General features: G+C 34.4%; 7 protein-coding genes across 7 annotated transcripts; 4 read left to right on the forward strand and 3 right to left on the reverse strand.

Annotated features, from left to right (window-relative positions):
- Positions 1–12,586: 12,586 nt before the first annotated feature.
- Positions 12,587–15,355, reverse strand: LOTGIDRAFT_210703 (hypothetical protein; the record flags this gene model as incomplete). The annotated part of the gene is made up of 5 exons (XM_009064035.1): positions 15,100–15,355; positions 14,067–14,276; positions 13,621–13,856; positions 13,265–13,400; positions 12,587–12,870 (listed from the first exon to the last, which is right to left on the reverse strand). Coding segments are annotated over exons 1-5 (867 nt in total). The 5' UTR covers positions 15,101–15,355.
- Positions 15,356–17,984: 2,629 nt separating this feature from the next.
- On the reverse strand, positions 17,985–18,661 carry LOTGIDRAFT_106986 (hypothetical protein; the record flags this gene model as incomplete). The annotated part of the gene is made up of 2 exons (XM_009064036.1): positions 17,985–18,253; positions 18,313–18,661. Coding segments are annotated over 2 exons (618 nt in total), but the record flags the coding sequence as incomplete, so codon positions are not given.
- Positions 18,662–20,959: 2,298 nt separating this feature from the next.
- Positions 20,960–21,397, forward strand: LOTGIDRAFT_107312 (hypothetical protein; the record flags this gene model as incomplete). The annotated part of the gene is made up of 1 exon (XM_009064037.1): positions 20,960–21,397. The coding sequence occupies one exon, from the start codon at positions 20,960–20,962 to the stop codon at positions 21,395–21,397; it is 438 nt and encodes a 145-aa protein (XP_009062285.1).
- Positions 21,398–23,245: 1,848 nt separating this feature from the next.
- On the forward strand, positions 23,246–31,524 carry LOTGIDRAFT_210705 (hypothetical protein; the record flags this gene model as incomplete). The annotated part of the gene is made up of 10 exons (XM_009064038.1): positions 23,246–23,758; positions 24,792–24,933; positions 26,044–26,181; positions 26,736–26,803; positions 27,003–27,106; positions 29,381–29,491; positions 29,920–30,025; positions 30,340–30,451; positions 31,112–31,155; positions 31,421–31,524. The coding sequence occupies 10 exons, from the start codon at positions 23,246–23,248 to the stop codon at positions 31,511–31,513; spliced, it is 1,431 nt and encodes a 476-aa protein (XP_009062286.1). The 3' UTR covers positions 31,514–31,524.
- A 2,731-nt stretch (positions 31,525–34,255) lies between these two features.
- Positions 34,256–38,389, forward strand: LOTGIDRAFT_107425 (hypothetical protein; the record flags this gene model as incomplete). The annotated part of the gene is made up of 8 exons (XM_009064039.1): positions 34,256–34,720; positions 35,041–35,182; positions 35,568–35,705; positions 36,436–36,503; positions 36,914–37,017; positions 37,487–37,597; positions 37,842–37,947; positions 38,270–38,389. Coding segments are annotated over 8 exons (1,254 nt in total), but the record flags the coding sequence as incomplete, so codon positions are not given.
- Positions 38,390–40,093: 1,704 nt separating this feature from the next.
- On the reverse strand, positions 40,094–45,732 carry LOTGIDRAFT_183755 (hypothetical protein). Its single transcript, XM_009064040.1, has 10 exons — positions 45,274–45,732; positions 44,677–44,818; positions 43,893–44,030; positions 43,157–43,224; positions 42,679–42,782; positions 42,181–42,291; positions 41,762–41,867; positions 41,307–41,418; positions 41,075–41,118; positions 40,094–40,266 (listed from the first exon to the last, which is right to left on the reverse strand). The coding sequence occupies exons 1-10, from the start codon at positions 45,706–45,708 to the stop codon at positions 40,168–40,170; spliced, it is 1,359 nt and encodes a 452-aa protein (XP_009062288.1). The 5' UTR covers positions 45,709–45,732; the 3' UTR covers positions 40,094–40,167.
- A 21,552-nt stretch (positions 45,733–67,284) lies between these two features.
- Positions 67,285–69,540, forward strand: LOTGIDRAFT_107271 (hypothetical protein; the record flags this gene model as incomplete). The annotated part of the gene is made up of 3 exons (XM_009064041.1): positions 67,285–67,382; positions 69,141–69,236; positions 69,372–69,540. Coding segments are annotated over 3 exons (363 nt in total), but the record flags the coding sequence as incomplete, so codon positions are not given.
- Positions 69,541–69,830: the final 290 nt, after the last annotated feature.

The following is a 69,830-nucleotide window of genomic DNA, read 5'->3' on the forward strand; positions in this document are numbered from 1 at the left end:
TATAAAAATATAAATATCTATATAGTTTTCTAAAAGCAGGGGGAAAACTGAATGTTATCTTGAAAGCATACAATACAATGCTTGTCGAATGATGAATTTGTAGCAGTACCACTGGATTGAATGCACTGTACGTTCTGGTCATGAATCAATTTCAGAGATTGCATGCATTAGGCCATAAATAGCAACAAGGTAAGTCAGATGTCTATTTATAAACATTACTTGCCTCATTTCGCACGTCATGTCCGAATGTCAAGATATAAAGTAGTCAGATCCCGTTCTTTGATATAATTAGATTTAATCAAGAAGTATATTAATAATAGTCCCTTTATATCTATAAATACACATCCGTTTGTCTAATACTCTACGTACACCCGGTCAACAAACCCAATAATACACGTCAACGTAGATCACATCAAAGACGAGATATTTTCTAATTTTATGAATTCTTAGTAGAAATTATCACGCTCTTTCTACATTTCGTATCTTCATTGGTGGACGTCATCTGTGAATAATTAGAAGAAAGCTTATCTGGCAAGGTAAAATACGATCATTGGCAGCTGTAAATAACAATCTTTTACTAAAGTACAAATCTTCTCATATAAAATAACCTCATGATTATGTTGTAGACCGACATGGATGATAGCAAAATACCACCACATTTCCACAGGCCATAGCCAGACTTGATTGTTTGGAGGGGCAAGTAATATATTCCGAGGCGCAATGGTGTATGCTGTTTAGTTGCAGTAATGGTCAGATTTTCTTCGGGGGTTGGGGATGAGGGGGTAATCCAATTTTCAGGGGGGCATTTGTCCCTCCCCCCTAACCCGCTCTGGCTACAGGCCTGAATGTCCATGTGGTATAAAAACCGAACTAAAAGATTAGTTATTATATAAAACCAGGAAAAAACTTGTATTCATTGTTTTTTTTTTTGGGCAGAAACCGCTTGTCTGAGCCTTAAAGGATCGCCACAGATAATATCTCAAATTAGAGAATATTAATAAAGTATCAGTATAAATATAAAGAATATCAACTATTAATAAAGTATTTAGAATAAATATAAAGAATATCTACCATTAATAAAGTATTTAGAATAAATATAAAGAATATCTACTATTAATAAAGTATTTGGAATAAATATAAAGAATATCTACTATTAATAAAGTACTTAAAATAAATATAACGAATATCTACTATTAATAAAGTACTTAGAATAAATATAAAGAATATCTACTATAAATAAAGTATTTGGAATAAATATAAAGAATATCTACTATTAATAAAGTATTTGGAATAAATATAAAGAATATCTACCATTAATAAAGTACTTAGAATAAATATAAAGAATATCTACTATTAATAAAGTACTTAGAATAAATATAAAGAATATCTACCATTAATAAAGTACTTAGAATAAATATAAAGAATATCTACTATTAATAAAGTACTTAGAATAAATATAAAGAATATCTACTATTAATAAAGCATCTATAATAAATAAAGAATATCTACTATTAATAAAGTATTAATAAAGTATTTAGAATAAATATAAAGAATATCTACTATTAATAAAGTATTTAGAATTTAATTTCGGACTTTCAACTGTTGGTGATTAATAATGGAAAGGTGTAGGCTATAGTCTTTAAGATGAGATAATATCCTGAGTTACCGTGTTCAACAGGATGTACACGTTAAAGATCCCTAGACAGTTAAAAATCGACATAGCATAACGTTATCCGTAATAGTTTCCAATCAGAAAAAAACATCAATTGAATTCAGGCACTTGATATTTCGAAACCTTGAAAGAGAGGTAATCGGTTGAGTAAATATTTTTATTTCTCGCTGTTGAAGTCAGCTCAACTGTAATTGACAAGAAACATGTTTGTATGGGTCCGGTTATTCCCAATGCATTCGATACGAAATCGTGATTTTAAATATCTAAGTTTTGATTGATAATACCTACAGAAAGAAGTGAGAAAAAAATAAATATTTTCTATTCCAGTGTCGGTTTGTTCAATTGATTTAAACAGTTGCTGCGTAACCATCACTCAAATCATACTTTGTGACTAATATGGTGGATTCTACGAAAGCATTGAATTAAATTTATGCTCCTTGATGCTTGTTGTCGAACATTTGCATCTTTGGACTAAGGGCAAGGCCATCACAAACGCCTATTGTCTTTAGCCTTCAAGGTTCCCATCTGTCAGTCCCTCTTGGATTCAATGATCCTTGTCAGATTATTTGTACCAATACAATCAATTATAGATGGGTTGACCGAAGATTGATCATTTGAATCACGAAACATTGATGAGCAGTTTAAAACCAGTGGTATCCCGCCAATAAACTGCAGATTTGTGCAGATCTGTCAAAATAACTAGGACAGGAAAAAACAACCCTGTTTCCCTTTCGCTAGTTATTATGTGGAAAGCTAAACTCCGAGGAGTTCTGTAGCACAGGCAGTTAGAGCGTTGAAGACTTTACATGACGTCATTTTCTTGGTTCCGTCGAGCAATTGGTTGTGGGTACTAATCGCATGTCCGCATGTGAAAGTCATCTCTCTCCATTTTTATCCAATCTACACAAATATAAACATGAACTGAGAAGAGAATCAATGATAAGAGGTTTGACCAAAGACCATCTGGTAGACAGGACCCTCGTGATGTTATACTTGTTAAATATGGTTGTTCCTCTCTTTCTCATTCTACGCAGCCGTCAACCTTCAGTATGATTGTTCAGTAGGGACAAAAACTTAGAGACTTGACATTTACAGAATAGGCCTATATATCAGTATGATGAAGTATCCTTCTTACATTTATTACATCAGACAAATGGTGAGATCCGATCTAAATTTTTGCTTCCTATAGTTCATATTACTACCTCACGGATCTGACAAGAGCTTTTCATTTATAGAACCTGCAGCCATGATAAACTTACAGGCTAAAAAGGGACGCTCCTTGTACTATTGGATTTAAATATGTTTTCATGAGTTACGTCCCTTGAACTCAGAAATATCTGAGATTGCCCGAATTTCTAACCCAGTTAGGAGTATGAGACTTGCTTTCGGGACTGTGGGAGAAAGAGGGGTGAGGGGGGGGGGGGCAAATGCCCTCTGCCCCTCCTTTGGCTCTGCGACTGTGTATCAATTGTCTAGAAGAGTTTACAAACCCCACCTGACGCTACTCCCGTCAACATACACATCAGCATAATAATAGTTTTTGGCAATTAACCATCGAATGACCATTTTTCTTCAGATACGTCGTCACGTTTTTTTAGATATAGATTACGTTTATAGAAAAGTACGCAAAATTTATGACGTTTAACTACATCTTAAATCGTGCACGTAATTTGAGTTGTAAATTTGAAATGAATTAATCACTTGTTAAATGATTCCTAACCGAGCAAAAATAGTTGAGTATACTTTGGGAATATTTTTGAGTAAAGTTTATAAAATGAAAAGTGAATACTGTAATTGAAAATTTAGAAAATATTTATTCTATTTTTTTTACTGTTTAATTGAGTAATGACTACTGTCAAATATATTCTCTCGAATATTGAATTTGTCACAATGAAAGATTGTTCTAAGGAAATTGAGTAAAAACTTAATATTTGTTGTAAAAACACAAACATTTCTGATTCGATTCAATATGAAAGATGAATGGAATTTATTTAAAGTTAAGTGGTTTTGCCTAGTTGACTGTACCAACAGAACAACTATGACTGCAGAGAACCATTGATGAACAAAACATACACGATTCAACCTGGAAACTTGTAAGTAAAATTCCAACAGAATAGTTTCATAGGTAGAAACTTTCTTTTTAAATGAATATACATATATTGCCTCAAGCCAACAAACTAATCGCAACATCGGATTCGAAAATAGGCATTCATATGACGCAGCAAAACGAAATTAATTGTGAAGAATATTCATTAACACAGATAGTATGGAATCAGTTTTTTCACAAAATGAAAAGATTTTTGTTTGTAAACAGAAGCCCATTTTCGCGCTAAGTTATACTTCCGGTTGTAATTGTCAACCGTTACAACTTAGTATAACATTGTATACCAACTTCAATGTTAACCTTGGTATTATATACCTGGTATTTCAAAATCAGAGCCCCCCTTTCCATAGCATTTACTTAATTAGATATGGACAAAAATCTAAAGCATTCTGAAGAGGAATCTATTTAAGTTTCCCTCTGAGTGTTTTATGTAGCTTCCATCTGTCTATACCACAACCTACATTCTTGAAGGCATAATATTTGCAAAAAAGCTGAAATTCAACTCAATTTCCAACTTGTTGTCATCTGCTGAAATTATAACCTCGAGAAAGGAGCTGTGGTATAAGCAGATGGAGGCCACACAAAATTTTAAATAAATGAATATCTGCTTCTGGATCACTATAGTTATTACCAATATCTAGTTCAGTCTATGCTGTGGTGGGAGGGCTTATCAGCACGTGGTACAAATCAAATCGAATTAAATAGATGACCATCGGCATAACCGAGTTGCAATAATCACCATGCACACATTATTAAACAGTTAAATCTCCCAATGGAATATAGTTTTCTTCAGGTCTTTCTCTTTGTTGTTAAAAGATTTCAAACGCCGGTAAAATAATAGTTTTGTCTTTATTCCTATAATCTTATAATGAGTTCTCGAAATGTTTTTACTTGATGTCAATGTTGCCCGCCATCTTGAATCTCAAACAAATCGTATCAAAGCCGTGTGACCACGATTTGGTTGAATTGGGTTAATGCTTTGGCAATTTGTTAAAATAAATGTGTATTGTAGGCAAATCGTTAAAATAAATGTGTATTGTAGGCAAATCGTTAAAATAAATGTGTATTGTAGGCAAATCGTTGTAGGCGCTTTGCTTGTATGAATGCACACTTTTATCTGTGTCGATACAATTAGTCTTTAGTGTTTATTTAATTGTCAGTAATTATTACTAATATGTATTCAGATTAAGCCACAGTTAGCCCGTATATAAACAGTTTATCTCTTAATTCGCGTTGATCGCTGGACGATCATATCTATTATTGGTTACAAAATTCTATATTGACTCGTCTGCTATTATTCCTGTAAGAATATGACCTACGCAGATAACAGTTAACAATTGCTTACTTAACACAAATTATATAATAAAAACAGACTTAATACATCGTTAGTGTGTTTTACGCAATAGCGAAATAACTTTCACAATAACCATGTTGAATTGACACCTCGACAAAACTGAAACGAAACTACCGACATACCAATTACTATGCAGAATGTTTTGGCTCTACCCGCGGACCACTGGTATACGATAAGTACCAAATAAGTTACCAAATACCAAGATAGGCTAAGTTTTTTTTTTAATATATTTTAAACTTGTATACATATATAAATGTATATCAAACAAATCTAACAAATTTCACTGCAGAAACAGGAGAGCATAACTTTCCCTCTTCTTATCTTTTCTCACATTCTCTCTTTTGTTTCTTGCCTTCCAGTTTTCCAACAGTTAACGGATAATCCGAACATACCAAACCAACGATTACCATTCAAACTACCAATCAAAAAGACGTACCATGATCAGAACGAGTTTGGAGGAATGAAGATCACGCCTCTCCACCCAGGTCCTAGTTTCAATGCCATATCATTCGACCCTAGAAGAGCAAATTCTCAACCTCCAAGTCTGGGATATCGGCACCCACTGGAAGCGAACATTAACGTGTCATCTACAGACCGACCTGCAGTATAATACAGTGTTACAGGTATTTTGGGTTTAATAAACAGCAAGAGTATGTTAATTTGTATTAAGTAGTAGTATAGTGTCAATTGGTGAGAATGTCAGAATAATTGCCAGAATAGTAAAAATGTTTGAAGTCCGTCTGTTTTTAACCTGACAATGGCACAGGTTAGAAGAAATTTGGCAAAGTTTGTTAGTTTACCCACGCACCGAGCGGGTAAAGGCATAGAGCCAAATTTATAATTCAGCTCGCAGAGTTGATGACTGACCTATCGATATCAATCTTTATATGTTGCGTGCTTTAATTATTGTCCATCAAGTGAATCTGGACTTACGAGAGTGATATTCACGTTCCTTGTTAAGTATACGATTTCTCACTGTCAATTTGTGACTTGATATCAGCATTGCTAAGAGTAATTACCGTTATTTAAAGGTTATACGACAAGGAACAACATTTTGCATTGATTTCCTGTCATGCGTAAACTAACGATAAACTTCTTATCGTCACGACCTTAATTACGTCATAACGCGCGCTAATTTGTCGTCTGGAAGGTTGATGTGATAATCGCATCCTTTGTTTCTAAATCACGGAATTAATTTAAGTCTCACAATGTTCAATCTGTCAGATACAATACCAGTAACAGCCTGGGTAGCCTTTCAACAGAGATGAGACGACGAAACCACACTGATGGCTTAGACACGGATAAGTACTTCCTATTATAGTGCGCTGAAAGAATAAAATCTACAGGTTTCTATCCTACAAAGTTATCAGAACTGCTGTGTTTAAAGAGACACTAAACATCACTCAACTCTACTTAATCCACTCAGAGCAAAGATATTTTTACCATTAGTTAAAGGAATTGTATAGATGTTTTCTGAAATTTCCAATCAGACGGTTGTGATTCCTGAAATTCCACTAAGACTAAGTGTTTGATGACCTCACAAATCGCGAAGGCCATAATTTGAGATTTGTGACGTCACAAACACTTAGTTTTGAACTACAGACTCCTGATTGAAAATTGGAATGGTGCAAATTGATGCTATCAGTGTCCTCGATAATCATAAATATTGTAGAGAACCTCTTTCCTTTCTTTTAGTAGTTTTTTAGGTTTTCAACGGTAAATTTGGGTTGATGCCTTTAAGTATTCTTGTTTCAAATAAATATTTAACGAGTTAGTCCACCTACTTGTGAGAATTTAGACCAGAGAATAGTGTAACAAAAAGCAAATTTCACCTATAATCTATTCAAAGAAGTTTTTGACACAAACCCAGGCTAAACTGTGGTTGTTGCATTTCAAGAATTCTTAATTTGAGTATTTAACATAAGCAAGTTTCTCACTAGTAAATATTTACCGGGTAAAAAATTTCCCCCATAATCTATTCAAAGAATGTTTTCATACAAACCTGAACTTGGCTTTTATATTTTTCTATTAAATCGAACCTGTCCATTTAGAATATTGCTTTATATCGACTCTGGTTTATCCCTCTGTTATATAATCATGATCATGAATAAAAGGATCTATTTTTAGACAATTCCAATCATCTATTTTGACGACAGAAGAAGGAACATCGATTTTGTCCAGTTTTAGCTTTTAGTTTTAAATGACACGTGGATTTATCGACACGAGACATCTTGGATGGTCTAAGAATGTTGTCTAGATTTGTTTGGTAAATTCACTTGAGTTATTAAAGCATATTCACATGTTTTCGAACGGGATAAAAACAGAAAAATTGAAATTTTCCACTCTATGCTCTCCTGCAAACATGCCTCCCAATATTTGACTCATAATATATTAAACGCAATGCAAAGAGGTTTTCTGAACTTTTGTGTGTATCAGGACACTGATAGCATCTATTGCAACATATCAAATTTCTTTTGTCTGTGGGTCTTGCAATTGCTTTAAAACTAATCTTAATTTTATGACGTCAGTACTGCAAAAGCTGCTATTACTTTATTAAATTATTTGGCAATAGTGACGTCATATCCGTTAAAGCATTTCTATAATTAGCCATCTGTCAGAAAATGGTATCATGCTAATAGAAGCCATCATGGTCTTATACACATAAGGGTTTATAATCCCTTTAATCTTGCACATTTCTCAGTCATTGACGCCTACTCCTTCCAGTCAGATCGATATAAAGTTGGCCCTCTTGGCATTGTACAGGAAATGAAAGGAAATGAGAGTTGGGAAATCAAGGACACCGTATCAATCACAATTAACAGTAATTTGTGTAGGATTGTTCTGATATACTTTTCTAATACAAATGAGATTTTAATAGCATACGTAAGGAGTGTAAGACATCCATTTAGATTGGAAATTGTACTGTTTTTGTTTTGACAAAACTAGTCTTGATAACTTGAAAGTTAAAAACATTTAGAACTAAATTTATAAACTGTATTTAGAAACTAACAACTGACACATCATATTATATTCTCAAAAACATATAAAATAAATAGATAAATAATAATAATGATAAATTTTATATCTTGCTATTTGAATATCTTTGATGAAAATTGTTTTCGTTGATATTTTCATTATTTTTTTTAAAATTTGGTTTTTGATCGATTACAATGCACTGGTAAAGTTTCTTTTATATTGAGGGCCTTTAATGACTTCTTGTCGAATTTCAAGCGACATCAACTCAGAATAATTTTCTATAATCTTATAATATAAAGTAAGTCGAAAAATGAATCAAGTTATTCACCATTTTTCTATTTTTTTTTCTTTCCAATCTTGAAATGATATTAGATCGAGGAGTCATTTCATTCCTGTCAACTTTTTAAAGTCTAATTTCAAATATCGAAATTAAAAACAGAATGATTCAAGGAAAAAATCGTAAAATGAGAAATTGAAATTTTATGACCGACCTTTAAAGGACTACAACACTTTTGCGATGAATGATAAGACGAAATGCATTAGACAGAAATGAAATTTTACGACTGTTTCTCGGACATAATGTTATAAGAAGAAAGTACAGAATCCATGAAAACAAGAGAAAACAACCAAAACTTTTCTCAGAATAATGATTAGTGTGCTTCTAATCATCATCATTATCATCACCATCATTTTCACCGTCGTCATCGTACTTCTGTACTCAAATAAAGTGCCTAATGATGCCAAGGTATTGAATTGTGAGGATGCAATAATTAGACCACCCCACTTTTTATTTCAGAGCTAAATATTACCTTAGAGTTTATAAAAATAATAAAGTCTGAACCGCCATTCGGGCTGCATCAAATCTATAAGCTTTTCTTTTCATTCAGAAAAACACATTCATAATTGAACCCCTTGTGGTTTGGAAGCAGACATATAGATAGAATTGAAATAAAATAAAGATAATATTTTCGAATGAAAAAATACTTAACCACATTTAATGGACCCTTTATATGCGAATAAAGTTAATAATTATTGTAAGGAGTGAATTATCTAGAAATAAGTTAAGCTACACGGGCAGAAACTGTTACGGACTGGATGGCGGAAAAGCGTCAAATCGTTCGACTGCCACAATTCGTCGAACGAATTAGAAATGAGTATGTAATGCAATTATCCTGGCAACGATTCCCTCATTGCAGAATATAAAAAACCAAACCCTCATTTCAGGTTATTACTGTACTATAATTCGGAGACCGGAGACGAATATCGCAATATGAGTCACTTTAATTCTCCCCACTAAACAGAGGAATATCATTAAATGACCTGTTACGGCGATGAAAAAGACCATAGATTTGATCAGAATCACGCCTTGTGGACGAAATATATGGTCGCATATTATGTCGCAGGTTGATAGAAACTGATGTAGAATTTGTAACTTTAAGGTTTTTTCTCGCATTTTATTCACGTTTGCCTGCGACCAAGTACATTTTAAACACCGTAAGATCACTAATGGTCGCAAATGGTTCGATGTGACTGGGTTATAACATACATATCTTGAAATATTCAACATTTATGGATATTGGTCCTTTGAGAATACCACTTGCTTTAAATGTTGTTCCATGGAGAAATAAAACATGACAAGTTTTACATCTTGTGAAAAATGTCTGAAAATATAATGACAAATTTTCTCTGGAGTCCCATACATCTACATGTATACGGAATAACACTATAATAGATGTATTTCTTCCATGTCACAACCAAATCGTTTATTACTCTCTGAAGTGGGTAATTTACGTATTTTTAGTTCAATGCCGCAGAATATCTCATCCCGTTGTACTGTTGTTTCTGTTGCTAATGGGGTACGGAGGATACCATCATTCTGGTGCTAGAGAATGGCCACTATTATACTTATACTTATTTAGCTTATTTTTTGGAAAAGTTCCAACACACATAAGTGTCACATATTAATAGACATGAGTGATATGGATTGATGTCTTAAGCATGGTTCTGAGTGCCTGACTGTCTTAGATTGAAAGACAGTCCAATTTTCTATTGTTTTAAGCTTTCGAAACATTCCAAAAGGAATTCTGAAAATATTTGGACATATATAGGATATCGCTTTTCTGCAAGCAAAAGCAACTTTTACAATAGTAGTCATGTAAATGATCGAGAGTGCCGATGAAAATTATGTCCAAAGAAACGAATACTTGTAGAGAGGTTCAGTGGTCTCAATTAGCCCAATTATGGTTCAGAAGAGTAGGACGGTAATCTGGTACTCTTTCTGGTTTAAACAATATTTATTCAAGTAATTACAGTAATGATTACACAATAGTTATATAAGAATTGGATTCGGAAAAAACAACAAGCTTATGTGAATCCGTCTCCAAAAGGTAATTACAAAAATATGGTACAGGGCGTTCAAATTGACAATGTTTAAAATACAAGAAGTGGGGTGCGAATGCGAAACTCACTGTAATGTGCTTGTATATACATGAGAGTACAGTATAGGTTGAGGTGAGAGCAATAAGTCAGTGGTTTGATTTGGTTGTCGCCATCAGGACACGGATAGCACGAGCCACAATCTTTCTGCAATAGGGTGCTGTATCAGGGTACAGGTGAGATAGACTTTCAAAATGGACGCGTCTATATAAAATTGTTTGATGATTTTCAATAGCATGATATCTGTTATAGTCTCTTAAAGGAACAGGGGAACATGCGCCATTTTTGGGACTTGATTTGGTTCTTGGTAAATAGTCTTTAGAGGTACTAGAAATCTACGAAAATAGCATAATTCCTTCAAAAGTATCTCAAACTTGGAGTTTCTCTTTAAATTTCTGTTTATGTCTTTTCTATAAATAACAGAGTCTCAAGGAAAAACAACTGGTCAAACGCAAATAATTCTGGACACACGTGGATTTTAAGCTTAACCTAAAAGTTTTCGTTTCTGAGACTAAAGAACGATTGGTCAAACGGATGGCGAACCCGTCCCTTTCAACCTCTTTCCTGTTATCTGCTTGTCTAACGTTCAAATTAACAACGAGCAGGTTGTACTGTTATAAGTTTTAATACAATAATACAAAAATAAATTCGAACATAAAGCAAATTTAATAAATACAGCAAATATAAAAATTGTACACGATAAAGTTACAAAAAGGGTATATTCAGGTTGTACACCCCAAACAAACAAAGTCTGGCTTCGGGTCTAACCAAGTCAAAAAACCTGTATTTGAGGGTGGGCTCAACAAACATGTTGTGGCAAATATGACCTACAGCATCTACAGCAAAAGATAATGAAGGTTTCCTTAAATTTTGATTATTATCAATATTTCAATTTCAAGGAAGGGTTTTATTAAATTTACCAATTCGCTTTATGATGTATACTTCGCAAAGAGCATCAATATTCTGAATTTATTCTCCGTAAATCCACTAAACCTAGTAGAGCAATTCAAATTATTATACATGACTGAATATGTCTTGCTAAAAATTATAACACACGCAACTCAATTGGCAAAATTAACAAAACCCAAAAAGAGTTGTTTTGTGTTTGTCCATTATATGTTTCAAACAGGACAATGGCACATATTAACTTGAAATATCCAACCAGTCGACACTTACATAACATACTTTAATAAGGATAATTATTTCTATTTATCAACTATTCTAGGACATTGCCTTAATATAAACCCAGAAAGTTCCTTGTCTGGTGCGAAATGTTTAATTAATACTAATGAGGTTATTTATAGTGATAAAAAACTGGATATAAACGCGGTATCAGAATAGACAAGCTTACGTTGTAAGTATAACAATCTATATTGCTCGAAAATGAACATTTAATAAAAATTTTAAAACAGGCACATCCATAAGACAGATAACAAAATGTAATCTTTGGTCATTCAAAATAAGTACATTATTAAGTGACAAAGTCATACGCTCATTGACAATACACATATTGTCTGACATAATGTTCGAATGGTGGTCTCAAATAACACCTTGTACTTGTAGAATTTTGTTTTCCCTGAATTCAATGAAATTTATATCTTCCCAGACATTTCATTTTAAACTTGTTATTATTCTAAAATAGAAAACTAGCTCAATTGAAGGCTGTATATAATAACATAATAACTCATATTAAAAAAAGATAGATATACAAAACTTCCAACATAACGAAATTGAGCAATAACAGAAAAAATAGGATGAAATATTTACTCATAAATAGGTGCATTGAGCAATAGTATTTAAGGCTATATTATCAACATGTCATCAAAAACTACATTAACGAGAAGAGATTTCAAAATTCATACAATATACAATTGTATCAATTTACATTATGGTACTTGACCACTTCTGGCACATGAAAAAGGAGTTATGTGGACTCACCAGTTTAAATCTTATATCTCTTCAGATCAGATCATAAACCGCACTGTAGAAAATTGCAACCAGAAAAGTGGAAGTGGACGAAGTCCTGCATCTACATAAACATCATCTATTCAAATAGTCTGATCATCCTTGTTATATCAGCGGACGGCTGGCGGGTAATGGACGTCTTATGATCAAAATAAACCAGTTTTCGTAAGGTGTCCAGCACAACTGGCATCTGAAACTCAAGGTGGGCACTGCCCTGAACCACAGTTTGTCTCGCTGCTACCATCTCTTTGACTTTCAGTACCAGTTCATTGAGATGTAAGGTTTTGCCATATTCCAGAAATACTCTACACAAATCTTGGACAAAATACGATCCTGATATCTCATCCCTCAGTGTAGTATAACCTGCAAGTATAAAGGGAGATAACCTTTGCTTTCGTCTACCACAGTTAATGTATAACTACGTGTATGTGGAATTTTGGAGAATTCAAATCTTACTTACATTACTTTAAACCATGCCAACAGACGAGGTGCGATATCTGGTGCGAGGTGCGGTGCTGTATTATTGATACAGAATGATTACTAGATGGCAATAGTGTTCCAATCATGTAAAATCTGAGAGTGTAAAGACAATTTAGCTGGATTGCTCCATCGACAGAGATATATAATAGGAAAAGTACTCAAACGATGATCTTAAGACTATATTTCACAGAGGCCGTCATGTGTGACTGATGAACAAGTACCAAACCTTTTTTTTTTTTTTTGGAGATAATCACCAGAGAACCAGAATATTACATACCTTCTGTACAAGAAAATAGTACAAATATATCAGCATCAATAGGTAATCTTTGAACTCTGGTATAACGGCTGGTAACGCTGTCAACTTGGTCTATTGGTCCTTCCACTCCATAATCCATGTCATCACCACGACAAGCCTAGAATGTTTCATTTAGGTTATTTTAAACAAAATATCTATAACACCTTTCGAGCTCATTGTTGAATGCTGCGCTGATACTGACTAATGGACCTTATAAAAATCTAAACTACCTTTTATAATGGTCAAGATGCATTAATGACTTGCTAACTAGTTTATAGTTTAATGGTGGATTAATCTTGAGTAAGCACATCTTGAAAGAAGCTTAATATTCTACTTACATTAAGAATAAAGATCTTTGGTTTTCCAACTAAAGTAGGGCATTTATCTCCCTTGAAAGGATCGATTATGTCACTAAGTTCCAATACCCCAGCACTTCGATAGTTTCCATCTCGCTCATCTTGTAGTTGCATGAAATTCCTCCGGTTGAAGTCTGTTCCTGATATCCCTTCCTTACCACCATGTGACATTAAAGATACCACCAAACAGTCGGCATCACTGTGATCTTCTGCTGCAACTGAAAGTTATAACAATGAGAATCAACAAGCAGGACTGAATTTTCGAAAAGCTTGTCGCGTATTCTCAAAACGATCTTAGCTATAGCTATAAATATACCGCTATAGTTAGACCAATTCTGTGGCGTATCGAGGATTAGTCCTACCTCTCCCCCTAACGCCTTCGTACTTTTCGTTGAGTTATATTCGAATATGTATGAAACGCTACAAACCTTTTTCAAATATTTTAGATATTTCACCAGTGGTCTTGTCTTCGTGTTTCTCAGCAGTAAAGTTTAAACCTCGGAGACAATCTGCTAAGGAATCTGAATCTTGGCGCGATCCCTTTCTTCTGTTCAGTCGAGCTTGTGTGTTGAAATTTACATTGTTAATAATGACAGCTTTCCCTCTTCGGGGATGGTTCATTTTATAGAGCGAGGCCACTGAAAAAAGGGAATGAAATTTGAATTGGAAATTTGAAGGTAATGACAATCCATCTTCTTAATTCGTATAACTCTTAGGTTCCCTGTAAGTTTTCGAAAAGAAAAATAAAGTGACGAATGGCTTCGGTTATCTGGATTTATTTTTAAAATTTTTTGCTTGTGTTGCAAACAGTATTTGCATGGTATTTAGGAACTGATGGCATCATATTATTGCAAAGTCGAAACTGTGTCCAGGTAACACGAACAATCCACCTTATTGAATAGTTTAAGTAATAATGAACCATGGGTTTGCTTCTATTTATTTCACCCGAAACTGCTGGTGTGTATTTTTTTAATTAGACCCCAATGTCAACTGTAATATCCCATACAATAGTATAATACGATAAATAAAACATGTAAAAACATGCACAAACAAACCAGAATGTGTTTATATTTAGATATTTTTATTTCTTGATAAGGTGATGCACTAGACAGGTTTAAAAGAGATTTTAAAAATAAAATTTACGCTTGTTTACGGGCATTTGTGTTCATCGTAGCTGCCTAGTCAAACCCAAGAATGGCATTCATCATGAAGAGAAACATGTAGGCTATAACAAAGTCTAGTTATAGGTCATTATATTTGGTAGCTAAAGCATTATAACAAGATTAATACTAGAAACAGTCAATGGACTTTACAAGGCGATAATCTCCTTGCTTGAAACTTGAAAGAATTCAAAATACATGTCGACAGAGTAGGCTAGCCTATTGTGTCCGACAGTATTCTTCGTTCCATTCAATTTAAGTCATATTCGACAAAATTATATAATAATAAATAGATACTTGCTGTTGTTTGCTTAGTAAATCCAATTTAACTTGCTTTTGTATGAGAAAAATAGTTAATCTTCGTTTATCCAACTGTTTATATCAGTGTTTTTATGGGTATTTCCTCGTTAACATTATGACAACAGCATTCTTCTTAACATACAAACTCGCACAAGACGTTTAACAACTAAATACGTTAAAAGTTCACAACATAATGCATTAAAGCCTTCATATAGCTGTGATTTTGTCGGTATAAGTTACGAATCGTTTGTAGTTTTATTGTCCGAACATACAGGTTTAGGAAGTCGCTTATATGACCTACTTAATATACCTGTTTGTTGCTATAAATAGTATAAATACTCATGAATATAAATAGGACTGACATGGATTGATGACGTTTGATATAAAATCGATATACCGCTAAATTGGAATTGAAACATTCGGGGAACATGATCTACACAGTGGCGACGACAGCATTCTGAGACTAGAGGTACCGATAGGGCTCAGACTGACTTAATTGGGGACAACTGTCGAGGTCTGCATTCAAAATGCCGCAACTCTGTGAAAGAGGAGCATAAACGAAAGCTTCCCATGGAGCGTCTTAGAGAGTTCTCCCCAATTAGATTTTAGACAAAAAGAGATAAATTTGGTGTATTCTGCCACATATTTTGAGGATAAACCACATACAAATCATATTTCAAAATTTGTTAGAATGAAGTCGAGGTACAGTTAAAAGTGCCAACTATTTTCTAGAATTACCAGATCTATATGTTTGGGGTGTTGTGAAGAATTAAGCAAGTCTAATAATTAGCTATTTGAGTAACAATATAATCATTTGCAGAATAAAAGACAGTTGGAAATCGAATAGGCTAATAGACTGTCCTTGCCTTTCCTCATTGCACACTCCATGGCTTTCATCTGTCTGCATTAGCCTAAATCAGGTTATCTTATAGGATACATTATAAGAGTCATTACAAAATCTATTGGAATTCAACAAGTCCAAATAAATAGACAAATACTAAATTTTATAAGTAATAATTTTGTCTTGGAGATTTTTATATATTACACTGAAATCAATCGACAAATAAACACTTCGTACGCACACTGAAACGTCACAGTAAACAGATTATTTCCATTTGGTTAGCCATCTTCACAATGTCAACCTATTGACTGCAAAAGCGGAATTCAGCGATTTGATTGGATTGTACGCAAGCAAATACAGCCAATCAGAGCCCTTTACAGAAAGACTCCACTTTCTTGTGTCACAAAAGGTTGTAAATGCAGAAATGCAGAAAGTCTATAATCAATGGGTCACATTGGCTATATTCGCTAGTGTACAAACCAATAAAATCGCCTCATTCCGCAATATTGCAGTCAAGTTATAAGACGGAGTCTGTTACAGCTTAACATAGTGAATATGAAGCCCTGTGGACTTTTGACACAATGTTCCCAATCTGAACACTAAATCTTAGCATTATATTCTTTATTATGATAGTGAATACCATACCAAAAAACTACAAAAACAGAACAAAAGCTCTACATCATACAATGTGACAGTTGAACTATGAATACTGTTTGACAGCTTCTTCTCAACCAACTCTGTTATTCAAACAAAACTCGCCATTGTACTAGCGGTTAAAATACCAGCTGATATAGCTTCCGTTCCGGGTATATTATATCCGCAGCGAATTCCAAACCAACAGGTAGATAACCCGTCATAAAAAATCTACAAAGAACAAAAAGTAAACTATACTAAAATTAAATATCAAACAGTATGCATATATATGCAAGTTGAACATCAATGCCATATTTTATACATAAATATCGTTTTCATGATAAATTATGTGGTCCAAGATGTTCTATATGTACTAAAAATAATAATATAAATGAAATTCAATGACACCCTTGACAATTCTTTGGTCCCTATCTTGCCTCTACCCTCTCACCATTCGTAGCATCGGACAGGTTGTAGCGCTAGGTATTGTTAATCATGTCATGATATAATACGTTTCGCGATAAAAGGGTCACACTACGATACATATCGCGATATAGGGTAATGGGGTACAGATTAACATTTCAATATATATTAAATTTGTAACTTTGTAACTTATTTAGTAATGTAGCTCATAGGAGTTTTTAACTTCCACTGGTTTTTGATAGTTTTCAACAATTTCAGTCAAAATATTTGACTAACTAACTTATCAAAACTCCTCTCTTTTTATGGAAGGTTAAGATTAGAGCTTAGTAATACATTATGACTAATTTGGAAATAATTGCACCGAATGCAAAACTATTCAATGTGTGAATCATTGAAAATAATCAGCGGAAAGGAAATAATTTACCTTAAAGGTGTTATCAGAAACGCTATTAGATTCAAGATTTTTGAGAAAAAAGAGTTTACTCAGAGAGGATAAAGGGCTTAGTGATTATGGATAACAGGCATCTTATTATGAGAGCTTAAATATTATGGACAATGGCTATAGTGCTCTGAAAGTTAAAACATTGTGATCAATTTGTATCCTACTGTGTAAGCTTAAAGACTGTAAATATCTTGTTGGAATCCTACTGTGTAAGTTTAAATATTGTAGATATCTGGCTGGAATCCTACTGTGTAAGTTTAAAGATTGTAGATATCTGGCTGGAATCCTACTGTGTAAGCTTAAAGATTGTAGATATCTGGCTCGAATTCTACTGTGTAAGCTTAAAGATTGTAGATATCTGGAATCCTACTGTGTAAGTTTAAAGATTGTAGATATCTGGCTGAAATCCTACTGTGTAAGTTTAAAGATTGTAGATATCTGGCTGGAATCCTACTGTGTAAGTTTAAAGATTGTAGATATCTGGCTGGAATCCTACTGTGTAAGATTAAAGATTGTAGATATCTGGCTGGAATTCTACTGTGTAAGTTTAAAGATTGTAGATATCTGGAATCCTACTGTGTAAGTTTAAAGATTGTAGATATCTGGCTGGAATCCTACTGTGTAAACTTAAAGATTGTAGATATCTGGCTGGAATCCTACTGTGTAAGTTTAAAGATTGTAGATATCTGGCTGGAATCCTACTGTGTAAGCTTAAAGATTGTAGATATCTGGCTGGAATCCTACTGTGTAAGTTTAAAGATTGTAGATATCTGGCTGGAATCCTACTGTGTAAGTTTAAAGATTGTAGATATCTGGCTGGAATCCTACTGTGTAAGTTTGAAGATTGTAAATATCTGGAATTCTACTGTGTAAACTTAAAGATTGGAGATATCTGGCTCGAATCCTACTGTGTAAGCTTAAAGATTGTAGATATCTGGCTCGAATCCTACTGTGTAAGCTTAAAGATTGTAGATATCTGGCTGGAATCCTACTGTGTAAGTTTAAAGATTGTAGATATCTGGCTGGAATCCTACTGTGTAAGTTTAAAGATTGTAGATATCTGGCTCGAATTCTACTGTGTAAGCTTAAAGATTGTAGATATCTGGCTGGAATCCTACTGTGTAAGTTTAAATATTGTAGATATCTGGCTGGAATCCTACTGTGTAAGCTTAAAGATTGTAGATATCTGGCTCGAATTCTACTGTGTAAGCTTAAAGATTGTAGATATCTGGAATTCTACTGTGTAAGCTTAAAGATTGTAGATATCTGGCTGGAATCCTACTGTGTAAGCTTAAAGATTGTAGATATCTGGCTGGAATCCTACTGTGTAAGTTTAAATATTGTAGATATCTGGAATTCTACTGTGTAAGCTTAAAGATTGTAGATATCTGGTTGGAATTCTACTGTGTAAACTTAAAGATTGTAGATATCTGGAATCCTACTGTGTAAGTTTAAAGATTGTAGATATCTGGAATCCTACTGTGTAAGTTTAAAGATTGTAGATATCTGGCTGGAATTCTACTGTGTAAGTTTAAAGATTGTAGTGCTATCGTAAATTTGGCCTCAATATTTAAGTGAAGAAACAAGATTTTGTTTAGCTATGTAATTTGAGTCTCAAATCCATGTGTGTCCAGAATTTTTCGCGTATTGGCGTTTGAAATTTAAAATGACGACTCTTCTTTTCTTGGTACTCCGCCATATGTAGAGAGAACATATTATATGGAAATAGAAAGCTAAATTTCTATTTTGAGACGAATATTTGGGGAATTTTAAGAGATTTTCGTGCTGTTCGAGTAATTCTGAAGACTATTTACATATATTCACGAACAATCATTGCTCTTAATTCAACACGCTTTAGCTTATTTGGTCGTCAGCCATATTATTCAATGTTTAGGCTACGACAAAATATAAGTCTGGTGATTTAAATAAATAAGGAAGGTAACTCATACATAATGATGAATACTGTAAGACTGTTGGTTCTTATCCTATTGTTTGTGTTAAACTCTATGTGTATTGAGAAAAATGCATGTAGTTTAAAATTATGTAAATGTATACCGATTAACACAGTGGAATGTAGTAGAAGGAATTTAAATTATATACCTGTACTTCCCAGTCGAACCGACAAGTTATATTTTGATGATAATCATCTCCCTTTGATCAATGAACACACCTTTTCCAATATAACACACCTGAAATTGGAGGTGTTAACATTTCTAAAGTGTCACATCACAACTATTACTACAAACACTTTTAAATTTATAAAACATTTAAAACAATTACGACTCTCCTCCAATCCATTGACGACAGATTCTTTGATAAATTTATTTTCTGATTTGAAAAATAGATCCCTTCATTTATTAACCTTAGAACATATGCGGTTAGAATTTTTACCCGAAGAATTATTTAAAAATAATTTTACATTGTTAAATCTAAAAATGACTTTCAATCGTCTTAAAACATTAAATTTCACAGAATTTAAATCACTTGGTCTAAGAGTTTTAAAAGTTGAATATAATTCAAGAGACAATTGTAATGGATAAAATGGACAATTTGCGGATTTTATCACTAATGACAAATAATATCAAATCACTTCCGGATTTTTGTCATGATAAATCTTATTTCCCTTCATTGACCTATTTAAATATAGGGACTAATAATATCTGTAAATATATTCCTCAATATATGAACTGTTTAAAAAAACTTTCTGGATTTACACTCGATCGCAACTGTATATCATTGATAAAATCTAGATCGTTTCAAGAGTTATCTTCTCTTACAGACCTTAGTCTGTCATATCAGAGAAAGTCTAAATCAACCTTAAAACTTGAAAAATATTCTTTTAATAATTCAAATATTGCAAACTTAACATTATTTGACAATCGTATGAATATAAACCATATTGATAGATTAGCGTTCAGTGGATGTCATGGAATTACTTCTTTAATATTTTCGGATAATTATTTGAGCGACCCCGAAAGATTGGACCAAATTTTATCAGAGCTTACCTCCTTGCAATATTTAGATCTCTCAAAAAACAGGTTAATAGAAATACCCAAATCCATCCAAAACTTCACCGAACTTCGATACCTTACTTTATTTAAAAACAAAATATCAAACTGGGAAGAAAGTTTTTGGGATGGAAACTGGAGTTTAACTCATTTAGATCTTGGTAAGAATTCATTAAAAACAATCTCAAAAGAGATGTTGCCTATGAAATTTAGATCACAGTTAAGAACAATATCACTCTATGATAATCCAGTAGATTGTATCTGTGACAATGTTTGGTTGATTGAGTGGATTAAAAGAGATAATACTAAATTTGAATATTATCCACATGGATATAACTGTTTAAATATGACAGAGCGAATTTGTTTAAGAAACAGTCCTTTATATACGTCAATAACTGGAGTTTGTTGTGTTATACTTCTTTTATCTATCCTAGTATCTATTGTTTATAAATATAGATGGTTTATCAAATATCAGATATATATCTGGCGACATCAACCCAAACTCTTAAACAATATGGCAGAACGACAAAAACTCTATGACGTGTTTGTTTCATACTCCGCTGAGGACGATTGGGTCTTGGATAATCTAGTACCACAGTTAGAGGGAAATGAGGGCATGAAACTCTGTATACATGAAAGAGATTTTCAGCCTGGCAGATTGATTATAGATAATATTGTGGAATCGATTGAAAATAGTCGTCGTGTTTTAATTATATTAAGTAATAATTTTGCTCGAAGTGAATGGTGTCAATTTGAAATGACTTTAGCTCAGAAACATGTTTTACATCAAGCTATGGAACCTTTATGTGTTGTTTTATTAGAAGATATAGACAGTGAAAATATGAGCAATTCACTTCATGCTTTATTAAAGACAACTACTTATATAACTTGGTATAATGATGCAGAAAATATTCACTTGTTTTGGGACCGACTGAAGAATTCCCTTATCTGAATATATTCGTTATAGACTAATGTAAAATAATTATGAAAATAAAAAGGGAATTGATATTAATTAAATTCGGATGTTTTAAGTCATTCAAAATAGCACTAAAAAGTGTATATAGATACCTATACTATGCCATTGCGGTCAGATTGATGTTAGATAGTAATTCCCACATTATACAGAAAAGCAGGACGTAAAACTCCATTCATTTCATATGTAAATAAAAATCAGATTTTCTTTTTTTGAATCCACTTGTATATATACCAGTTTAGTTTGCTATTTGCTATCACAAACAAAATATTAGAAATATTGATATTTATGAATATACATAACCTTAATTGTTTTGTTTTGTTTTTTGTTTTGTACTTAGCATTTATCGATTTTTTTTTGTATCGTAGCATTTTGAATTTTGATTAAAATTAGATTTTAAAACCGTGTCTATGTTTTCTATGTGTCAAAATGCTGTGGATGTTATTCACGACTTATCATCCAAATTGCGAAAGAAGAAGGAAAAAATCATTTTATTTTTTGGTCACTGCCTTATCCGTTTTCATGTCGAAGAATAAAGCCTTACTAAATGACTAAAATTATAATTGTTCAATAAATTTACATTATCCCCTAGAACTTTCAGAATCTCCCCTCTGCTTTAACTACTTGTCACACTACCATAGCGATCACCAGTTGCGTATAGTAGCAAATCAGAATGGTGGTAGTTAGTTTTGAACTCATGACAAGTTTCATAATTGGATTGGCTCTGGTTTTTATTGAGTGTGTGTTTGCGTTTACATGTAATCGCAGCTTAATTCGCAACCATACATGGCTGGTAATCGCTATGAAGTGAGGGCACCTCTATGCAGTGGTTAAGTATTGTTTGGCATTGTTCACACTTAACACTCACCGACGGCAAGTTTTGGGCCGAGTTTGCACAGTGTTAACGCATGGTTCAGGCAAGTGACACGAACGTGATAGGAAAGTTTATACGTCTCGACATTTTGAAAATTTTAAAATCCCTTCTGCCAGGTTATATTTCATTAATTAGGCATACCATTAGTAAGGCGTCCTAATCGTTAGACATGTTAAATTAAACAAAGAGAGAAAATACCTAATATCTTTATTAGATTTAGGTTCTGAATAGGGGTTCCGAAATAAAAAACTTACTTATACACAATCATGTAATCATGTTATAATGTAATAATAAATTTTATAGGTTTGAGATACGCAACAAGAACGCGTGAGATCGCAGACAAATGCGGAGTGAGTTTTGAATCCCTAGTTGCGTGGAATTTTCGAATATCTGTCACGTGATAAAAACGGATCCAGTTTTTCTCCAGTGCTGATTTGCATGCGGTTTGTTAAGAACTAACGTTAAGTTGCATTAATTGTTGCGTGCGTAGCGTTCCTGTTTCGTTTAAATTGGTCACAGGCGTTCGCAAAAAATTGAACTTGCGTGATCACATGCGTGGTACTATACGACAAACTAGCTTAGCTGAACAATTCCCTTTCCAAAGACCAAGTTAAGATTGACCTCCGAAAATGGCGAACCACGTGTTTTAAGACGAGTGAGTATACTATAATCTTGGTTTCATGAGATTACGTTATCTTGAATCATAAAATGTATGTTTAAGTATACCATTTTTCTTAAAAAATTTTAAGATATAGGTTAGCTGCTGAACAGTGTTTATTTAGAGTGCGTTATGAGATTTATTCAACCATGGCGTCACATCCATGACTCGTTTATTAACAAAGCATCTAAGCACTTGATATTATGATTTTACTTTACCAGTTGATAACAAATTTAATTGCATAGTGAATTTGGTGGAATTTGTTGGAATATAATCGCTGTACGTTTCCATTGATATGGAGTCTAAAAATAGCTCAGAAGCAGACGAGAACGGTGTCCAAGATGGCGTCAAAGTTTATAAAAGACGCTGGCTAATGTTAGGATTATTTAGTGTCTATTCGTTTATCAACGGATATCAATGGATACATTTAAGCATCATAGGAAATATAATAGAGAGGTATTATAATGAAAGTTTACCGTCTGATGAATTCCATCGTCAGACTACAATTGACTGGTTAGCTACATCTTATCTAGCTATTTATGTTCCTTTGATAATACCTGGAATATGGTTATTAAATAAATATGGTTTAAAAGTGAATATATTACTCGGAGCTGTTATTAATGCTCTTGGAGCCTGGATTAAATGTATTGGACTGGCTCCCGACAGATTTTATCTTGTTATGATTGGACAATGGTTCTGTGCTATTTGTGATGCTTTCGTTGTCAGTTTTCCACCATTTTTATCTGCTGTATGGTTTGGACCAAATGAACTATCCACTGCCACTGCTATCGGGGTTTTTGGAAACCAGGTAATTGTTTTGTTATGTTATATATTTGTAAGAATATACCTTATTATTTTATACCCCATTCATTCGATATTCATATTCGCTTGAAAGATTGTATTTATGAGTAAATAAAGGTGGTAGTAAACATCTAACATCGATCACGTGATGAGAAGCCCAGGACTTCTGGCCCCACAGGTTCCTCGGACTTAATATGCAGATGGAATATCGGCTGGTTTAAGGCCAGACGAAAACAAGGCGAGTCGGTAATACAATTTTCAAACACGAATAATTATAGACACACATGGCTAGGAAGGTTAACATTTCGACGAAAGGTTGTGCAATATATTACTGATTAGTTTTTGCTGAGCGGTTGCCCTTAAAATGTTGAATCATGGTCTTTAGAGACAAGGGTAATGAAAAAGATCAAGTACATGTTGCCAAATTCCAAAGAAGAAAATACAAATAAAACCTCTTGACAAAAACTTTTATCTTTTTATCAAAAGGAGTACCATATGTACCATTAAGTAATAAAATGATCATGATACCGTATTGTATTCGACTCTTCACAGAGTTGACCTTGTCGTTATCGTGACCGTAATAATTGTCTAGGTTTTCTCTTACGTTTTATTGTGTGCTCCATTTCTTTTTAGGTGAAAATAAATTTGTGTTATTTTGAGCAAGATTTGAATTAGAAATCGCGAAGAAAAATATCAAGAATAAAAGCAAGAAAAGAAATATTTATTTGTTTCGTTTCATTTTTAAAATAATTGAATAATAAATAAGGTGCTGTTGGGCGGGAAGCTTTTGAAACCCACCCCTCGATTTACCTTTGGATTTTATGGGCAATACCCAAACGTTCAAAACGCAATACCACACGTTTCTTATATTATTACAATAGTGGATGACAAAATGCGATATTGTAACGGTGTTTAAAGGAACAACATTGTGAGTGGATAGCAGCAGTACTTTTAGATTCCTGGATTCTTATGGACAAATTCCAATAACAAATGGTACATTATTAAATATGAATATGAATCATTTTTTATCGTTTATTCAGTTAGGAATTGCTGTAGGATTTCTACTGCCACCAGTAATGGTACCTAATTCACCAGATATAGCTGAAGTAAGACAGGGACTAGAGATCATGTACTATAGTTGTGCTGCTTGTAGTACACTAATTGTTCTACTGATTATTATCTGTAAGTTGTACTGCGTTATTTCATGTGTGTAGTAAGTAATTGTGGGCAATTTGGTTGTTCTCGTCCAGAATACAAGTTAACTGTGTAGAATATGTAATATCAGTGAAATCGAAGCCGACAAACCTAGGTTGAACATTTTCTGCATCGCTAATGTCACGTCAATATCTGATGTACAATCTTTTTTAATAATTTTAATTCAATTGCTAGGTCTAGAATCTATTCCTTCGTATGCCTCGAATCTATGATTCGAATCGATATCCGTAAGTCTAGAATCTATTCCTTGACAGGTCGAGAATCTATCCCTTGGTAGGTCTTTAATCCATTCCTTGGTAGGTCTATAATCCATTCCTTGGTAGGTGTAGAATCCATTCCTAGGTAGATCTAAAATCTATTTCTTGACAGGTCGAGAATCTATCCCTTGGTAGGTCTTTAATTCATTCCTTGGTAGGTCTATAATCCATTCCTTGGTAGGTGTAGAATCCATTCCTAGGTAGATCTAAAATCTATTTCTTGATAGGTCTAGAATCTATTCCATGATAGGTCTAGAATCCGTTCCTTGGTAGGTCTAGAATCTATTCCTTGATAGGTCTAAAATCTAGTCCATAGTAGGCCTAGAATCCATTCCTATGTAGGTCTAGAATCTATTTCTTGATAGGCCTATAATCTATTCCATGATAGGTCTAGAATCCATTCCTTGGTAGGTGTAAAATTCATTCCTTGGTAGGTCTATAATCTATTTCTTGATAGGTCTAGAATCTAGTCCATGGGTTTAGAATCCATTCCTTGGTATGTCTAGGATCTATTCCACGGTAGGTTTAGATTCTATTTATGATAGGTCTATAATCCATTCCATGGTAGGTGTAGAATCCATTCCTTGGTAGGTCTAGGATCTATTCCACGGTAGGTTTAGATTCTATTTCTTGGTAGGTTTAGATTCTGTTTCTTGGTAGGTCTATAATCCATTTCATGGTAGGTCTACAATCCATTCCTTGGCGGGTCTGCAATAAATTCCTTAGTAGATCAAGAATATATTCCTAGAATCTTAACATTAAAATATAATTGCATGGTATCAAATGGTTTAAGATTTGTACGTGCTTCATCGTTTTTTAGTTTTTAAGAAAGAACCATCCATTCCACCAAGCCATGCACAACTTTATCTAAAAGAGAAAACTGAAGATTATCATTATGGACGATCATTAAAGGAATTATTCAAGCAGCCGTCCTTCGATCTATTGGCTATTAGTTACGGTAAGTAACCTATTCAATAATGATTATGTGACTAAAAGCAAAAATAACATCATCTACAAAGTCATCAATGATAAAATATCATCATGAAATCATTAATGTAAACATCACCGTGAGCAGAATCAACACAATGTCAAGATATTACGAACTTCGTCTTATATTTTGACTGAAATTGTCACCTTTCTTGTATCACAGAAGTCTGCAAAAACCGAGCCCATATGTTTACAGTCTACAGGGTGTAAGACAAAAATCGTAATCTTGACATTGTAAGGATGCGTGAGTAGCAGAAGTATCATTATAATCATCACATTGTAATCTGAATTCATTATTCAATGGTAATAAAAAAAACAACATAATACATAACATAAATAACTATCACTGAATCATCATCGTCAGGTGATATCATCACCATCATCATTCGTGTCAACGTGCTCTAAACTTAAAAGAATTCTTCCCCTTGAACTGAACTTAAACTAATAATTGTAATTTTATTTCCATTTTAAGAGTTTGTATTCCTTCAAAAAACTAAGTCAATATCTCAGTCATGTTTATTTCAGGCATAATTACAGGTGTATATTATGCTATATCTACTTTATTGAATTATATAGTTCTAGATTACTATCCGGTAAGCCTTATTCTGTTTTTCATTTCTACATTTCCCATTTTTGTATTTCTGTTGTGTCAATTGTACCACCTTCTGCACAAAACAAACACCATTCCTGCCATTCAATGCAAATATTATAGATAATAGTTAAACCGCTTCATGTATATGTGTTATCCAATGATGCCTATTCATTTCATCTAATACTTTATCTGATCACCAGGGAGAAGAGGTGAATGCTGGAAGAATTGGTCTTGTCATTGTCCTAGCTGGAATTGTAGCTTCCATTATGGCAGGTATCTGGTTGGATAAAACCAAAACATACAAGTAAGTTGCTTCAATATATTAAATTAAATCTATTATATATGCACTGTGAAACATCCATGACCATCCAATGTAGGAACTACCTAATCGTAAACAATTACTGTACCACCGTAATATGATAAGATGATTCGTCTATTTGTACACAAGTATTCATCTATTTACAGGGCTACAGTAATGTTCAAATATTTATAGGGCTACACTAGTGTTCGTCTATTTGTAAGGCTACACTAGTGTTCATCTATTTACAAGGCTACAGTAATGTTCATCTATTTACAGGGCTACAGTAGTGTTCATCTATTTACAGGACTACACTAGTGTTCATCTTATTACAGGGCTACAGTAATGTTCATCTATTTACAGGACTACAGTACTGTTCATCTATTTACAGGGCTACAGTAATGTTCATCTATTTACAGGACTACACTAGTGTTCATCTATTTACAGGACTACAGTAATGTTCATCTATTTATTAGGCTACAGTAATGTTCATCTTATTACAGGACTACACTAGTGTTCATCTTATTACAGGGCTACAGTAGTGTTCATCTTATTACAGGACTACAGTACTGTTCATCTTATTACAGGACTACAGTAATGTTCATCTTATTACAGGACTACAGTATTGTTCAACTATTTATTAGGCTACACTAGTGTTCATCTTATTACAGGGCTACACTAGTGTTCATCTTATTACAGGGCTACAGTAATGTTCATCTATTTACAGGACTACACTAGTGTTCATCTATTTACAGGACTACACTAGTGTTCATCTTATTACAGGGCTACAGTAATGTTCATCTATTTACAGGACTACACTAGTGTTCATCTATTTACAGGACTACACTAGTGTTCATCTTATTACAGGGCTACAGTAATGTTCATCTATTTACAGGACTACACTAGTGTTCATCTATTTACAGGACTACACTAGTGTTCATCTTATTACAGGGCTACAGTAATGTTCATCTATTTACAGGACTACAGTACTGTTCAACTATTTATTAGGCTACACTAGTGTTCATCTTATTACAGGACTACACTAGTGTTCATCTTATTACAGGGCTACAGTAGTGTTCATCTTATTACAGGGCTACAGTAGTGTTCATCTATTTACAGGACTACACTAGTGTTCATCTTATTACAGGGCTACAGTAATGTTCATCTATTTACAGGACTACACTAGTGTTCAACTATTTATTAGGCTACACTAGTGTTCATCTTATTACAGGGCTACAGTAATGTTCATCTATTTACAGGACTACACTAGTGTTCATCTTATTACAGGGCTACACTAGTGTTCATCTTATTACAGGGCTACAGTAATGTTCATCTATTTACAGGGCTACACTAGTGTTCATCTTATTACAGGACTACACTAGTGTTCATCTTATTACAGGGCTACAGTAATGTTCATCTTATTACAGGACTACAGTATTGTTCAACTATTTATTAGGCTACACTAGTGTTCATCTTATTACAGGACTACACTAGTGTTCAACTATTTATTAGGCTACACTAGTGTTCATCTTATTACAGGGCTACAGTAGTGTTCAACTATTTATTAGGCTACAGTAATGTTCATCTATTTACAGGACTACAGTATTGTTCATCTTATTACAGGACTACAGTATTGTTCATCTTATTACAGGGCTACAGTAATGTTCATCTTATTACAGGACTACACTAGTGTTCATCTTATTACAGGGCTACAGTAATGTTCATCTTATTACAGGACTACACTATTGTTCATCTTATTATAGGCTACACTATTGTTCATCTTATTACAGGACTACAGTATTGTTCATCTTATTACAGGACTACAGTATTGTTCATCTTATTACAGGACTACAGTATTGTTCAACTATTTATTAGGCTACACTAGTGTTCATCTTATTACAGGGCTACACTAGTGTTCATCTTATTACAGGACTACAGTAGTGTTCATCTTATTACAGGACTACAGTAATGTTCATCTTATTACAGGACTACAGTATTGTTCAACTATTTATTAGGCTACACTAGTTTTCATCTATGTATACAGGGCTACAATAATGTTCATCTTTATACGGGGCTGCAGTAATGACCAACTATTTATACGGCTAAACTAGTGTTAATCTATCTACAGGGCTACTAAGGTGTTCATCAATTTATAGGACTTGTTGTGTTCAGCTATTTAAAGGGCTACAGTAGTGTTCATATATTTGAGAGTCTATACACGCAACATCAATATTTATCATTTTACAAGGTTAAACTATTTCAATGTTGATTATTTTCCAGGGGTACATCGGTGTTTATTTACGTATCTACGGTTATTGGTATGTTTATTTTTACCTATACGATGGACCACACTAAGATTTGGGTAGTGTTTATTACTGCTGGTATTCTGGGGTACGATTATGTTTATTATAAACGTATTACAACCTGGTTATGTCCAGAATCCGAAAGTCTATATTCCTTATACATAAGCAATTGCGTTTTTCATTATAATTGTAAAGAAAGTCCAACTTAATTTTTATGGCTGTTCCTGATTGACATCTCACTGCCTGCACATTCTAAATCTCCCAAATGGACAGTGATGCGTTGACAAGAACACTTGCCAGATTAATTGTTCAATTATGAGCAGATGAGCAGGAATTAGAACACCATTGAATATTATTTACATGAGGTTTTTCAATAGTAGTATACAGATAGTACATATTGAACCACATAAATTACCGTGAAAAAAAAATTCATGTATAACATATGCCATTGATTTTCAACGTACATACCATTCGATGTTGCATTTTGATATACAGTTTGTTTTTGGTTCTTTGCAGATTTTTTATGACGGGTTATCTTCCTGTTGGTTATGAATTCGCTGCGGAGATAACATACCCGGAACCGGAAGCTACATCAGCTGGTATTTTAACTGCAAGTGCGATGGTGAGTTGTTGTAATGGAACCAATATGATTTCAATGATGCCGACCTCATAGATTTAACAACATTCTATTGTGTTATTTCCCCATGAATGTTAAATGTGTTACTATGTCAATAAAATAAAAAAATGGGCATGGTTGAATAGTATATCAAATTCCGTCCAAAGGTAGGTAAAGAGATAACTAGCAAGCTACTTCATCTGGAATCTTAACAACAGAATGTAGGGCTTATTTATTTCAAGAGTAGTTTAGCTGTCAAACAGTATTCATAGTTCAACTGTCAAATTGTATGATATAGAGCTATTGTTCTGTTTTTGTAGTTTTTTGGTATGGTATTCACTATCATAATAAGGAATATAATGCTAAGATTTAGTGTTCAGATTGGGAACATTGTGATGGGATCTATACTGGTATTAGGTGCTATCATGACCAGTAAGTATCAATATCAAAAGTCTGCTAGCTCTCTATCTACAGGAATTCAGTGGCGGAGCCAAAGGAGGGGGCGGGAAGACGCCTTCAATCACAGACAACAAAGTGCCCATTGAATAATAGCGATTATGTTTGTTAAAAATCTCTGTAAACGAAAAATAAGGAAAAAAATGTGATTTGACCAAATGAAAGTTTTTAAAAATATTGATAGAAAATGTTTTGATTCCCGAATTTGTGCACGACCTTTGGCGCAATTTTAGTTTCGATTTTTTTGTCTTTTCTGTCCCAATTCGGACAATTCGGGAATCCGGAATTTTACACTCACCGTTTCAAGAGTAATGTGTATCATCTTTACAATGTCAAGCTATTACGAATTTTCGTCTTATACCTTGTCACCTTTCTTGTATCATGGAAGTTTGTAAATGAAAGAATTTGATTTGATGGTACGCTTGAGAATACAGATAATCAAAGGTCTCGACAGAGTCTGCGAACACAAAGCCATAATGTTTACAGCCTTTTGTAAAAGGCCCTGATTAGAAGTATTCGCTTACGTACACTCCAATCAAATTGCTGCATTCCGCGATACAAGTATTTGCAGTCAATAGTTTGACATTGTGAAGGTGGTTAACCAATGGAAATAATCTGTTTACTGTAACATTTCAGTTTGTGTACGAGGTGTTTATTTGAGACAACGAGCAGAACTTACAGTGAGTTGTAGTTATATTGTTATTTGTATCCAATAAGTGTCTATCTTCATAATCGCCACATTATATCTTCAGCTCATTCAGCACGACAATCAAATACATTTAGAAATGGCACCAAAATCATAAATCCAGATTAAAAGACAAACGTTATTTTTACTTGTTATTTTATGTTAAAAGTATTATGGTTACATTACATGTAGTTATTTGTTCTTATTATAATGTATATTAATCCTGTAAATGTAAATTTTCTCTATTGATATTCTTACAGGAAGTTAAAGATGTAGTGATCGGTGAAAACGAACCATACCAGGAAATAAATAGTGAAAAGGCATTAATAGGACAAAACTTAATTCAGAAATAAATACTCAATATAAAATACTTGAAGGCTTTTAGTTTCCTTTATTGTACACTGTTTGACTGCTTGCACACTGCTGCTCCTTTATTAACCCAAGCTGAAGCAATAGAGGAGGATCTAAATGTTGCGTTTACATGGGCTTCATTTTGGCATGACCAAATTGATGTTCAGTGAAATGTAATTTAGTAAGAACAGTCTAAACATTTCATGAACATAATTTCAATGGTAGAAATGTAGTTATTCAGATTCACAAAAAATAACATGAAAATCACCTCAAATTAAAAACATCAGGATCTGCCTTTAAAGGGACGGAAGTGTGATTATAGGGGGTTGATTTTAGCCTTGAATATATGTGAATAGTCTTCAGAAGTACTTAAAAAGGAACGAAAATCGCATAATTCCTTTAAAAATACTTTTAAAAAAATTTTCTCACTGTTTCTATAATATGTCTGTTCAATATATCACAGAGTATCTTAAATTGACGAGTCATCATTTTACTAATTAAACGCAGATAATTCTGGACACATGTATTTGAAGACTCAAATTTTGACAGTGAGCTGTGAATACTGGTTGGCTTCAGCTTCTCAGGCTAAATCATGATTGGTATACTTAACTTAAGGTTTTATTGTGCCGATCAGCTTCTGAATTTATCAACACGTGTCCCCAAATCTTCAGATATCAAACATGAAACAAGCAACGCCATGCAGGGTACAAATTGTGCCAGGACAGCGGCATTAGCCTGCTCTTTTCAGATTTCCAACTGTCGAGGGATCCGTTACGTGCACAGCCTGCAGGAACTCGTAAAATAGCCCACAGACAATTCCTTACGGTGTCGTAAAAATAGCCACTATAAAACACAAAAAATTTTTGTAAGTCCTTTTTGTATATCTAAATGGATGTTCCTGGTATACCCACTTTTTGCAATAGTTTCATTTCCATGTCATTTCTCCTGTCCCTTTGTGCTTCATTTGAAAGCGATAGCGGCCACCGTCTTGACCCAATTGCGTTTTCATGGTTTCATATATTGGTGAGAATGTCTGTGTTTCCATGAGAATTTCTGTGTTTCGATGAACAGCTTTTGAGTTATTGCCCATAACCTGACCAAAATACGTCAGAATTGGCTTGTGAATGATTACACATTCTGATAAAATATTCAGTACACATTCGGCATTATAAGATCGACCACGTTATAGATGCACTCAATGTTTCAATTTACAACGTATTGCCCCTTGACATGTTGAGATACGTATACATGAATCAGATTGAACGATAACAGTAGTTTGAATATCGATACTATTATACCTGTTAGTTGTTTACGTTTGTCTGATATGGCAGCAGAGAACACCAATTGTAAGGTAAGTTTTTTTTAATGACAAGATTATTTCGGATAGTCATTTCATCTGATGACGACACGTGAAATTTGTGTTAATATTTTCTGAATATTTTTAAAAGTGTGCTTATTTCATAATATTTCCTTTTGTTTGTTATATGTATTTCTAATTGTCGTTCAAGTCTTATAATCTTGAAAGATAAAGAGGTTTGGCCAAAGCAAACGCATCCTCATAAACTAAAGTTGGTAGACCCTGTCCTTACGGAAATTGGATGATTTTTTCTAAAGCAATACGTGTTTCGCATGTAAACATCATCAGGAAAGCGGGTTTTCAAATAAAATGTGTTCTAAGATAAGATTATTTCTAGCAGTATTTAAAAGGTCCGCGTTGAATCTCAGGAAATTTTTTTCAAAATTAATTATAGTTATCCTTGTCATTGACTGACAATTTCATATTCCAAAAGACATTTTATTATATCGATGTCGTCCAGTTTTTTCACATAATAACTACCTAAATGATCCTTGGAAGTCTATAGTCTTACAGTTTTTTTTGCTATCTACAGTTAGTCCGCTAACTTTTAAGTGCTGATTTTTCTTCAATATTTAAACACTTTAGGATTTTTCAATCTAATTTTCAAACTAAGGGGACTGACATGGGAAAAGCCTCACATCTTTCAGATTTGACAATCATCCAAGATCATGTGTGCTACAGGCTGTGCATGTCAGTCAGAGATCCCTCGACTGTTGGAAATCGAAAACGAATAGGCTAAATAAATACAAAATTTAACTGTTACACCTGTCACTCTGGAGGAATGGGATATCCTTTTATCCGTTATACCCATTGCCTTTGTGTTATAGAGTCATAACAAAACAAACCTAGATTAAAACCATTGATATAAACTGAAACGAAAACAGGAATTCATTAAAACTCATAGACGATTAAAGTTGTTCAGCCATGTTAGAGTTAAACGAAACGTTTTGTGTTATTTTATCTTGCTGATCAGGTAACAGTTGAACAGTTATTGCTATTAGAAAAGCATTGTGTTAAATTGAATACCTACCAATGAATTTACAAATAACTTCATATTTATTTAATGTCAAGAAAATCATTTATACACTAAGAACGTTTAGCTAGTGTTTTATAACATCTTGTGGTGTTTAATTGTGGTTTATTGGTACATACAAGCTGCCGCTGGACTACAACTACAATAGTTCAAAAACAAATCAACGGATTCAATAAACTCTAGCAACGGGGAACTAGCAATTATAATATTCAACAACAATCTGCCTACTGGTATTATTACCAACCAGCAGACATTATTATCTTTATAATTTTATATTCAGTTATATCTTTAATAATTAATTTCATTTTTCAGCTAGAAGCTGAACATGCAACTGATGGAACTAATATTCACAATGGCGTCAGAGTCTTCAAAAGGCGATGGTGCATGCTCGCATTGTATTGTATCTATTCGTTTATCAACGCCTATGAATGGATACATTTAAACATCATAGGAAATATGATAGAGAGGTATTATAATGAAAGTTTACCGTCTGATGAATTCCATCGTCAGACTACAATTGACTGGTTAGCTACATCTTATCTAGCTATTTATGTTCCTTTGATAATACCTGGTATATGGTTATTAAATAAATATGGTTTAAAAGTGAATATATTACTCGGAGCTGTTATCAATGCTCTTGGAGCCTGGATTAAATGTATTGGACTGGCTCCCGAGAGATTTTATCTTGTCATGATTGGACAATGGTTCTGTGCTATTTGTAATGCTTTTGTTGTCAGTTTACCGCCATTTTTATCTGCTGTATGGTTTGGACCAAATGAACTATCCACCGCCACTGCTATTGGGGTTTTTGGCAATCTGGTAATTATAAGATATTGTCTTTGCATTACAACATCCTGAATTCATGTATACAACTGATAAATCTTTTGCTATCACAAATGAGCCAGACTTGAGGTAGTAAGCAACAACTCGTCAAGGTTCCAACTATAGCCCTGGATTCTATGTGTCTTTGTAGATCCATATGAACAAGCCATTCTCAGACTCTTAATGAGAAGTATTTGGTTTTGATATTTAAATGATATTTTGTAAACAATGTGGTTAGGTCGGGCAATAGCACGATTTGCACTGAGCATGCATTAACAATACCCATATCATACCTGATTTCTTATCTATTTATTCAGGCTGGAATTGCTGTAGGATTTCTACTGCCACCAGTAATGGTACCTAATTCACCAGATATAACTGAAGTAAGACAGGGACTAGAGATCATGTACTATAGTTGTGCTGCTTGTAGTACACTAATTGTTCTATTGATTATTATCTGTAAGTTAGTTGTATTGTATCTACGTATAAATAATTCAGAAAAAGGCTTAAAAAGGGAAGATACCTTTTCATAAAAGCGAATTTACTGCTTTGAAAATTGTAAAATAGATCTTAAATGATTATTTAAAAATTCTAAATAAGCGATATCAGATACGCGGATTCTCGGAAAGTGGTGGTGAATTGACAAACATCATCACCAGGGGGCAGGACTTTTTTGACAAAAACTGACGTTGCCCCACCTTGCTAGTGTCATCCCACACAATACTTCTGCTACTTAAATTCAATGAAGGTTATGGACGATATCGCTGACAGTTTACTAACAAGTGTCGCGATATAGACCATTGAGATTTTTTCTATTGTTCATGATAGGACATTACTATTTCAGTTTTTAAGAAAGAACCACCTATTCCACCAAGCCATGCACAACTTTATCTAAAAGAGAAAACTGAAGATTATCATTATGGACGATCATTAAAGAAATTATTCAAGCAACCGTCATTCAATCTATTGACTCTGTGTTATGGTTAGTAAGTCGCCACTACATCCCATCATCATCATCAACAAGAGGGTTTAACATCAGAGATAAAGTGATAAGAAGGACAACAGTTTATTATTGTCATAGTATAGACCTCATGTAAATCGTGCGGTCGTACAGTTTTGACCTTTCTATTTCCGTTCTTAACCTTCTTATATCAAGAGTTCCAAATATAGAGTTGTGTTCCTTAGACCACTCAGACCAATATTCTACAACTATCATCATCAAAATCAAATTCGTCACTATCATAATCAAAATCATCAAGATCTTCATTATTAACAGTGTCATCATCATGTTATCATCTCCATTACTATTATCGTCACTGGCATCATAATCATCATCGTCTTCATCACAATCATCTTCACTAACATCGTGATGATCATCATCATCACTTTCATTATCATCATCTCTATCACCAATAACGTCATCTCTATCATCCTGCACAGTGTTATAGTGCTGTCATCACCAGCAACAGTGCCGTCATTAGAAACAGTGTCAGTGTTACTAACAGCATTATCCTTATAATTATTTGGCAGATGTGTTGATGAACTAACATACCATTGTCTCATTGTTCACTATGAAGATAATCTTTGTTAGATTTTACTTTTGAAATATTAAACTTTTTGTTTCATTGAATTTTATATCTAATGAGATATGATTTGGAAGTACTTTATTCCAGACGGTGTATTCTATGAGTGTTATAATTTCAATCTTTCAGGTATTATCACGGGAGTGGATCATGCTTTATTAACTCTTCTGGATTTTATAATTCTTCATTATTTTCCGGTAAAATGCATTCTTTATCATATTAATCTTGGCCAATAAAAGCGAGAAACATGTCTAAACACTGCATCATCTACATAAATCAACTAGAATCTTAGAAATGACGATGTTGCTGTTGTTATAACCCTGCAGAAAAGAGGCATACCGTCCCGCTACCGACATCGCTATAACAATTATTTATACCTCAATTTCATCAAGGATTGTTTTGGTCCCGAATGTACCCGATCTATTTTTTGGTCAGTCGGGCCGATTGGAAAAAACAATCCTTGGTTAAATGGGGGTATTAGTGGGACTCACGCCCCCTCTTTTGTCAGAATATAATATTTATCATTCTTATTGGAGATAATTTATTGACGATCTAGCTTGTTCTATTTGAACCTAATAATGCCATGAAACTTTTTTATTGTCCTCAGGGTGAGGAGGTCAATGCAGGAAGAATCGGTCTGGTGATTGTACTTGCAGGCATCATACCCTCTATACTCTCTGGAGTCTGGTTGGATAAGACCAAAACATACAAGTAAGATTCTTAAAATAATCTCTAGTTTGTTTTGGGGTTGACTTAAATATTTTTGTTATGATCATTTTTTTGCGAACAGAGCAGGTTGCATGAGTATCAACATGACAACATCGATGTAAATTGCCAAGAATACATAAGTATTTATTTATATGAGTGGTAGGGTGGTTGATTTAAATATAGGCACAGGTTTATACTGTTTGTCCAGACTTCATACACTTATAGAACTACAGCAATATTATCAGTTTTACATAAACAAAACTGACTCAAGTGCTTACTTATATCAAGACTTTGTTTTTGTGTGCTGAGCTACAAATCTTCAATACACAATGTATATATTTTCAATAAATCTACTTGTCTAAATTCGTTTAAAACCATTTACAAGGCTACTATAGTCTCTCTATATGTATAAATACTCGACAATGTCCATAATAATATGTTTACAAGAATCTAGTGGTTGTTTGTTTTTCAGAGCTACATCAGTGCTCCTCTACATCTGTACTGTTATTGGAGTGTTTGTTTTTACGTTTACCCTAGATTATGGGAAGATATGGATTGTATTCATTACTTCATGTATTATAGGGTTCGTTTTCAACTTTATATCTTCTTAAACACCACTGGTGCGTCTTTGTAGTTGATTTTAAATCTTGGTATCCTACCTAGCTTTTCGTCTATGGTTTGCTTGTCGAACTGTCCTATCCGACCAACAGAAGGAAACTGGGGCTTACTAATATCATCTAATAATAAAGTTCATACATCGGAACGAAAATATTATGAAGAATTTCTTTTTTGTTTCATTTTGAGAAAATTGTTTTGATCGTTTTCAGATTTTTTATGTTTTCTTATTTGCCTGTTGGTTATGAAGTTGCTGCGGAGATAACATACCCGGAACCGGAAGCTACCTCAGCTGGAATCTTAACAGCGTGTGCTATGGTGAGTTTGTGTATTTAATTGTGGTTGAGGTTCATCCTTGTGTCGTCTAAGAATTGTGCCTTCTATAGATGTTTACGAACTAAATTTGAACGTGTTCAAAGAACATGGGCAGGAACTCAAATCAGATAGTATTCAATCTGTTGTAATTTCAATATGGTTCATCCTTGGACGAGTATCAATTTCACCAATATCGTATGATGCAGTACAAGAGATGCATATTAATAACACGAGCGGGAACATTCAGATAAGCAGGTTGGTGGAATTATTTCCCCATGAACCCTTCTTCCCCAGACTGATTGATGAATAATGGACCTCAGTGTAGTTTTTAGGTATGGTATTCACCAATATGATAAGAGTTATTATGTCGGTGTACGGTGTTTTTATTGGTAACATTGCGATGGGATCGTTATTGATACTTGGTGCTGTCATCAATAGTAAGTAAATACTTCATATCTGTAATACACTCAACTACAGGGGTAGCGTCAAATGAGCAAATCACTGATTGGCTAATAAAATAAACAATATTGAGTTACTTCCCATCAATACACTACAAATTTTAGACTACAGTTAAATGCACCACAACTATTACTCATCTGGATAGACCTATTCCATAATAGATTCTTTCACACATAATTGGTATCTAACATGGTAACTAAACGGAGGGTCCGAGGGTTTCAGCCAGACAGAGGCATGGTCCTATATAAAGGATGTAGATCATCCATGGTTTGTACCATTAACAAACGAGTCTTGGGGACTATCATTCTATTGAACTGCATTTTGTTTTCAGTGTGTGTGAAAGGAGATTATTTGAGACAACAAGCAGAAATGGCAGTAAGTTCGATACTTAATATTTACATCATCTTGTTCCATGGCATTGTCTAGTATTTGTCTATGTAAAGTTCTCGATATCGTCAGGAGTAATGAACCTCTTATAAATTATTAACCCTTTGATATTACGAAGCCATACAAGCACGACAAAGACATTTCTGATCATCTGTATCGGAATATATTATGAATCAATAACTGAACGTCTAGGGCTCAGAGGGTTAGACACTTTCTCGCAACCCTACATACGCCAGCTCCCATCCCTGCATAGATCGAGATTATACTATCTTTCTACGCCCACATAACATGATTGTGGAGCTTATATTGGCGTCACCCATATCCGTTCGTCCACAATTCTTGTTGGATTTTTTTTTTATCTAAAAAGCACAATAACAAAGGATTTAGACGCAATCTGATGAAATTGATTATTAACACCCAAGGATGGACCCTATTAAAAATTGAAAGGTATTTAAGGATTTACTGCCCTTGTTCTTGGAAACGCGTTCAACAGTTAACTGGTAAACAGAAGGCACAATTCTTGACGGATTTTGACAAACCTTGGTAATATTGTTCATAATCAGTATCACCCAAAAAAGTTTTAAAGAAGGGTATGACTGAAGGTTGAATATTTCATATTGGTGATTGTTACTGTACTACCAATTTTTTTTTCTTTCAAAATCAAATTTGCCATTGGGCGTAAAAAACCTTGCATGACAAGCTATATTTAACCCAAATCCCTCGTGGTAAATGCTGCAGGTAAGAAGGGTTGACAAGAGCGTCTACTTGTTCGGATGGTACAATATACCAGGTCCTTGTGCTACAGACTACAGAAAGTAAATTGAAGTAGATTGTACAGTAGACCTTGCACTCTTTGATGGCCAAATTAGGTACAGATTTAACGGAGCTATCTCCCTTCACAAAGTTAGCTTCACTACCTAGTCTCGTCGTTATTCGCTCCCTTCACATAGTTTTTCTTTATGTTATGTTTGTTCGCTGTATGTTCACTGTTTATTAAAATATTTTACAGAAAATACACATAAAGGAAGTTGCAACAGATGAAACAGACTCAAAACCAGCACCAAAACAACTAGCTAATGGTGAACGACGAAGACTGCTTCATTCATCATAAAACTGAATTATCATCGTTTTAACGATTGTCTAATATTTGTAAAGAAGGGGGCAAACTTCATTACTCTGTACTACTCTTAAGTTTTAAGGCGAGAATACGCATATTAACCACCGAATCCTACCCATCACACCCCTTTCTGTAATGGCTTGAAACGTTGGATAATTGGATAACGGTAGGGAATAAACAACTATTGAATATTATATTTTTATATAAAATACTTTGGTATGTTGTTTAAAGAACACGATTTAATAATAATTATAAAGTCTTTAATTCGATGCTTCTGGATTTAAATTTGACGTCTGCTCAGTTTGTATTTTATCGGGTGCTGGTATATCTATATCTACACCATCTATCTTCTTTATAAACTAAAATTATAAAATAAAAGAAAATAAATACTAGTAGGGATTACTGTAGGTTCGTTGCCATTTCATAGATCAAGGGTGTCGTGAAGGAAAATTCTTCTACCTTTGTTCCTATAAACACAAAATAAGGATTAAACTCGGACACACGTGGAGTGACGGTTTTTACCACGAAAAACTTACTTCAACATGAAACATGGTATTTTACTGGCACAATATGTTTGCACGATCGACATGATATAACATACAATGGAGTCGCTTGTCTCTCTCTCTGTCAATAATTATCTGTCCTATCCAGATGATAACGATTCTCATAAAGTCAAATGTCACCTTGATAGAAAAATCAAAACTATCGGAACAATGAAGTCAATTTCATCTTGAGAGCGAAGAAGTTAATTTCATCGTGAGAGTGAAGAAGTTAATTTCATCGTGAGAGTGAAGTCAATAAAAAAGTGCACTGTCACCTGTCACGATGAAATTGACTTCATTGTAATCGAGACAGTGAAGTCAATAACATCGTGACATTGAGGTAAATTTCATCGTGAAAGTGAGGTCAAAGTCATTATGACAGTGATATCAATAACATCATGACAGTGATATCCATTTAACCGTAATAATAAATCTCATCGTTAAAGCAACATTAAAATCGGCATTATCGTGAACTAAATGCCACCTGTATGAAGTCGTTACTATCGTGATAGCGCTATCCCTGTTATTGCAATCAATATAACCACACTAACAACGTCCAAAGCAAAACAATATGAGCAAGGTGTGTACAGAGGTAATAACTTGATACATTAATAAATAGACTGACCTCTTGACCAGCTTTCTGTCTCCTATAATCTGCTTTTATTACAGCTGAAAAACACAATCCTCCTTATTTTAGAAACAGTAACATTTATTGTTTGTTTTAAAGGATGAAATATATATTCAATACATTAGGCAAGATAATCTGTTAAATGTTCAGTTTATTTCTAGGAAAAAGTAAATCCACGGGGCTCAGTTCGTTCATCCCGACTTTATCCCCTATCTTTCCAAACCCTTACCTGTCATTACTGATCCTATTAACAGAGCAACAGTGATGGCAATATTAGCTCCTAATACACTTATTTTATTCATGATGGCTCGCATTCCAATCGTAAATATTATACCAAAGAACTACAAAAAAATAACGCATTTCAATTAAAATGATACAAAACCATATTAAGCTTAAGCTCGAAATTCCATGAAATCTTCCACTAAGATTTTAATACAATGTGAATATTTATCTCGCATCAGATGCATTTTGGAGACAAATTCCGGATTCTGATTCAAGTATGAATGCATGATGTATTATTAACTTCATCTGTTTTGCTAGATTGTCGAATGATTTAGTTAAGCAATAAGCAATAGAACAACATCAACAATTTATTAACCATTTGAAAGGACAGAGATTCTCAACTGTACTGTCTCAATTTAATGTTACAATGAGTTCTAGAAGGAGGGTGCACAAACAACAAACCTGGGCTGAAGCATTGAGGAGACCGGAAGAGGTACCTTCCGATTCAGGATATGTTAGTTCTGCAGCAAATTCAAACCCAACTGGTAAGTAGCCTGTCATGAAGAAGCTGAAAAAGAACATTCGTTGATTTTTATATAAATTCAAATGAAGTGAAATTTGACGTCCAACTTTTTTGCTGTTTCCGTTGACGAAGATGGAATGATGCTCAAATAAAATCATACAATGGATTAAAAGAATGGTTCAGTTCGGTATTGAATTATGCTTTTCATTTCAAATTATTGCAGAGACATATTTAAAAGTTATTGCAATAAATTATTACGACCTTGAACTGCAATCTTTTGGGCAAGAGTGCCAAAATCTGTAAAAACCTAGTGCCAGTGTTACCAACCAAACTTCAAAAAATGAATAATCTTACTTACCCCAGTGAGCCAGCAGTGATAAACACTATCCATAAATGGCCTAAATTCATGGTGAATGTAAAGGCTATCATTCCCAACATTGACATGATATAAATAACTAAAGATGTCGCTCTGAAATAGAATATTGATTGAGTCTAATACAATTTGTAATACTATAAAACAATCTATCTTAAAGTATGTTCTGAGAAACCTGTTCCATGATTTTATGAAAATGAGTCTTTTGTATCTGAAATATCAGTCACAGATAAAGATAACAGAGACTTGGAAAAAAATGATTCAGATTCATTAAAGACAAAGATACAGTTTGGCTCAAGGACAAGGGATATGAACTTTGAGTTCTCGTATAATTCGATAAGGAAAAAAATAGAGCCTCGATCGTGTTCACAAGTCCTTTGAGGTGCCGACCAGATACAATACCTTAAGCTTTTGGATCAAGCGTATCATTTGGCTTCATACGTTACAATTCCTCGTTTCATGCAAATCCTTAAAGTTACTTACTTGAATGTTCTGGTTTTGTCTAACCAGATACCAGCTGCTATAGATCCTCCTACTCCTGATAATATGATAGTTAATCCAATCTGTCCAGCTTTCAATTCTTCATTCTAAACCATAAAGAACAATATTAGGATACAATAAATAAATAGAAGCCCGATACGTTGAACGGATGTCACCAGGCCATAACAGATTAATGACACCTTAAAGAACATCAATTGTTTTTCTCTTAGTGTACCAACTATCTGTGTTACATGCAGTTATGTTTCTCTAGGGGCAGGTCCGACTATGGCCTTCCAATCTCGAATGTCTTGTCATTTCTCAGGCCCTTTCCAATGATTCACAGAAATGCCAACGGTTATTTGGAAGATTACTTTCACGCTAATTGGTGCTATGCCAACAGGTTTATTCATTTGAGCGTTTTGAATGATTCAGAAGGTAATTTTTGAGAAAATAGAACTCGACAATAAGAAATGATACTTACAGGAAAATAATTTAAAACTACAGCATTTAACAAGGTACCGATAGCATAATAGGAACCTGTGTTGACACCTATATACGAGACGAAAAATAAAAATCACAGGCTTTAGGTATCATTTTTGATATTACAATGTACTTCAATTGTGAAGATTGTAACCCGTCAAATCATTGGTGGTATTTATTATAAGGGTAATAACCATCCAACATCATAAACGCTTTGGAGAATAATATGACTATAGGACGTTTTGTTAATAGGGATGATCAAAGACGCGATATTCTGAAACATTTGATCTCTAGAACATCTTTCCATATATAAACTCCAACTTTTATTATTATTCTGGGACAAGCTTTTAGTTGCGTATCAATTAGTGTCCAATGCCAATGTCATGTGTTCAATGCCAATGTCGTATGTTCAATATCAATGTCGTATGTTCAATATCAATGTCGTGTGTTCAATGCCACTACCGTGAGTTCAATGCCAATGTCGTACGTTCAACACCAATGTCGTCTGTTTGATGCCAATGTCGTCTGTTTGATGCCACCAATGTCGTCTGTTCAATGCCAATGTCGTATGTTCAATATCAATGTCGTGTGTTCAATATCAATGTCGTGTGTTCAATGCCATTACCGTGTGTTCAATGCCATTACCGTGTGTTCAATGCCAATGTCGTATGTTCAATGCCAATGTCGTATGTTCAATGCCAATGCCGCATGTTCAATGAAGAATATATCTGACTTACCATACGAGATCATTAATATTATAAAACTTCGATTATGGAATAATCGTTTTAAAGAGGCACCATAATTTTCATTTTCTGCCGCTTCCACTGCCAGCACCTGAGCATGACTGGGTGGTTTGGGTGGCTTGTTTTTAAAAACTGAAATAAAACAGAATATTCTTAAGACATTATAGACGTTCAAACATATTGGTTACAAAAATACTGTGCTTATAGGCTTTTTTAAAAAGAAGTTATCAGTCATTCGATAGATCCACAGGGGGAGGTGACACTTCCGATGCGAAAAGAGAGGCGTAGAATTGTTACTTTGTGACTACCTGAAAATGATTTATTTCAAACGCTCCTTGATTCTGGACAATGGTAATTCAATGAAATTTCCGAACTTGTTGACCAGATAATATTCTGACTTGACAGTTATTTCAATTCTTCATATCACGATCAATTTTCTGTTTGTATACAACTGCAACACTCGATTATGTTTTCAATTTGTTTTGTTACTTAAGTAATCATTAACATACAAATTGAATTGGATTTTTTCTCATCTATATACATATACAAAGCATTATATATTCCATTATATAGTTCGTTTCAACAGATAAATGAACTGTTGTGTTTCACAATTATTCGAGTTCCATGCTACTGTGAGTTTCGATCAGCGATAAGAATTTCTATGACTAAATTTCATTATAACGTATTCCAAAAATTGTTTATTATAAAATATGAATATATAACATATATAACTATATAAAAAAATTGATTACAGCAGAGGAAACCATACCAGGCTTACCTATTAATATCACTAGGAATAAAACAGTAGTAATTGTTGCAGTACCATACATCATGATAGACATATTATGACCTATTGTCTCCAGACTCTCTGAATTCGGTACTAAAACTGGCGGAAGTAAAAACCCTACTGCTACACCGACCTGAAATAATGAAATAATAAAAATTTAGCCTGCATTTTCAGCATTATAGAGATATCATTGTTTTTCTTTTGTCTTGTTTTCACAGCATGTCTGTAGCTAACGGAAGGGAATCAAGCAATACATCAGCACACAGTCTGAGTCTGTATAGAATATTTAACGTCACGGTCAAGGTATGGCTACGAGTCTGGGTAAGCGTGGTGAAGCCTGTGGTTCGAGATTATTGATTCAATGGAATACAGAACAAAACACTAGTGTCCTCATCATTTCCGACACCGCAGACCGTGTATTCTCTGCTTCTATTTTACTGTATCGATGACATAATACCTGTCATAGTTCTACCATGATTCATGCACAATAACAATGTATGTGTTACGTTATCATTACCATGGGTAATATTGTCATATTTATTGCAAATGGCAGCTTTTGTTTTTAATAATACATCGTGTAACATTTACCTGATTACCAAACACACCCATAGAAGTAGCCGTTGACACTTCATCCGGTCCGAACCACACAGCCGCCAATCTGGCCGGAATACCTAATACCCAAATCTGAGCAATAGCACATATTGTTTGAGCAGTCATTAGCACTGCAAATCTGTCCTGAACTACACTGGCACATTTCATCCACGCACCTACAGCATTCAGTAAGGATCCTAGAATATGGCAAATCCTTAATCCCTTTTTATCTAAGAGCCAAGCTGCTGGGAAGATTAGGGGAATGTACGCTAACATATATATCATGGAGAGCCAGTCTATCGCAGTCTCTTGTTGGAAAGTGTCAGCTGGAAGACTCTCGTTATAAAAACGTAATAACACATTGGCAATAATGTTCAAATGAATCCACTGATATGCGTTACTGAACGAATAAATACAAAACAACGCCAACATAAACCATCGTCTTTTATAAACTTGGGGTCTTTCTTTTATAGGTGGGGAATTTTCCGAGTTCGGTGTACTCGCAGGTGTAGCACGCAGTAAACTGACGTCCCCATTTTCTGTGTCTAGTGTCTTTTTTGATTTTCCCGAACTTTGGCCTGAAATAATAATAAGAACATGAACCATTACAGATGCATGACCCATTAAAAATACAAGTAATTGTTGAAAGTCTGTAAACTATAAATAATAAAATTCGTATAGTTTTGAATTTGTAAATTAGAAATAACTTTAATAACAAATTGTCAAATTTCGCATATTTTGGCCCGATTATTTCTGTAAAACGCCATGTTTTGATAAGAGTTTATTAAGAAAGCTTCTTAATTACTACATCGTTTTTGTCTCAGACCACGTATTTGTCATATGGTTTCTCTAGAACACTACGTCATGGTTAAATCGTTTCCATAAAACACTACGCCATGGTTATATCGCTTATCTGTTAGTTTACGACTATATTATATCAGTATATTTCTCTGTTAGGTTACGACATAGTTTTATGGTTCCTCTATTTTATCGTTTCTCTGTTAGTCTACGACTATATTATATCGTGTCTCTGTTAGGCTACGTCATGCTTATATCGTTTCTCTGTTAGTCTACGCCATTGTTATATCGTTTCTCTGTTAGGCTGCGGCAATATTATATCGTTTCTCTTTTAGGCTACGTCATGGTTATATCGTTTCTCTGTTAGTCTACAACGTGGTTTTATCGTTTCTCTATTATTCTACGTCATGGTTATATCGTTTCTCTATTATTCTACGTCATGGTTATATCCTTTCTCTGATAAGTTACGACATGGTTTTATCGTTTCTCTGTTAGTCTACGTCATGGTTATATAGTTTCTCTATTTTTCTACGTCATGGTTATATCGTTTCTCTATTATTCTACGTTATGGTTATATCCTTTCTCTGATAAGTTTAGACATGGTTATATCGTTTTTCTGTTAGTCTACGCCAGGTTACAACGACATCATTGTTGTGTCGTTTTTCTTATAGGCTACGACGACATCATAGTTTTATCGTTTCTCTTCGTTACGTCATAGTTATATCGCTTGGCTTGAGAAAATACGGCATGGTTGAATTGTTGTTTCTCCAGAACGATACTTCATGGTTATACTATTTCTAAAAAAGGCTCCCACCTTTGATGCTAAATTGTCGTCACAGAGGTTGCGTAAAGTCATGCAGTACTCCTTGCAAGAGTTTCTAAAAGCTCCTTTCTAGCTCTATTAAGTGCGTGTGGGTAATACTGTTTCCTATTAAATAATAACAGGTATAGTTTTTATACGACCAGGGAAATTATGGAGATATTCGGGATGACAGAAGATGAATTAGAATAATTATTTTACATCTAAAATTACACTGTAAAGGTCAGGACCTTACACTTAATACTGATCAAATGTATAAAGAATACTTATCATATTGTCAACTAGCAGATTATTGTCAACTAGCCTCTACCTTACCCCGGTCATATCCCTAGCTGACCTCTAATCCACAGTGAGATGCGACAAATTTACATTAATAGTTCAGAACATAAACTTCATCTGGCAGATAACACATTTTGATAAGACAATTGTACGACGTGAGAGTTCGGATTCTTTTTCACGATGTAGAGATTGGCACAGAGGAATCCCGGAAGATATGTAAATGATAAAACTCGGTAGAGGGTTTTAATATTAATAAGCCCACACTCTAGGAGACTGCTGTATGTGACTTAAAAACCGGACAGAATAAATAATAATGTGAGCTATTTATAATACTATGGAACTTTGGTATTAACCCAGGTAAAAAAAGGAAATTTTACACCATAACCTAAAGAGTTTGGTGAGTCGGTGAAAAAGTGTAGACAATACAAAAAATCCGCCACAACGATGACCTGACGTCACCAGAGGTTTATGTGTCAATAACTCTTGAGCTATTTAAAACATTATTCTGACCTATGATAAGAATGCATTTACAACACACGAACCGACGTTATTGCGATTCTGTTAATTATCCTTCTTACCCATTGCACACGTGATACATCTATTAAGCTGGTGTCCAAAGGATCAATAATAAATATTATTAGTCTGACAACCTGGTCACCGTATTATAATATCACATGTATAAACATCGATTATCAATATAACTGCCTGCAAATTTCATTATACGAAGAAAATGAGATTTTGTTGTAACTTTTGATAAGAAACTTGACAATAAGAGTAGCTTTGTTCAATCAGAAAACCTTTCCACTTGAGGATCTATGATATGAGAGTAATGAAGTCATAAGAAGTATCTTATCTTTGTATTTATAAGATTTGTCATTTTGTTTTTAGCTCTATAAAAAACTAATTAATGAAGACCCCAGTTGAAATCAGCACCTTGAAGTGGCATCAAACCAATTGGTTTCTATTGTGTTGTATTTTATATTCCTATACAGAAGTATTAGTTTCATCAATGCAGGGTCAATCATAGCGTATCTGTAGACAACATATATTTAATTTATTTATTTTTTTTATTTATTTATTTAATTGTTTCAGCCAGAATGCCTCATTTGTCTATAATCATGTAGTCTGCAATGGCTCCCTATTAATCATTATTAATAAGGTTGGGGTGACTATTGATTATGTATAAATATATATATATATATATATATATATATGTACTATGTTTACTAGTGAGTATATATTTATAGTGAATTATTAATATACAATAGGTACAGACAAATGAATTGGATTATTACCAACTGCTTTTGAACTCTCTTCTCTAATTGCTCTACATTTCTTTCATATCACTCGTTACAGTTGCTGACTTCAGATCAATACAATGCTGAATTTTTTTCCTATTCAATTATAATTTCATGATTCACTTGTCAGTGGCTTTTATACAGCTAATTTATTTTTCTTTCTATTACTCCTCTCGAGAGCCTTGATGGATGGCATCACCCCTTCTGTCTTTCCCTGAAATCTTTTTCATTTCGTGCTTTATTACCCCCAAAATATTCGAAAATTACCCCGTTGGGCGAAATAACCCCAAGTCGGAAACCACTTATACACAGGTATTAGAGTGACAAATTATGCCACTATAACATTATTTCTATATATGATAGTTATATATATGATATGTATTGAGTACAATATTGTAGCGAGGTATTCTTTCTAGAATGGATCCCCATCATCTTTTTTACCTTCCAACGAATGGCCGACATGACATTAATTTTCAAGGAATATGCAATTAATTTCTATGATAAAATTATAATAAAATATATTATGTGAAATGAGCATATTTGACATAATTTCTGTCTACGTGAAAGAAAACATGTCAGTTAGTTCATTAGAACAGATATGTTAAAAATACTCTCCCAGTTAAAAATAAAATATTCAGATTCGTCTGTTCATTAGATCGTGCTTGTCATGTCAAAGAATTTGCATGACTCAGCAAAGCACGTAAATTTAGATGCCACACGTATGAAACGTTTTTATCGGTTCGGATCGTTGAAGATCCGGTGATGATATTTCGATATTCTGTCTAAAATTAATACCTTTCCTCCTAGTTTAATTGAATAGAACTCTGCTTATTCTGTCGACATGCGTTCTCGATACTGTGTCAGTCAGCTTTTGAATATATAAAAGACTCTAGGCGTTTACGTGAAGATTGCGAACTCACATTTAGACAATAAATTAAGACGATAAAGTATCTCTAATTTATAAAGATAACGAAATAATTTGAAAATAAACAAAATGTGTTTAGACAAGATAAGAAATCCTTAACTCTAAAAACTACAAATACAGAGATAATGTGTTCTGTCGTACATGATGCATGTAGAAAATCGATAGTATTACGTCAATACAGACAAAGCCTTCTTATGTTAACCTGATGATCGTAGTTAACATAATAATGAGAAATAATAACACAGTGGCTGTTTTCATTATTACCTAGAGAAATAACTAAAACAACAAAACTTTATTACCAATATTCCAGAATATGTAGACTGACAAATCTTTTTTTTTTTTAGTTCCTCGGACATGCTATATCGATGTGATTTGGCTACCTACTAACCGTGATGAAATTTCGTCGGTCTGAGGAGCTGGTAGGGCCAGACTATTGTGTTTGTTAACAAAATGAGAGTAAACTAAACGAATATCGAAAGAGTTTTGATCAAAGTTATATATTATCGCATGTGGCTCTGATTAAATGTTTGTGTTCCAGATTTTCAATGTCACATTAACAAAAGATAACAAAGCGTTGCGAATCATTCCGTGTTTTCTTGCAGAACAACTTAAGTCATATTAATAGGTCAATGCAGAAATCTATTGAAACGTGTTACGAAGAAGCAGATATCTGAATACAGGGTAGGTGTCCCTGCCTCCTGCTTTCTATTCACTTATATAAAAATAAATATACCAAAGTCATATTATCAGCTACCTTGACACTCTAAAATGGATGCCAGTTGAAAAAGCAAGGTGCAGAGCGCCACCTCGTGTTCCAGACCGAAGAGTGACTACAGCCAATACAATATACTTATCATAGTGAAGTAAAATTTAAGTTCGACACTTCGACTTTTGCATTGGTTTCACTTTATAAGAAACAGAAAATAAACTAATGCTAGGGATTTAAATTTCATCTCAACTGATAATAAATCTCAATATCTTGATGACATGTCTGGAGTTAGAATTGCATTCCGATAACACAATGTCCCGAAGAATCGATTGCGTGGGAGAGTTTAACTTGGAAATACCTCTTTCATAAAATAAGTTCCTCTTTAAAGTGCCCGTTTAATAACAGGAGAACGAACGAACCTCTCATCTATCTGTTTCGTGTATGCTTAGTTGAATCACAAAAAAAGGTCCACTCCATTTTAATACATGTAGATAATTAGATATGACTTTAGCCTTTGGTCCAAAGGCTTTTCGTCTACTGATGAATAGTTTCCAGATACACCTTGCATTAGATTGTTTAAGGCCTCAGGGACACAACTGTCCGCTAATGTACAGTTTTCATCCAAGTCTAATAATAGTTCTGGAAGATAATCAAATTCTGGGTATTGTCATGCATTACCAAACTCACGGGTATAATATAGATGGCGGTCTGATGTCTGTTCATAGAAACACCAGATATGACCTAACTGGGCTATATTCTCAAGAGTGGGTAATTGTTATTATATCAACAGGAGATGAAATTAACTTGGTTTATACTTCAAGAGACAGATGCCCCTTTTTGGGGCGTTGATTTGAGTCTTCAATATATGTAAATAGTCTTCAGAGGTTCTAGAAATGTATGAAAATCGCATAATTCCTTCAAAATATCTTAAACTGGGAATTTTTTTTCCTATTTCTATAGCTGTCTACAAATGGCAATGTCGCAAGAAATTACGACTCGTCTTTTTCACTTGCAAACTCGGATAATTCTAAACACACATGCATTTGAAGGCTCAAATTTCGACGGTGAGCAGTGAACACTACTGCTGATTGGCTCAGCTAAAACAATCTGTCACTTTAATATTGAAGGCACTTTTACTTGTCAATGGTAAAAAGTATGTTGTGCTGATTTTGTCTGTATTGGCCACATGAAAAGAGCTTGAATTCCATGTCGACACATTTTCAAAAATACTGTCACATCAAAGTAAATAAGATTTATCAATTACCTCAGCTGTCAGATTTGCTATTTGAATAATTTCAATATCGACCTAGCATAATTCACTGTAGTTATAGAATATTAAGAATTTCTAACTCTAAAATCTAAATCAACATTTTGTCTTCAGCTTTTTACAAAATATAACGATTTTTCTCCAATCTGTGTTTTCTCTTGCCACCAATATTCGACACGAAGATTAGATTATTGAAATGAAATGAAATGAATAGTGTTTAACTTCCTATTTTTCTGCACCTAATTTGCAAATGAAGACGGGCAATGCATAAGGTGTGCAAGGGGACTACTCTCTTTCCATTTCGTGTGTTAAACGTGCATACAGGACCTGGTTATTATCCCATCCGAACGACTATATGTTTTTTCCATGTCACTGACATAGAGCAACCTGTTTAAAAAAAACCACTTTTGTAACCATTATTGGTGAGATAAGAACTAGAAGTTACTCAAAATACTACACATGTCATCAAAACAAAAAAAAAAACCATTGGTTTAATCATTGTTTCAATGTTTGGTATCACAGAACAAAGTATTCAGAAGTAATTATGTTGACAGAATATATAAATCTAAGATACATGTCTCGTCCTGGTCTTACATTTGTCTAATATAGTAAGTAAATAAGCTTGTTTTGCATATTGATTTACTGATTCCTGGAATATCTGATGTTCTAGAATCATGATAAGACAAACTTGTTTTAGCTAGTATTCAAATCACTGGGTCGCTGCGTCACAAATATTCAGACAACTGCTAAGTTCCTGCTGGAAATTATACATACAAGTTCAATGTTTCGATACTCTAAAAGACCATTTTCCTGTGAGAAAATCTTCCTGAATCATAATGAAAACTACAATGATCGTGTTTAGAAAAATGCTGATCCTCTATGAACAAAAATAATGCGATGGTCCTATATGAACAATGCAGTGATTCTGTCTGAACAACGATATGACCCTGTGTGAAATTACCATTCCACATGTCGAACCCTTCCTAGAATGGAAGGTTTTCTGCAATGGTAGGAACAAGTTTTTCTACTAAATCCAACTGATCGAGTGTTAAGATTATCAAACGAACATCAAGACAGTTGGATTTGGAATTAGACGCAAACTTTTCAATATAGGTTTAATGTCCAATGGGCAAAGTAACCGCAATTGGTAGTGTCGGGAAGTGCCGATAACGGTACCGGTAAACTACCAATGGTTAAATTGTATCTACACCCGAAAATAAATATCGTTTGTAAATGTAACTCAATGAGTAAAAAAGGCCTCTCTCTATAAATTTCAGCTAAGAAAAGATTTGTAGAACCTTGCAATTTGACGTGGACAGTAAATCATTAGATATACACAGTCTATTTCGAAAAGATATCACCTGCATGTCAGACTAATTGAAAGATGAGAACGAACTCGAACAACCACTTAGCCTAGAATCTAAATAATGACATGTGGTTGGATAACATATATGGTGTACTTTGACCTGTCATTTACAACAAAAAATGAGTACAATTGTCATCACATTTCATCATTTAGGTCAGTGTTATGTACATTGTTGTTAGGAAAGGACTACTAACTACGTTCCACTTACAGTCTACGAGATAATGCATTTTCCCCTTTTTTTTAAATAAAGCAGTTGTGTTTTGCAAGTTGTGCAAACATGACAACAAGCATGTAGAGTTCACATATTGAAAGTCCTCGGAACAGGTGGCCTTTACTTACGTCTGCCTCGATAATGTTAAAGAAAAATTTCTGCTTGATAACCTACCACTTTCCATGCTAGCCTAAAATATGTCCTTTCAGGTCAACAGCAAAGCCCTATGCATATGTATGTCTTTGGTCAACAGCACCACCCATTTTGGCTTTGGCGTCATTTCCTTTTTGGGATCATTTCTAAGGAAATGACGTAATTCTGGAAAGTGTCGCGACGACATCAGATAATGTCGGTTTATATGAATGCTGGACTATGCCACAACAAGAAAGAAAGTCCAAGAAAAGGTCAAGTTGTAGTAAGGAAACATATATTGATTTAGAGAACGAATTTTGAAATGAAGGAGTAGGATTGCGGATTAAGAAGTCTTAATAATGGGCTGTTCGGTCTTCCATACGTGTCACTATAAATCAAAATATTTACAGTCTTCAATTAGTAAGAATACAAGAAGAAGAGCAAATTCAACATGAACTTTGCTTGATCCTTTCAACTGTAGATTGGTCAGTTGACATTACATGATTTACTTTTAAAACCTTGTCTTAAAACACTCGAGAAGGGGTCATAGCCCTAACTCTATACCATTGTCTCCTAAAATAATAAAATAATATTACCTTCCAATTAAATTTGGGGTCGTAAACTTGCAGAAATAAATAGAAATCACTTTATATCAAATATTGTCAATTTGTTTTTTAATTATATCGAGTGGCACAGAAAAAAGACGGAAACAATTTTCATTTCAGAATTTTGATTATTCATAAAGTAGCCCATCAAAGCTAAGACAATCAGTACCGAAACTTTGTTCAGAAATTAAAAAATATGAATATAATATCTGCTTAATATAGGATTTATTTGTTGTCTACGTTTAAAGTCTCCCCTTAGCGTTGCAAAGAAAAAGACCCTAATTGCGGTCCTAACAGAAATATAGAGATATTCTTTTCGGTGCGACCCGATAGAGGCTGCAATGCCCAGACAGTTTCCAAATAATCTCTAATAGCTTTGTTTCGGTAGTTTGTCGCATTACCAACAAGATACCAACATACAGTAAACAAATTAATTGACCAAACAGTAGACTCAATATCACACTATATAACAGCCCCTTGAGATCGCTATTGTTATCGAACACCTTATAATTAGTTAACAAATATTTACGTCCACTAACTAAGTAAGACTGAAGAAAAATCCCAATTTGATGACTTAAATAACTTATCGTTTTCAGATAGAGTCAGTATTTTCAAGGATCGTCTTCAATTCGCCGGATACAAACGCAGAGTCCACAAAACCTTCTCGGACAGTTTTAAAATAATAGACTTGTGACAGAATTTTCACTAAAGGCACTCTTGGTGGCTCTGATGACAACAGGTCGACGTGCTTGAAATGTTCTTACACCACAGTGGTCAGTAGAACAATACACCCTGACAGGAACATAACAATACATGCGTAATGAAAGTTTGTATTAGGATAATCAAATAGACGATACAAATCTCGGATCACACTTCAGATAATCCTACTTTAAGTCAAGCCTAATTGATTCTTACGCAATATTCTGTAATTCATTGACCTTGTGGAAAGAGTATGAAAAGTAAAAAATAATAAACGTGAACGTCGACATCAACTGGTAGAGTAAAATAGTGCAACATTCGGATTTGCGCCCGAAAAACTTGCTGCCATCCAACCCCTGTTTGGCTCCCCACTGCCATAATCAATAACAGCTATGAGAACTCTCTGAGAGGAGTGCAAAGTTGTCTCCGTTTTCTTGCTGGTTATCTCCCCTGCTTAATTTAACTTGTTATGTTTAATAACAAAAAAAACGCAGACAAATCAATTTTAATGCAAATTGTTGTAGCCAGCTTGTGTATTAAAAAATCATATAAAAGTTAGACCATGTGACTGCAGCTACGGTTTAGATTGCACTGGTACACTTCACCTATTTCAGTTTTTAAAAATTGGAAAAGATTTGCCATCACCGGAAACTAGTTATTTCACAAACTGACAAATAAAGTCACAACTTCAAAACAGCTTAAAAGGGCCTTTGCCGTCAGTGGCACACAGTTCCAATCGGTCTGTGCGGAATCGCAATCAAGAGATTTCGGAGGCATAATTTATGAAACCGGAGGCAGCTGAGCTGAAGAGTTCGGCGCCCGGACAAAACCTAAGTAAAAAAGATAATAAGACGTAAATAATCGGAATGTAGAGAAGAAAAAGCTGGACATATACTTCATATTTGTAACGCTGACAGAAGAGATGAAGTTGGAATGCACTAAATTTGAGTTTTACGCCATTTGTACTTCTCTTTTTCGATTTCTTACTGATGGGGGATCTTACTAGCACAGCCTGTAGAGCCTCGATCTATGTCCAATCCGAACGACTTGAGCATTTCCATGTCAGACCCTTCTACTCACATCAAGGACATGGGGAACTAGCTAGAAATACTCAAAGGTATTATCTCGACTTTTTCCAGGATTGAACCATAGAACTCCCGGTTATCGAGCAAACGTCTTGCTGACTGAGTCACCGCTGCTCTTTTCTATCATTAGAAAATATTACAGTATGATTTAACCCGATGCCTTATGACAAGCTCTGTCAATTCTGCTCTTTCTCCATTTATCGCACATACAACAAAAGACGGCGACCACTGCTTCAGGAATCTATTTCTGATAATTTCCTTACAGTTTCTAAAATAAAGGATTGAGGACAGTGTATATTCAGAATGCCAAATCAACCTCATCGAACACTGAATACGTGGACGAATCCCAGATTTTACAGTGCACATTAGTGCATGAATTTACTGATTAGCTATAAAATATTGTTAAGTGTGACATGATATGTCTATCTGGTTGGATATAAATAATATTGCAAATATCCCACTCGTACAATGACCCAATGAATTAAAGGGACATATGCGTTTTTTTTTTTTGGGGGGGGGGGGGGGGTAGCAGGAGGCGATTTGAGTCTTGAATATATGTAAATAGTTTTCAGAACTACTATAGATGAACGACAATCGAATACTTAAAATATCTCAAACTAGGGATTTCCTTTCTTATTTAGAAAGCTGTATTTTCTATATATGGCGGTGTCTACATAAAATACGACACATCTTTTTAACTTTCAAACGCGGTTTTCTGGACACACACATGGATGTGAAGGCTCAAATTTCGAGGGTGAGCTGTGAACACAAGGCCTATTAGTGATTGGCATAGCTAAACAAAAATCAGAAAAATTTCTGAAACAAATACGACTCAGTTGCAACAAACTATCTGATGAAAAACACCTGAACTGTTTTTTTTTTTTTAAATTATACACGATACAATGAAATGATATCTTTATGGCTTTATACAACATTTTGTTACACGTTGTAGAGCTGTAATTGTTCACAATTTATCATAGTCAATTATCACTCTACTTCCGAAGAATAAACATGTTGTAAAAAGTGAAGAATGGATATACGGTGAAAGGAGTTATTACGGCAGGGGTCATATGAGAGGGGGGAGGGGAGGAGGGGTAGCACTAAAAAGAGGCTGACACGGCTTTGACCCCGACAAAATTTCTCACAATTGTACATTATTAAAAGACTTGCCTGTGAGCAACATCACCCCTTTTTTGAAAATTCTGTCGCCCTTTTTCCCCCTCCACCTCTCCAACTGATACTTAGGAACGTCACTGTCGATATACATGAAGTGTTTGAGGTGTGAATTTCTGGTCTACGTTACCAATGGTCCCAGTCGATTCCCTGATATTTATCAATAATATTAGTCGTTTCAATGTATCGAATAAATAACAAAAGATAAAGTGAGCCAGTTGATCATTAAATATATATTTTATAATCAAAAGTAGGAAATCATGCTAATAATTTATCATTTTGCACCAGGTGTTCTGATATAACGTTATTAAAAGTGGTCACACAAATAAAAGTCACATTCACAAAAAATATAAAAGAATAAAAGTTATATAATATTATTACTTATTAAGGCAAAAATGAAATTCGTATATGTATAATTTGAATTGGATTGTCTTTTACATAGTTGAACGTCCTGGCAATAATATTGTCTTTACAGCTGCTATGGGTCCACTGGAATAATGAACAATGTGTTTATTACAATACTACAAAACTTTGAGTATAGCGAGTATATTATTTTGGATCTTATCAATTGGTGACAACATGCACTTTGTACCAGCTCATTTTTATATCATTTCTCAGAACAGGTGTGTGTATTTTGTTTTTATACGATTGTATTATTTGTATTTACTATTTAACTCCTAAAGAGAGACACCTTTAGTGATTAAAGTGAAGTGCTATAGTGCAGACAACTGAATAGCAAGATACACCCGGACACAAAAGCGAGGACTGTTCTACATGAGGTCCTTATTGTTCAATACACAAATAACTATACTATAAAACATACTAAACTGAGCGGACAAACGTTCAAAGTTTTACGAATCTGTCCAAATTATAAAGTGCACAGTTCGAAAGTCCCATATATTTCAAATGTACATTAAGGAGAGATAAAAATCATGTCCTAAAATCACGAAAAAGGAAAATTAATTAACAAACTGTATTGAAAAGTGATCAAAATATTTTTTAGCTATCGTCTATCTGTAGTTCCCAAATCTTGTCTAAAATCAAAATCGTAAGGACTCTCTAGTTTCTATATAGGTGCTATAAACTACTGTATCTATAATTCACAATGTGTGTCGCTCAATTCATTCCTATAGAAAAAATGAAAAGTATAAACGATATTAAATTTTGCCTAAATCCACGTGTTAAAGATTTTTAATCCGAAACCACGTGTACAGTACTGCCCAACACGTAAACCCTATACATGTCTTATTGCAACCTGTTATCTTTGACAATTCTCAATACGCGACATGCTGACCCCCGCGTTGACCCGGAATGATTTAATTTTCAAATGATTCTGTTTCTGTCATGACATTAGCATAAACCCTTCAAATACGAAGTCTTCCATTCCAAAATTTCAATATACATTCTAGACTATAGTTATAAAATGAACTAACTTTCATATTACATAATCTCGTATTATGGAAAATTCGTCTGCACTTGAGTTATGGATATAATAGACTATGAAACAGTATTAGAACGTTATAGCTAGTATTATGTTGTGTTTCTACATGTATGAAATAGTGACGCTTTATTATGTATATCATTCATTCATAAAATACAACAAAAGTTCACCTTACCCATTTTGTAAATCAGAATGTAACGGTGTATCCTTTATATGTACATGTATATCACGTTGATTTCACAACCTTATAATTCCTACATGGCAGGGCAATACTGATATACCCGAGTATTATTCACGATATAGATCGATCCCAGCAGTCTTAGAATAGTTTCTATGGAAACGATTTGCGCGTGTCGGCCACCATTTTACCTTAGAAAGACAGCATGGTCCACGTGTTTGGGGTGGAAACAAAGGACTACATTGATGTAAGCTTTTAGGGGAGCTATGAGATTCAAATAATCAAATTATGTTCGTACTGATGATCACATGTCTTGTACCGTTTTATGCCTCAAAAGTTTCTTACAGTGTGGCTATGTTGCCGGATTCTCTATTCGTAGAAGGGAAACCTAGTCCTTCACGATTTTGTAAACAAATGTTTTATAACAGGCTTTTCAATATTTGAATCAATTCCAAATTTTTTGTCTACTAAATGCATTCTATCTAAAACTGTAATTTTTGTTTTAAAACGAAGCCTAGTTTTTACCCAGCTATATCCATAAGTAATATGTATATATACAAACAGATAGTATAAAAGATAGACTACCTTTTTAAATTGGATTCATAATCTATGATTTCTCAAGTGGAACGCGTTATTTCATACTGGAAGATAGTACGTATAAAAAATATATTATAACGGCAGGTAGTAGTAGTAGAGAAAATAACAAAAAAACTTACTGTTATAGTTTGAAGTGTCGCTGTGACATAAACACAAAAATGCATAAAGTTAGAGCTACAATGTAACAAGAACAAGCTTTTGTCATTTAAATTATATCGTGGATTATGAACTAACTTGGTGAAAAGGACCCATGATTTATGAACCATGACCCATTACATCATTTAAAAATCAAAATATAATTCAATAAAATAAGTCAATAGATCGTCATGTATCAACTAAACTGCCTAATTTTAAAAGCGAGTTGATTGAACGCCCGTCAACTACATTCCTAGTTAGTGGTAGGCATGATAGAAATTGGATTGGGACAGACCCTTGGAGTATAGATTAGTCTACACTCCACGGGACAGACCCGTACTGTAGCTACAGGGGGGGTCAGGTGGAATTGGGTCAGGACAACCAATTTTATTCCTTCAGCTAAACACCATAAACCATTGCCCCTACCATTTTCCACATAATTGTGAATATGGTCTTTAAAAAAGAAAAACAATAGTAGTCAATACCGACAGTAATTTGTGCAAGCAATATTTGAAGTCAGATGATGATCTTCAACTTTGAAGGCTCCAACGGATTTCATATGGCCTGAGATGAATTCTGAGCAATTAAAAAACTTTCACTTCAAAATGAGACCTTTCATGGGTCTCGTCAGGATTGGGGCATGGAACAATGGTCCAACCCTCTATATACGACACGGAATATAAAAAAAACATGTGGTTCCAATATTCCATTGCAGGATTGAAGATATTTTATTATTATTCTGACATTATTTACGACCTTATCGTGTTATTTTATCAGTTTATCTGATCTGTCCTTTCAGATTATGACAATACTGACAATGATTACTGAAGGTTGAATAAGATTTTATCTACAGATTACTATAGGAGATTTACTTATTAACATATTTCCATGTCCCTAACTTAACTTCCACTTACTATTAGGTCAAGTAGCTTATAGTGGAATTCGTATTGCTGTTGACCGAAAAGGTCGAGCCATTCGAGATCCGGGATCCCCGTGTAATATTTTGCACCTTAATCCAGGGACAATTAGAAAATGTAAAGCAGTAAGCTTGTAGGTTCAACGGCCTTGGCAGAGGGTATTTCAGATTTTCGTTTGCCTTCTAAGGTACAATATGGCTGGACGTTAGCCCATTTGGCATGTTTTTAAATTGCAGTATATATCTATCGGGAAGGTAGGATATCCCTCATCTCTGAAAGGGATTATGGAATGGCCAATGCTTTTCATTTTTATAAACTTCACCCTTGATATAAGAACATGAACGCCATCCAATAAATTACGTTAGAATCAATCAACGATTGGTAACAGTGGTTTGGTAGCAGTGTGTAACATCGTATGTAAAAAGTATTGTAGACTATGTTTTAAATCAACGTAAACTTATTTCCCTTTATTTCTGAATTTCCCCTGGCGCAAGTGGCGCTACTCTAAAATACTGACAAGCGTCAACTTCACACTGGTTACTCAATTGACACGAAATATATGTTTAAAAAAGTAAAAGAGGTTTTCTGAACTGTTTATGAGTATCGATGCCACTTGTGATTCTATTTGCACCATTACATTTTTCCTACAGATATCCGTGATTCCCTTATAACAGAAATAATTTGCGAATTGCGATATTTCTTTGGTGAAACGCTTTGTTTAATGGAATTACGTGGGTGACAGAAGGCTGATGTATCCCCGAAATACATACACAACACAAGAATACCTTATGCTGCTTGAACACGAACAGTCTTTAACGCCGATTTTTGTTGCCGACGCGAATCAAAATCACATGTGTGCCCGCGCTTACAAGACAAGATTATCGGATTTAACAGGATTTATAATATCAAACTGCTGGCGATTGATTTATCGTCTGCGTCATCATCCAGATTCATTTTCCTGTCACTTGCACGATCCGCCCAAAATTATCGACATGGTGGAAAACGACCATTGGACATTGTTTGTGTCCTCCTATACCCGCATCCGGACGATAAAAACTCTTGACAGGACTCTAATCGGCAACAAAAATCGTCGATTAAGGCCATTGGTATGCAAGGGGCATTACAATAGTTTGCCTGTTACTCACCGTGAGCATCAGTAGTTATTGTGTATACACCCTGGATGTTACCTCCACCAACTTCGATGACCTATAAAGTAGAGGTGATCAATTATTTTCAAGGAACTGTTTTTGAAAATAAATAACTGTCAAAATATCTATCAGAGGCTGAAATAGAGACAGATGTTTCGGACTAACATTCCTCCATGCCTTACAGGAGAAACTCAAATCCGTTTTAGATCTATGCATCTAAAATAAAGAGTATTTACAAAGAATAATTACATCGTATTGGACGTGACTCCTTATTCAATGTTCAATGTACCTTGGCTTACCTGATCCGTAGAAGCATCACCACAGAACGAGGTGTTGTAAATTCCCTTCTTTACCATATCTAAATACAAAGTCACAATTCAACCTTTGGAAATTTATCAATCCAGTCAACGTTTTTTTTTTTTTCGATTTCAGCACATTTATCCACCTGGCGAATATTTAGCTGTGTTGGTGAACACTCATAGCATTGAAGAAGAATCTTTGAAGCTGTATACAGTATGCACTACTGATAACCTTGGACAGCTGCCTTTGTAATTTTACTGCTACTTGATAAAGTTATGCAAAATCACAGTTTGTCCGCTTTGTAGTATGATAGTTCAGTCTTGCCATATCGAATCAATTATCGCATATTGAAAGAATTCCCAAATAATAGCTACTGATGTCAACTTTGGACGATAGCCTTTTATAATTTTATCCATACATGATAATAGAATTACCCATAATCAGGGTATACCGCTTCCATATTACATGTATCACAGTTCAGTCTGCAATATTCTTGACATATGGTATCAGTTGTCACATCCATAATTACGATAGTTCGATCTCCACGTGTATGTACATCTCAGCGCAATCAGTTTTTAAAATATGCAAACATCATGCTAAACATTGTTATCCTCATCATATCTTCTAGATAACACATACAAGTAGGTTATCTATTAATTTATTTTAATTTATGTGATAAATTTATAATACAATGCTTTATCAATATTATTTTGATATAAACAATTGTGGCTTGGTCGGCCTACTAACAGTTTAAAACAGAGAGTCGCACGAGCTTACAACTTTGAAGCCAACACTTATTGTTGGGCCACTAACAATTCAAATCTTTCGATCGGGAAACTAACGTCTTATGCCTTAACACAACATAATGTTTCGGTTAAAAACAATGTAAATCTTATGCTCGATTGACTAACTAAGAAAACAGACATTGGTCCCAGTCAATGAATCAAAGAAACAATTTGTTGCATGTTCAAGGGAGATAATTATCAGTTTAGATGGTTAATTCCCTTGAACACAACACAACTGTTAAGTTTAGCATGTTTCAACATGAAGAACTTGAAAGGTTCTTTTTATCAATAAAATCACAAATGACTCACTCGCTAAAGAACTAATCAATTTCTTATATCCCGATAAATTAGAAATTTATTGACACCAAAGCTAAGGGGTATAGAGCAGCAGTAAGAAAGATAACGGGCGTCATCATGACTTAATCGAAAAAAATATAATGTAACTTATCTGGTTATTATCACAATAGTATATCGAGTTGCATTTTCTTGCAGATTTTGTGAGGTTTTGAGAGATTTTCATGCGGAAAGATGATTCTAAAAATAGTCGTTTTGTGTGCAGTTGCAGTCAAGCGGATGTTGAAAAAATGTAGGGGTCTACTTTAGTTTGGCTAGTTCAAAATTTTCATGGCAATGACATATTGAATTTTTTCCAAAAACTAAATATTGTCCAGGCTTTCATGTGATATATTGGAAAGTTTTCTGGAAAAGTTAAAGAAGGTTGAATTTTGAGATTAAACATGGAAATAAATAGAAAATGAATTACCGGGGTGTGTCCAAATTGGATGAAAATATTTTCATCGGTTACCTCCCTTGAACTTTCGAATTTGGTTTTATTTTAGACTTTCTTATTGTTGTGTATGTTTAGTAGCAATGGCGGATGTGGCGGGGTAGCCTATGCCTACTCTTCTAGACATCTGATTTTCAATATGAAATACTTCCTCACTTATGACTGATATAAATCCTCATTTGAAAAGTTCATTATCTGCTACCAATGTTTCGCCATTATGTGTTTTCCGTTTGCGGTTCGGGTCGTTAGTAGTTCTACTTGAAAAATACAACACTTAAGGAAGACTTTTAGTGCAACATGACCAAGATTTTTGACCTTACTGTTAATCCGAAACAAACAAGGTCAGCATTTACAACTTGCAAATAAAATCACATGAAAATAAGTTAATTTGGACCAATGCATCAATTAAATTTTAACATACCTTGATCTTTTGAAATCCCTAGCCTAAATCATAAACCTTCCTCGTATTTTCAGAAATTTGCTCTACTTGAAATTTTGTTTAATTATGAAAATTTGTGTTCGATATATGACAACATTATTGACAGTGTATATATATACAGTGTAACTGAACTATAGTAAATATGTAAACAAAAACTTATGTTAAACTACAGAGGGATATGTGCAGATAAGAGAAAAAATCCACAATCTCGTTCCATGCCATAAATATGAAAATTAACTGTATTGAACCACAAAATCATATTTTGGCGTAGTAAGAGAATAAATCCACAATCTCGTTAGATGCCATAAATATGAAAATTAACTGTATTGAACCACAAAATCATATTTTGGCGTAGTAAGAGAATAAATCCACAATCTCGTTCCATGCCATAAATATGAAAATTAACTGTATTGAACCACAAAATCATATTTTGGCGTAGTAAGAGAATAAATCCACAATCTCGTTCCATGCCATAAATATGAAAATTAACTGTATTGAACCACAAAATCATATTTTGGCGTAGTAAGAGAATAAATCCACAATCTCGTTCCATGCCATAAATATGAAAATTAACTGTATTGAACCACAAAATCATATTTTGGCGTAGTAAGAGAATAAATCCACAATCTCCTTCCATGCCATAAATATGAAAATTAACTGTATTGAACCACAAAATCATATTTTGGCGTAGTAAGAGAATAAATCCACAATCTCGTTCCATGCCATAAATATGAAAATTAACTGTATTGAACCTCAAAATCATATTTTAGCGTAGTAAGAGAATAAATCCACAATCTCGTTCCATGCCATAAATATGAAAATTAACTGTACTGAACCACAAAATAATATTTTGGCGTAGTCAGAGAATAAATAAAAAATCTCGTTCCATAACACAAAGTCCTAATATACATTTGTTCTGAACGAAATATGCATTGTTTCATTTTATAAATGTAATGTTATTTGGAAGAACTCTTTCAAATTGCATGAAATGCCGGATTTTAGTTTTATATTTTCAACATCCCCCCCCCCCCCCCCCTGACTCCGGTTGGAATGGATTTCAAAACAAATTTAACGTTTGCCCCCCTAATCGAAACTTTTTGCAACCGCCTCTGAATATTACTTTCAATAACAAAGTAAATCATTCTAGTAACTACAGGGAAACAACTCTTTATATTTCAAATTTTTATGTACCACCCCATTGTCTTCATATCGTCTTTTACCATCTCCTTTTAACCTGATTAAAATCTGTGACATCTATTAAAACTGACAAAAGTGAATACAGAACGTTTCCTTAAAGCCTTTGTAAAAATCACATCTCACCCCCATCATCCTATTATGAAAGATATGTGGTCTCGACTAGGGAAATTTTTAAAAGAAAAGGACATAATATAGTCCATGGTAGGGCCTATTGTGTCTAAACGTAACCTAACATTTATTTTTAATTTTGTTTTTTTCTGGGGGTGGGAGCCCGTGGACTTGGTTCAGTCCCTATGTCAGTTAAGCCACTGATGTGGTCTCTCTGCCCCCCTATAGGTTTGTTCTAAAGTAACCTTACACTCGTAACGATCTTAGCGCTAGGACGTCCTAAAAACAGTGTAAAGATATTACGAATTTAAACGTGCACTAAAGATGCATTTTTCTTTCACTAAAAGTAGCAATTTTTGGCAGCAAAACATATTTATTACAATTTCCATAGACATTAATGTTCCCGTTGGAACCATTATTCTTCTCATACTTTCAGATTCTGAAGAATATGGATTTTCATTTCATATATTCAAATTATATTATATGTTTCAAACTAACTGCACAAACAAACTCTCTCACTAGAGGTTAAGCCTGCATGCCTACGCCTGTGCTTTCGTACCATTACCTAACCGCAATGTTACAACCTCAAATTCTAGGTTCTGGAATGAATGTTAAAGATAAAAACCCCACTACATCTTACCGCTAAGATCGTTTCAAGAGTGCGTGGCCAGGTTCTTGGAGCGCAAATGGGGGGCAGATTGACATACCAAATATATTGATGTAAAAACCACTACATTATAGGTATAATAATTTATCGTCGTATGAAGCAGTATGAGTTCATCGTTTACAGTTAGTCAATTCTTTTGTCAATAGACAGTATCAATTCTACTTCAATAACTAACTAAAAACAATTTAACATTTTGTAATTGTTAAAATCTTACAACTAGGAAGGTGTTACAGTCAGCTAACCCCCAAAGGGGTTAAATTAAAGTAAGTCACATTACATAATGCACCAGCGGTAAAGTGTTCCGCCACTATAAACTTTTTCCCAACATTAAAAAATTTATCAAACTTCTTTTAAAATTTATCAAACTTTTGACCAACATTTTATGCTCTGTCTACACTTGAACAATATTTCAACAAAAATTTTCCAACAAGCAGTAACTCTGTCTACATCTGCCAAATTTCTCCAACATGGTGTCGGGTTTGAGAAGCCAAAAGCTGAGAAACTGAAAGGATTGTTTCTCAGACAAAATGATGTGGGGCAGTCAGACACATTATGCAAATTTCACAAAATTATAGGTAAAAGTTTATGATGCTGTGAGGTAACATAGATGATTGTTGACAGTATAGTCAATTCTTTTGTCAATAGATATGCATCACCTTTCTTCAATACCTCTACTCTTATAACAAATTATTATTAATAATTGTTAAAAACATTCAACTAGGAAGATGATTACAATCATTTACAATTATTCAGTGTGTCGAACATAGACATCTTATATTACTATATTTATGGCGTCAAGCTTTAAAATACTAATGTCGTCATTGCAAAATGCATAATTATGCCAATGCTGCATCAATGTTGATGTGCAAAAATGAGAAATGTATATTCTCCAAAATCTCCAGCTAGCATTTAACACTTTGAATTGGACAACTTGTATTAGATACTTTGTATTACGCATTCTGCACATTATACGACTGGAAACGCGATTCAAACATTTAATTTGTCTTGAAATCACACTTTTTTTTTTCATGAACTGTTTCAGTCACATTCACATAATGAAGACAATTAATTTCCTGTCTGTTGTTTAAACGTAGCCGTGTATGTTTTACGACAGAATGTTGTTTCCTGTCGGCCTGTCTGTAGTTTAAACGTAGCCGTGTATGTTTTACGACAGAATGTTGTTTCCTGTCGGTCTGTCTGTTGTTTAAACGTAGCCGTGTATGTTTTGACGACAGAATGTTGTTTCCTGTCGGTCTGTCTGTAGTTTAAACGTAGCCGTGTATGTTTTACGACAAAATGTTGTTTCCTGTCGGTCTGTCTGTAGTTTAAACGTAGCCGTGTATGTTTTACGACAAAATGTTGTTTCCTGTCGGTCTGTCTGTAGTTTAAACGTAGCCGTGTATGTTTTACGACATAATATTGTTTCCTGACGGCCTGTCTGTAGTTTAAACGTAGCCGTGTATGTTTTACGACATAATATTGTTTCCTGACGGCCTGTCTGTAGTTTAAACGTAGCCGTGTATGTTTTACGACAGAATGTTGTTTCCTGTCGGCCTGTCTGTTGTTTAAACGTAGCCGTGTATGTTTTACGACAGAATGTTGTTTCCTGTCGGTCTGTCTGTAGTTTAAACGTAGCCGTGTATGTTTTACGACAGAATGTTGTTTCCTGTCGGCCTGTCTGTTGTTTAAACGTAGCCGTGTATGTTTTACGACAGAATGTTGTTTCCTGTCGGTCTGTCTTTAGTTTAAACGTAGCCGTGTATGTTTTACGACATAATATTGTTTCCTGACGGCCTGTCTGTAGTTTAAACGTAGCCGTGTATGTTTTACGACAGAATGTTGTTTCCTGTCGGTCTGTCTGTAGTTTAAACGTAGCCGTGTATGTTTTACGACATAATATTGTTTCCTGACGGCCTGTCTGTAGTTTAAACGTAGCCGTGTATGTTTTACGACAGAATGTTGTTTCCTGTCGGCCTGTCTGTTGTTTAAACGTAGCCGTGTGTGTTTTACGACAGAATGTTGTTTCCTGTCGGCCTGTCTGTAGTTTAAACGTAGCCGTGTATGTTTTACGACAGAATGTTGTTTCCTGTCGCCCTGTCTGTAGTTTAAACGTAGCCGTGTATGTTTTACGACAGAATGTTGTTTCCTGTGGCCCTGTCTGTAGTTTAAACGTAGCAGTATATGTTTTACGACAGAATGTTGTTTCCTGTCGGTCTGTCTGTAGTTTAAACGTAGCCGTGTATGTTTTGACGACAGAATGTTGTTTCCTGTCGGCCTGTCTGTAGTTTAAACGTAGTCGTGTATGTTTTACGACAGAATGTTGTTTCCTGTCGGTCTGTCTGTAGTTTAAACGTAGCCGTGTATGTTTTACGACAAAATGTTGTTTCCTATCGGCCTGTCTGTAGTTTAAACGTAGCCGTGTATGTTTTACGACAGAATGTTGTTTCCTGTCGGTCTGTCTGTAGTTTAAACGTAGCCGTGTATGTTTTGACGACAGAATGTTGTTTCCTGTCGGCCTGTCTGTAGTTTAAACGTAGCCGTGTATGTTTTACGACAGAATGTTGTTTCCTGTCGGTCTGTCTGTAGTTTAAACGTAGCCGTGTATGTTTTGACGACATAATATTGTTTCCTGTCGGCCTGTCTGTAGTTTAAACGTAGCCGTGTATGTTTTGACGACAGAATGTTGTTTCCTGTTGGCCTGTCTGTAGTTAAACGTAGCTGTGTTTGTTTTACGGCGGAATGTTGTTTCCTGTCGGTCTGTCTGTAGTTTAAACGTAGCCGTGTATGTTTTACGACAGAATGTTGTTTCCTGTCGGTCTGTCTGTTGTTTTAACGTAGCCGTGTATGTTTTACAACAGAATGTTGTTTCCTGTCGGTCTGTCTGTTGTTTAAACGTAGCCGTGTATGTTTTGACGACAGAATGTTGTTTCCTGTCGGCTTGTCTGTAGTTTAAACGTAGCCGTGTATGTTTTACGACAGAATGTTGTTTCCTGTCGGTCTGTCTGTTGTTTTAACGTAGCCGTGTATGTTTTACAACAGAATGTTGTTTCCTGTCGGTCTGTCTGTTGTTTAAACGTAGCCGTGTATGTTTTGACGACAGAATGTTGTTTCCTGTCGGCCTGTCTGTAGTTTAAACGTAGCCGTGTATGTTTTACGACAGAATGTTGTTTTCTGTTGGCCTGTCTGTAGTTAAACGTAGCTGTGTTTGTTTTACGACAGAATGTTGTTTCCTGTCGGTCTGTCTGTAATTTAAACGTAGCCGTGTATGTTTTACGACAGAATGTTGTTTCCTGTCGGTCTTTCTGTAGTTTAAACGTAGCCGTGTTTGTTTTACGACAGAATGTTGTTTCCTGTCGGTCTGTCTGTAGTTTAAACGTAGCCGTGTTTGTTTTACGACAGAATGTTGTTTCCTGTCGCCCTGTCTGTAGTTAAACGTAGCTGTGTTTGTTTTACGACAGAATGTTGTTTCCTGTCGGTCTGTCTGTAATTTAAACGTAGCCGTGTATGTTTTACGACAGAATGTTGTTTCCTGTCGGTCTTTCTGTAGTTTAAACGTAGCCGTGTTTGTTTTACGACAGAATGTTGTTTCCTGTCGGTCTGTCTGTAGTTTAAACGTAGCCGTGTTTGTTTTACGACAGAATGTTGTTTCCTGTCGGTCTGTCTGTTGTTTAAACGTAGCCGCGTATGTTTTACGACAGAATGTTGTTTCCTGTCGGTCTGTCTGTAGTTTAAACGTAGCCGTGTATGTTTTACGACAGAATGTTGTTTCCTGTCAGTCTGTCTGTAGTTTTAACGTAGCCGTGTATGTTTTACGACAGAATGTTGTTTCCTGTCGGCCTGTCTGTGTAGCAGTATATGTTTTACGACAGAATGTTGTTTCCTGTCGGCCTGTCTGTAGTGTAAACGTAGCCGTGTATGTTTTACGACAGAATGTTGTTTCCTGTCGGTCTGTCAGTAGTTTAAACGTAGCCGTGTATGTTTTACGACGGAATGTTGTTTCCTGTCGGCCTGTCTGTAGTTTAAACGTAGCCGTGTATGTTTTACGACAGAATGTTGTTTCCTGTCGGTCTGTCTGTTGTTTAAACGTAGCCGTGTATGTTTTACGACAGAATGTTGTTTCCTGTCGGTCTGTCTGTTGTTTAAACGTAGCCGTGTATGTTTTACGACAGAATGTTGTTTCCTGTCGGTCTGTCTGTAGTTTAAACGTAGCCGTGTTTGTTTTACGACAGAATGTTGTTTCCTGTCGGTCTGTCTGTAATTTAAACGTAGCCGTGTATGTTTTACGACAGAATGTTGTTTCCTGTCGGTCTGTCTGTTGTTTAAACGTAGCCGCGTATGTTTTACGACAGAATGTTGTTTCCTGTCGGTCTGTCTGTAGTTTAAACGTAGCCGTGTTTGTTTTACGACAGAATGTTGTTTCCTGTCGGTCTGTCTGTAATTTAAACGTAGCCGTGTATGTTTTACGACAGAATGTTGTTTCCTGTCGCC

The sequence above is a fragment of the Lottia gigantea genome, assembly GCF_000327385.1.
Source record: "Lottia gigantea unplaced genomic scaffold LOTGIsca_6, whole genome shotgun sequence".
NCBI classification, from domain to species: Eukaryota; Metazoa; Mollusca; class Gastropoda; family Lottiidae; genus Lottia; species Lottia gigantea.

What these genes read in the sequence shown, in the direction of transcription:
- LOTGIDRAFT_183755 (XM_009064040.1), bottom strand. Translation starts at nt 45,708, where the DNA reads ATGTTGGCGTTGTTTTGTATTTATTCGTTCAGTAACGCATATCAGTGG. An exon ending in ATTCCTAGTGATATTAATAG is followed by an intron (nt 44,031 to 44,676) that starts GTAAGCCTGGTA and finishes GTTTTATTTCAG; the next exon opens with TTTTTAAAAACAAGCCACCC. An exon ending in ATCACTGCTGGCTCACTGGG is followed by an intron (nt 41,868 to 42,180) that starts GTAAGTAAGATT and finishes GTTCTTTTTCAG; the next exon opens with CTTCTTCATGACAGGCTACT.